Below are 62,867 nucleotides of genomic sequence, written 5' to 3' on the forward strand. Positions count from 1 at the left end.
AAGCACGCGTTTGTCGCCCTCCATGGGCTTTGGCTGATCGTTAGACGGTGTTATCAAGGGCAGAAAGGTCGCACTTGAGGCGGAGCATCTACACTGGGTGCTTAACCTATCATCTACTACAGATGCCAGCAGACGAATGAACACGGGTTCTCTTCATAAACCTCTTGAGCCTGAGAAGGCACAGTACCTTTTGCCATAGAGGAATTTTAAGTAGATTGTCATCGTTGTTATTAAAACAATATACTGAAACTCCCTAGTACACTGGCACACTCAAAACATTGCACGGTCTATTGTACAATCAGACATCTGAGCGCAGATAACTTGACAGCGATGCTAAAACGAACCTTGGTACTCCGCTTTAGGGAGTGTTTATGTAGAAGGAAGCTGACGCACTTCTATAGCTTTTTCTCTCGTGAATTCAGTGATATGGTTCTTATCTTGGGCAGAAGTTTACTATGTGCAAAATTTCTATTGGCTTTCCCAAGCATTTTGCAGGAAAGTTTCTAGATAAAGACGAGGGAGTGAAAAGTCTACCGATAAACCGCTTCACAGTTTTTTTTTTCTTCTGAAAGTGATGGACCACACGCGATGCAAGCTGCAATTGAGCATGATCGAAGGCGCGGTACTTTACCTTTGCGGTCATGTGGAGGCAGGAATAGTCATAGCCGAACCAGGGCACGGTCAGGACCAGTCGGTGGCTCTTGATACCAAGATTCAGATACTCCCGAATTCCTGCAAAGGCAGAGAGCAGCATCGTAATGGCGTTCTACCGCGTAGGACGGCTGGATATAACTCATTTCAAATAAGTCTAAAAAATCAAATTTTCACGCTACGGCACTCTCATTTATCGTGAAGGTCAGGCTAGGTGGTGGATTAGTGGATTTGACTTGTGAAAGTATCGAAGGAAAAGCTTGTCTCACTCGGGAATTACAAATAGAAACCACAATGTTTTAATGGCTCAATAAGGAGTTAAGCCTCTTATCAGGTGAAAGTGCAGAAAAAGGTCTTGTGGGCTATTGCAAAAAGATAAGCATAAAAATCGGTTGGTTCTATGCTCTCGTTCTCTTTTTTCTGCAATCAGATCCCCAATTTAGAATGAAATTTAATGTTGCGAATGGTTCAAATCGGGACTTATTGAGTACGAAATGTGCAAGTGGACACAAAACCTGGAAATGCTTGTGGCAAGCCAAATTAAAATTTCACACAGTTTATAATATAGATATATTTTTTTTTTATAAATATGGTGATAAGTTCGAAAGTGCTAATTTGTGTGTTTATGTTCCGGATGCGATGCACATGCGAAAGAAGACATGTTCTGGTGCACACGTGGGGCATGGCAACAAACCAGAAACAGCAACATAAAATAAGCTCATTTTCTCTTTAATAGTTGTACTCTACAGATCTTAAAGGGGCACTGACAGGTCAATATATATATATATATATATATATATATATATATATATATATATATATATATATATATATATATATATATATATATATATATATATATATCACTGTGTCGAACCGAAAAAAAATACGGGTTCGGTTACGGTTCAGGTTCAGGTAAAATTATTTGTTCCGGTTAAGTTCCGGTTCGATTAATTCGATCCGCGAACCGGTTCGGAAATTATAAATGACAAATTGCAACATCAAAATAAATTACAAATAAAACATCTGAATTCAGCACATACGAAACGGGATACATCGTAGTGTAAGGCTCAGGGATTTCTACCAGGAATGGTTTCTTTATGTGCACTCAAAGGTTACCTCACCGACGTTTACGCATTCGGACTTCATCTAATTGGGTCCGACGCGGTAGCTGTAAAATCCGCGACCTCCTTACAAACCCACTTACAAGTAGAACTCGCTAACTATCGCGCCACCTCGGCGTGTAAGCAATTGAAGGAACAGTGGGGAGAAAATACAGCTTTCTTTATTTGAACTAGCCTTCGGTAACTCAAATTAGACCCTTAAAGAAGTTTTCATTAAACAAGATACGGAATATGAAAAACACTTCACCGAACGCAACGCCAGAAGGACGTAATAGGATAAATATTAAAATAGAAGAGTTCGCTGTCTCACAAATATGTTAGCTTCTAAGTGCCTATACGAAACCGGATGCATTATTATCAAACTCCACAGCCTTTTCTTTTCTCATTCCGATGGAAGCAAGCTTCAAGAACTCGCGCGTTCTAGAAACGTGTTATGAAATGAGCACACAGCAGCATTTAGGATTTACGAGATTGTAAAAAAATAAAATCCCGTGACGCGATTTTTTTTTTTTTTTTTTTTGCACAGCCTTTTAGTTCTCTTTCTTCCGTGCAAGCCGCGACCAGCGCAATACTGGTTCCTATGTCAAGATTCATGGATGCAGCGTTTGTCAAGATTCATGGATGCAGCGTTTATATTCCTAAGACTGAGTGGAGAAGAAAAATATGTAAGCGAGGTGTGTGTCAGTTGACGGCACTTAAAAAACAAATGGCATTGATAGCACATTCATTGTCAACAGCGCGTGGCCGAACCGTTTTGACATGAGCCGGTAACCGTTATTTTTTTTCCGGTTCAGTTCCGGTTCGGGTTCATCGCGATAACAATATAACGGTTCGGGTTCGGGTTCAGTTCCGGAAAAAATACCTGTTCGGTTCCGGTTTTCGGTTCGGTTCGGTTCCGGTTCGACACCCTGATATATATATATATTTTATTATCCGAAATGATTGAAAACGATGCCTGGACATTACCCTCAAAATGTGAAACTCGGGAACTCAGTATTTGTGAAGTAAAAAAAAAAAAAAAAATTCCCAAAGCCGAATTTGAAGTTCCCGCGCAATCCATGACACTGAAGTGACGTCAAAGATTAACTCGTCCTTCAACTCGAGTTTCTCTCACGCCTCCGAGCCCGCGTCCCGCGAGCAACCGCTTGCGTGCTGCCTATCGCTGTGAGCAGACGACGCTTCACTTTTAAGTTTGAGGTTCTTTTAGGGCTCTTCCAGCGGCCTCAAATTTTTTGAAACGATGTGAGGTCGAGGAGAACGCGCAGTGGACTTTTTTGGGCGACGCGAGGGGCCAGGTCGTGCCGGTTCGGCGTGAAAATGCTGCACCGGTATACTTCGTTTCAGCTTCGGTCCGAGCGCGGCCGATGTTATGAGCCGAAGGGCCAATCAAACAGCGAAAGAGGCACACCGTCGAGCGTGCTCTCTGCTGTTGATAGGACCAGCCGGTATTCGCCGTCTCTCTCTGCGCTCTCCTCCGCCGGCTAGTCCTATCAAGCGCAGAGATCACGCCATGACGCTGCGCTTTTTGCGCTGTTTGATTGGCCCTTCGGCTCATAACATCGGCCGCGCTCGGACCGAAGCTGAAACGAAGTATAGTCACAACGGAGATCAGTGGTCACAACCGAAACAAAGGCACCAAACCCAGTTGTTTTGAACGTTTAACGATTTTCTTTTCGAAGTCTGAGAGGTCGTCGGGCACCTAAAAGGGAACTCCGTTCGATTCGCTGACTCGCTGATCATCCTCAGTGCTACATGTGTCGAGCACCGCCATGTTTTCCGAGGGAGGATAAAAAGCCAGGAGGCGACATCACTCCTGAATCCGATTTTCAGTATTTCAAAAAGAAGGGCCGTAGTGCGTTCGCAATTGCGTTAAAAAAAAGACACGTATTACGAATGCCGTTTTTAAATATTATAGGAATGTCATTTACAAAGCTTCTAAATTTTTTAATCGATTACGTCACAAATAAAAAAGAAGCGAGGAGGCGAGAACCGGGAGAGAAGAACGCCAAAAATAAAAAGGCGCAAGCGCCCGTGGGGAAATATTTTTTTCGCATTGTGGTATTTTTTACGCGTCTATGACTACAACTAATTAATTAAAACTTGTTGTTGGCCTAGTTAGTTCATGATGCAGCCTAGAGGTTTTCTTACGCTTGTCCGTGTCTACTCCCTTGTGATTGTCCCTTGTGTCGCGCAAAGAACTTCTAGACTACAGCTTCCATCGCTTTAGACACACACACACAAAAAAAAAAACTATATTTGGGGTTTTAGTGCCCCTTTAAGGAATATGCACGCCAAGAAATAACAGAGAAAGTGCAGAGAAGCTGGGGACTCTTGTAACATCTTGAAGACACGAGACTTGAGAACAAAAAGGTGGACAACACCCACACAGGCAGTGGCGTCATTGGAAAGGGGAAGGAGGGGGGGGGGGGGGGGGGGGGGGGGGGGGTCATAGCAAGTTTCAGCCCTGGGTGCCGCTGACCCTAGTGAAGCCACTGCACACAGGTCCCAAAATAGAGCCTGTGCGCGTATTGTCCACTTTTTTGTTCCTCTGTCTCGGGTGTTCAAGATGTTGATGCGTGCCAAATTGGGTCGTGCTAGGACAATATTAAGTACCAAAATTATCGTGCACAAACTGTGAAGATGCTTTTTAAGACTACAAAAAGTAAAAGCTGCATTGTAACATTACCATAGAATTGTATGCCGACGTTCTTTGGCGGCGAGAAAAAATAATAATTTGTTTCATTATTTTTATACGAAATGGAAGCTACGGAAGAATGAGACGGAGAAATGATGGCTATATAGTGCCTCAAAAAATGCCCCAAAATAATAAACAATGCTTCGAATGTACACCTTATTGAGTCGACGGTAGAGTACTTGATAGTTGGCGCCAGTGTGTCCTCTCGTCGTAAACACTCACAAAGGGTTTGAACGCAGTCGCTCACAACCAAACTCAAGCGTCTGAACCAGGCTTTAAGTTTGACCGCCTTTAAGGCTGTCAAGTGCTCGCTGCACTTAGTAGTGGGACGCTGATTCTTTGCTGACCTTTAGACACCTTGAAGAAGTCCGCGTTGGGCCTAGCGGCGCATGGCCTCTCGAAGCTCCCTTTCTGTTGGTCGTAAGCCTTGACCAGCAGCAAGTCCGAGGAGTTGGCGATGGCAGAGTAGTTGTAGAAACAACCGTCGACGCCATTCGGTGACCACGGAGCGGTGAAAGTGACCTAAAGACCCGCAAGAAACGTTGTTTTTGTCGCAGATGCTCTCGACACAAAAACGGGTTTTCGTTAATCCAGTGAGTGAAGCGGCATTAGACCTTTCGTATCAGGTTTTGTAGTGTGCAAAATATTGGTTTTGAGCAGCCACTGACGCTTTGGGGACAGATGCTAACATCTGTTATCATCACTTAAAAATTAGAAGGTTATTGCACCGCTAAATAAGTTTATCTTTGATAATTATTTAGGGTCCATTTTGATACTGAATCACATTGCATTTTCTAATAATAATAGGTGAAGCGCAAAAGAAACACAGAGCCTTTTTTTTAAAGAACTAATGCTCTGGTCAAAGTAGCTCCACTTACAATGGGTATCTAAAAAAGATATGAAAAATCTAATCATAGAGCGCAACATCTCAATATAGGGAAAGCATTTCTCTCTCTCCTTCTTTTACACTCCGTAGTTTACTTAGCACGTAAATATAATTTCTGTAAATGCCAGAAAAAAAACCAACAAATACGCAAACACGTTTATAATAAGAAAATAAACGAGCCCTTTACCCCCCTTTCTTCCCCCCCCCCCCCCCCCCCTCCGCAGTTTCAGGAACCTACCAAGCTCAAGACTCTAATATAAGAAATTGCGAAAGTAACCACTCGTAAATATTATAAAAACTACACCCCCTTTAGCATCGTTTGAAGCAGATCTAAGACAAAGTTTGCTGTTCTTTCAGTCGACAGCTGCTCGGGAACGGTTAGCTCAGAATCAAGACCTAAGTCGCTAGGCCTCAGAATAGGACTGAGTAGGGTGCCTTCATGTGCGCTTCGCATACAGTGATGCCAACTGCCTGTTTCCCTTTCCCCCACCGCCATTTTGTTGCTCATTGTTTCCCTGTGCGTTTCCCGTGCGCCGGAAAGTGGCCTTTGAGTCCATCGGTCCCTCCATCCGAGGGGGGAAATGCTAATCCTCCCTCCGTGGGTTCCACAACGCTGCCCCGAACTCGTGAGATAAGGTGCTTGTTTCCGGGAGGGTTATAAGCCCCACGGATTATCGCCGAGAACCAAAATGGCTGCTGGTTTGTCGGCGAGTGGTATTACAAAGGGTGGCACCACCCTAGCAAAGCGCACATGAAGGCTCCCTAGGACTGAGCATAATTTACGAGTCTATCGCTCTAACCCAGGCACTCCCCCGTGTCAGCCGCTGCTCCTAGCACTCCGATGCTAAACGGTGAAGCTAGCTCGACGCGCGCGCGCCCTCTGGTGATAGACGGTGAATTGTTGAAGCGAGCGACGCGAGTGCCACTGCACGGAGGCCTGTGGCAGACATGATAAACGAGTGATCTCATCGGGAGTCAAACCAATACCACCTAGAAGACAAGGCCTGCGCATGACGTTTCGTTAGTAGATCCCCGACCCGCCCCAAGCGGCAAACACCCCGAAGCTTGACGAGAGTAGGGGCCGCGTCGCAACTACGTCGCATTCACTTGCGGCCGCAGCTGTGTGCGTGACTGCTGAGCGCGAGCTGATAGCGAGCTTCCAGTGCATTTGCGACGTGCACGCGAACGCTCCCTCGGCCAGGAGCGCGAGCTAGCACGCGCTCCTGGCTTTGAGACGCGCATTTCTAGCGCGCGCGCTCGTTCTGCGGTAGAACGCTTCGAAGCAGCTACCCGAGGTATAAACGCTTTACAGCAGCTGTGCATGGGCGCCGCCATAACTAACCTTCAGTTTTTGTTCCCTCTTATTTCGTTCGCTTCACTTCATCATTACCACAGCAGTACAGGTTATTGCCATTTTAGATGCTACTGTGTTCTTGTCCCCAGCATAGGCCCTTGTGGATACCCGTCAACGCCCGCTTCAGTGGCTCGGCATCTCGGTAAGACAAGAGAAGGGCGGCTATGGCGGCTCAATCTGGCGCGTGTGTAAAGCGTCTATAAACAGCGCCCTCGAAAATGGCGTCCAGTGTCAGCGTCCAGCGTCCAACGAAGGGCTTTTGAGCCCTTCGCGCAGTAGTAAGGAAATTTCGCTCATGCATTTGACGCTCCACGTGAACGTCTAACTTCATCGTATGCTATTTGCAAGAGACACTCGGCGTGAGCATCTGTTTCGTTATTTGTAACACAAACCACTGAAGCAGGCGATGGAGCAGACGATGTAGCAGACGATGTTGCTCATCCGGGCTAGCTAGGGGGCGCTGAGGGGATCTACTAGTGATGACGTTTAGAGGAGGAAACGCGCAGGCCTTGTGTTCTAGGTGGTATTGGTCAAACACCCTGAGGCAATATTGCTAAAACTAATTTACGACAAAGAAGTTCGTAAATTTATCTTGCGACAAAGCTACGAACTTTTGAGTATTCCCGAAGCAAAATGTTCGTAAGTTTCGCGTAAGTTACGACGAAATTCGTAACTTACGCAAAACTTACGAACATTTTGCTCTGGTCCTGCATATCACAAGTAAAAGCGCAGCCGTTGCTGCGACCCGATGGGGCCAGTCAAACGGCGTCAGAGCGTGACATCATGACATGCTTCACCTTTCTGTACGCGTTCTTTCAACGGCTAATCCATCATGCGCAGCGAATATTCCGTGAGTTTCGGTTTTAGTATGCGTGTTCGCGGTTGTGTTTGAGTCCCCGACTGTGCTCTCGTCTAAAATGAAACACAGTATACGGTGAGTAGAAACGTCGTAAAATAATATTTGTATTGATTTCCTTCCCTCTTCCTTCTTTAGGTATTAGGGTCAACAATATTAAAATATCATCTATTTTGCTTCGTCTAGAACCATCTTGGCGCAGGCGTGGCGCAATGCGGAGAGCCAGTCGTCTGCTTCTTGCGCCGATTTTGCGGTGACGTCAGAACAACGCCGATCTCTTATTGGCTGATTGAAAAATATGGTGGGTGGACCTCGAGGTATCTAGCATTGAGCTCCACCCACTCTTTTTCCTCAATCAGCCAATAAGAGATCGGCGTTGTTCTGACGTCACCGCAACTTCTGCAAGAAGCAGACGACCTGCTCTCCGCATTCTCAGCACGTCATTCCATCTCAAACGTCCCAGACGTTGCGCTCGACTATTTCCGATTTTTAAAAGAAATTTGATGGGTTTTTACCCCAAGTATCTTTTTTTCACGCGATTTATTATGGTGTCAGAGGACTACCCAATCAATATTTGGCAACAGTGTTCCGTATATTTTGAATAAACTAAAAAAAAGAAACATCTCAAAACTGAAATTGAACTGGGGAGGAAGAAGAAATATAGAGGAGAAAGTTCCCAAAAATCACGTAGCTGTGCAACTTTTTTTTTTTAATCAACGTATTTGCAGATTTTTACAAGGCACAAAAAAAAATGGGCATGATATATTTTGTCTATTTTTAGCGCTGAGTGCGTGCCTTCGATGACCCACGACTTTGATTATCTTTGGTGATTGTGTCTAAATCACTGAAAACGGCACGTGACCACGGAGAAGAGAGTGAGCGCGACTCAAACCGGCCAGTTCTCGATCGGCGGTTTTCGGGCCGAAAGAAACGAATTTCGAGTCGTAAATTGTGTTCTGGGTAGTTGGGCTCTGAAATGTCATGTACAAATGAACACCTTGGCGAGCATAAATACCCCGCTAGTGTCCCCCTAAAGTTTTCCTAAAATATTTTCGCCGAATTTTTTATTATTATTTTTTTTATGGCATGAGCGTGGTTTGAATTTCTAAAATTGGCACAAAGCTAGACATCAATCAATAATTGAGGAAAAACCAGATTTTCTTCAAAACGCTTCACAATTTGTTTTATGGAACACGAACGGCTTTTAGCTTGCTATATCGTGATAATTATAAAATTTTAATTGTTAAACTTTTTTTAATACAACAGACTGCACAAAAATTAGCTCTTACTTTTTTTTTATTTAGTTAACGCTTTGCGCCTAGTAATTATAACTTTTTTCCTTGGAAGTCCTCTAGACGTATTACAAATAGAAAATGTTTTAAGCTAAGCTAGGAGTACAAAAAGGGCGCATACGACACGTCTGGGGTTCTTAACTTTAAAAGGGTACACCGGCGATTTTCCCTGAGCTACCCCAACTAACTCTATTATCGGAATCACCCACCGGCCTTCACCGTTTTCGGTGTGCTATTTAGTGTCGCGAAATTCGGGGGGGAACGGTTATTGTGAAATCGGCAAGGGAAAATGGTGCCAAAACCAACAAACCAATATTCAAATATACCCGCGCTTTTTAATGCCGTGACGTCAGGGCAAGGAAGGCTTGCAGGTCAAGCGGGCAGTCTAAAAATGGACTATGCCAGGCATTTGTTTCGTGCTGCTGCTGAGTGGGTGCTGGAGCGAGCTTTTAAAGCATTCATTTGGACACCACGAAACTGCTTGTAATCAGTTAAGAGCACAGTCTACAGTCCAAAGAGTGGAACCCTGCCTTCCCCTGACGTCACGTTTTCACTGTTGCCAGTAGAGACTTTCACCTTGAAAAACAAGGTGGGGGCAAAACTGTAATTTTTGACCCGATATTTGGGTTGCCATTTCAGCGATGCTTATTGGTCTGTTTAGCCAATTTTCAGGCAAGTAGGGGACTATGAAGAAAACGCCGAAGTACCCTTTTAAACACAATGAAAAACCGTGTCGTATATCTGTGGTCCTCCTTTATTTTTTTGTATTTTAAATTTTAGTAATGCATGCACTATCGCGCATGTTTACAAAGAAGCCTGCGTTCTCTCTCACCAGGTGTGGGCGCCACGCATGCGCACAAATCAGATTTGCACAAAGCGAATCGTCTGCCCATGCGTCGCAGCGACAGCAGCGCCATAACAGCGGCGTGGTGCAAAGAGCCGCGCGTTAGTTCCGTACCCGAGACCCGGGTAGGAGAGTGTGGAAGGCAACCGCAGTGTCGTTCACCAGCTGCTCAAGGGCCCGAGACTCGGCGCTTCCCTTGTCCACGGGCGCGTCGAAGTCGATGTTGATGCCATCCAGGAAGTTGGACTCCGCGTAGGTCAGCTGCTTCTTGATCCAGTGCGTTTGCTCCGTCGAGTTAGCCAGGAGAGACGCTGGGAACGAAACTGAGGGTCCCACCTGGTTATGATCAGGACTGGTGGCAACTGTTAACTTTATCACGCCTTAACAATTCATCCTGCCTTATACCAACACGCCCAAGCTTTCACTTTGAGCTGTTAATTTGCTTTACTGACTGTCAGCTCCCGACCACTTCAGTTAGTAGGGCGCTCCGCTAACTCTGGAGAGGTCCCGGAATCGAATCCCGGATCAGGCGGATATTTTCAGCGGCCACCGTCGCCTAGCGGGACGCGAGCTGTGCGCCATTTCATGTGGAAGCCACGTTATCCTATACGCAAGAAACTATGGCTGGTCTCTGTGGCTTATCTTCCTCTCCCAGCTACGTGACGTGTCGTTACGCTCGTGTTTTTTTTGTTTTGTTTGTTTTTTTTTTTGTTTGTTTTTGCAATTAAACAACAAATGAAAGAGAAGGGTTTCAAGAAGTGGCCGCGGAGTGTTTTGGCTCCATCATCCTAACGCCCCAGGGTCATTCCATTTCCATAGCCTCCTCTATACGCAGAAAGCCTGGCGCGTCGCGAGAAAAGACGGCCGCCGTAAATGGGAAACAAGGGGCGAGGAAACGGGAGCGGAGAGAACCTTGTCTGCTAGCGCCACAAAAGAGCGAGCGGCCAAACGCAGAAACAATCTTTTTTTTTCTCTCTTTTCTTGTCGCTATCGTGGAGAGGAGAAACTCAACGTCCATCCTTTCCCGTTTCTCCCTGCGCCCTTTCGAATCGCCGCGCCCGTTTCTCCCGGAGTACGAAAACGACAGTGACGAAAACACAAAAACAAGCGTGGTTCGGGGTGCGGCCGCTCATGACCCAAGCGCTCGCTGTCTAGGTCTGCCCTTTCTGCTCTGCGCTACCATACTGGTCGACGTTCGGCGCGCTCCTCCTCTCCTTTTTCCTGCGGCCGCGCGCTCTATGGCTCCGTTGTCGATGTGCCAGGCTTTCTCCGTATAGAGGAGGCTATGCCATTTCAAACGTCTCAAACGTTGCGCTCGACCCCTTCCGATTTCTAAAAAAAAAAAAAAAAAGAAAAAAAAAATTGTGGCCTTTTGCCGCAATGTACGTAACTATGCCCTGAAATATTTTTGGCGAAAAAAAAGATTTTGATGACGTGAGCGCGGTTTTAACTTTTAAAAACAGCGTGAAACTAGGCATCACTCAATAATTTATGAAAAATCTGCTTTTTAGTGAAACACCCAACAATATTTTTTATTAACTTCGCACGGCTTTGGACTTACAATGTGGTTGGGCTTGGGAAGTTTTGTTTGAATTTAAATATTATTAAATAAAAATTTTGAAAAATTTAACATTTTTGTTATATTATTAAAAAATATATCTAATTGCTCCCGGGACTTAATAGAACTTTTTACCAGCTGCCCCTCCAGCTATATATTCTATAAAAAAATGTTTAAAACCGCTCAATTCAATATCTCGCTGTAAACAAAAATCCTGAAGTTTCAAGAGACTGCGTTTTGACGCATAAACAGCCGTTTATTTCACCCTGAGGTGGTCCAAGTAAAAATACAAAATATCGTGGGTTTGGAAGAAAAATCGATGATCTTTTTCATTCTGAAAGTTTAATCGAAGTAATTTTTGTTTAAAGCGAGAAAACAATTTTTGAAGTTGAACTCTCGCACAGAATCCGGCATCGCTCCTTAACGCCTCTTCGCCGCACAGCACGCCAACTGCGACGATAGCTGACACGATTAGGTTCAAAGAAAGAACGGAGTTTTCTGCCGTTTTCCTTTGTCCGTCTTTTCGGCTGCAAGGAAAGAAACGGTTGGTATCGTGTAATAATCGGAGGTGCCGCCAGCGCGTAGCAATAGCAAGCCCGTTGTGCCCTTATATAGTACGCGAGGGCGGCTCGACTTCTCCATGCCATGCCAAAGGTCCCACGGCCACCTCCGTATCCTAAAATAAAATTGATGGCTCTTCACCGTAACGTTTGTGGGGCCTCTCTAACATATTTTGACGAAAAACAAATTTCATGGGGTGATGGCAGAAATTTGAACTCGTAAAAAGGAAGTGGAACTAGGAGTCATTTAATAATTGATGAAAAGTAGGCTTTTTTTTTACGGAACACTGGAACATTTTATTTTTTATTTATTTGGAGTTTCCGACAATACAGAGATTGCCGTGGAGTTGGGGCACAATACCGTATGGCATAAAAACCATACAGTATTTGGATTAATATGTAATAAGGATCATAGTCATGGAATTTTGTATGCTCGAAGCAGTTCTTAAAAAATAAGGAATATATAAGCACTTTAGCATATTTTTAGTTTTGTTACAAACTATGGCTTTGCTGCATGCGACTGTAAATACTCTTATTGACAGCCCTGTAAGTATACTGTACACAAAAAAGGTTTCAGGCCGTACAACTAAATATCTTGCAGAAAAAACAACAACTAAATTTGTGCAAAATTGCGTTTTGCCGTTTAAAGAGCCGCTAATTCCTGCCTTGAGGTGGCCCAAAGAAAAATACGTAACATGTTGACTCCTACAAAAAAAGTTTGTTTCCCTTTGTTCTCTAAAGTTTAATTAAAATAATTTTGTTCTAAAGAGGAAAAAACATTTTGAACTTGAACCTGCTCCTCTCCTATGGACACCGCGCCACTGTCGAGCCCGACAAAGCGTGCGACGGTGTCACGGTGTGCGCGCGCAGGTAGAACTCAAGTTGTCGGGTACATCTTGGAGGGAAGAAGCTTTTTTCTACTCTTGTTGCTTTATGGCTTTTCCTATTTCGACCGTTTTGCGCGGCTGTGTCCTCCTGTGGTCTTCCACTGTCTTGATATCAGCAAATGCTTAGCGCTGCCAGGTAAGCTAGTAAGCTATAGTAAGCTAGCTGTTTCTTACGTACACATCGCAATCCCTCTCTCTTCTCGACGTCAGGACAGATGTAGGCAGCAACACAAAAGCCCTGTGAACGGGAAATTTTAAACGAAGAGGCGATGCAGTGTTAACGAATGCGCGCAGTTGAGGCTCTCGCCTCGTTTGTGTTTAAATCGGCTTTGAAACGGCAAATTCTTGTGTCGCTGAATAGTTCCGCTTTTCGCCGCAGTGTGCGTGACAGCTAGGTTTAGCGGCGATATTATCACGTTTCCCTTTTAGGAGAAGTCCACGTCAGCTGATGCCGCCCGTATTAGGCACCGCGTTTCTAGCCGCCCTCGGGAACAAAGGGCACAACGGGCTTGCTATTGCTACGCGCTGGCGGCACCTCCGATTATTACACGATACCAACCGTTTCTTCCTTTGCAACCGGAAAGACAGACAAGGGGAAGCGGCAGAAGACTCCGTTCTTTCTTCGGACCTAATCGTGTCAGCTATCGTCGCAGGTGGCGTGCTGTGCGGTGAAGAGGCGTTAAGAAGCGATGCCGGATTCTGGTGCGGGAGTTCAACTTCAAAAATTGTTTTCTCGCTTTAAACAAAAATTACCTTGCTCAAACTTTCAGAATCAAAAGATTATCGATTGTTCTTCCAAACCCACCATAGTTAGTATTTTCACTTGGACCACCTCAAGGTGAAATAAACGGCTGTTTATGCGTCAAAAACGCACTTTTTTGCAGCTTCATGATTTTTGTTTACAGCGAGATAATTAAGTGAGCGGTTTGAAACATTTTTTTTACATAATATATACCTGGAGGGCAGCCGGTGAAAAATTCTATTAGGTCCCGGGAGCAGTTACATATTGTTTGATAAAACACCAAAAATGTTAAAATTTTCAAAAAAAAATTAGTTTTTTTAAAACATATTTAAATTAAACACAACTTCACAAGCCCAACCACATTGTAGGACGAAAACCGTGCAAAATTTATAAAACTATTGTTGAGTGTTTCACTAAAAAGCTGATTTTTCATCAGTTATTGAGTGATGCCTAGTTTCACGCTGTTTTCAAGAGTTAAAACCGCGCTCACGGCGTCAAATTTTTTTTCGCCTAAAATATTTCAGGGCTTGCCTACGGACATTCCAACAAAAGGCATTGATTTTTTTTTTTTTTTTTAAATCGGAAGGGGTCGAGCGCAACGTTTGACATGAAATGACCCTCCATGGTCTTTTTCCCTCTCCTAGTTTTGGCGGCCGGTTCTGGCGCACAAGGCACGGGCCTTCACCCGATATCTGCCGCTACGGTACATCGCTCTCAGAGTTGGCACAGCCCTGACTATTTCCTTATCCTCGTCAAACTGAATCGTTTGAGAGTAAACGGCGTACCGGAGTAAATGACAGCGACCTCACGCTCGTGGGCGTAGCAGTACAGCTGCGCGTCGTTGAAGTCCACCAAGACGATGCTGGTCAGTCGGGTCCAGTCGAACTGCGACCAGACGGTCTTGTTGCACTCCCTCACGAAGGCGATGACCTGGAACAAGAAGCACGCCTCGAGGTCCACTGCAATGCCGCGTTGGACCATTCTCAAAACCCCATCGAGCATTATTGGTGGTCGCCCATTTGGTCTTTTTTAGAGCACTCTGTAAAAAAAAGGGTGTAGTCGGGTGCATTAGGCGTACATGCACCCTTTTCCTGAAAGATGAACCCTCCGTTACCCAGCCAGTGTGCTTGTGCACCGAAAATGAGCATCCTTCTCTCCCTTAAAAACCTCTAGATGTATCAGTGCACCGCCACGATAGTTTCGCGCCCCGATCAGCTAGCTTGTGCTTGGATTCCCCCTTTGGGGTCCCTTTTTAGATTGGGCAGTTTAATAGGAAGTATGGAGCTATCCTGTTTACTCAGTATTGATAGTAGAGTGGATGCTGTGCTTGTTTTAGCCCAATCTGGTCTCCGCGTAGGATCACGTGACTACAGTCTCCGAGCTAGAGATAAGGCAGAGCACGGCACCTACCTGAAGGCCAAGGCCACGGACAGCATCCACTGCACTACTAACTTTGGGTCAAACTTTCCTTGTGTTCATTGTTGGGTTGCCCTGAAGATAAGACTTTGCGAGGGCGCCCCCCTGCTATTTTTCTACTCCACTCTTTTTCTTTCTCTCCCTGAGCTGAAAGCGTGGAAGAAGGTGCGCAGGAGCCGGACCAATGAACCGGAGGCTTTTTCATCTCTCGACTTCGCTGCCTTGGCGCGGGTAGCGGCAGGAGTGTGATCATGTGGTAAAGGTTTCACGGATGACGTAGTATTTTTTTCCGACCTCGGAATGTCTGCTTCCCCGCCTGCTGCGACCAGCGGGGCTGCCGTAGATTTCGTCCGCGACAACGTATTCGAATGTACCAAGATTTCCAGTGTTTGAAAAGTCCTACGCGTATATCGGCAACAAGCGATTTCTTCAAAAAAGCCCAAGGAATTCATGTGATGCGTTTAGTGTTCGGTTCGGCAAACTGCTGCTTCTGCCACATCGTGGTGAATCTTCACGGACCCCTTTCTTTTCGTTTTTGTGTGGTTCTGCAGTGCCCGTATCGACATATTTCGCGGATTACATATTTCAAGTCCGGTATTTTCATCGTAAGTGCACTGCAACCTACTCCTTTGCAACCATTGACCGTTCCGTTCCGGGTTACCTCTAGAATTAGCCAGTGTCTATTTTCTAGTAGCCGGGAGAATAATTTCCGCGAAATTCTATCGGCAATTGCCTGCCATTAGCTATCTACAATCATGTGACGACTGCAGGTAGAATAGTGACTTATACCCGTGCCACACGGGCAACTGGAATGCCATTTACAACGAATGACATTTGAGCGGACGGCCAATCATCGCCAGGGGCGGATCCAAAACTCTGTTGTTTTTTTTTTTGTTTTTTTTTTGGGGGGGGGGGGGGGGCGGAAAAATTTTAAGGATACTATTCTCCCATTCTTTCTTGCGCAAGGGAGGTCAATGTCAAATTGCCGTTCGAGAAGGGGGGAGGGAGGGAGGTCGACTTTGTTTGGGGGGGGGGGGCGCCCCCCCCCCCCTCCTTGGATTCGCCACTGATCAGCGCGCGACACTCCGGGCGTAGCGCATTTCACGCGCGACAGATTGCGAGCTGATTCGCCGATCACACAAATGTCATTCGTTGTAAATGGCATTCGAGTTGCCCGTGTGGCACGGGTATTATTCTCCCGGCGATTTGTGAAAACACGTTTTCGTTGATACACGTTGTGTAGACAAGTTTCATCGACCCTAACGTTTCATCGTCACTCGTTACGCGAAATGCACGCTGTACGGACATTTTGTCGCGCGTGTATTTTTGAGGCGCGTGCTCAACGACCCAGACCACCCGTTCACGCCGCTTCGTGGCGACAGTCTGCGGCGGCTCATTACAAAAATGCTAACCCACCTGTCCCACCTGTACACGTCACTTCGCGGGTACACTCTGGGCACGGTGTAAGATAATACTCTTTAGGTGAAGACAGCGCGCTCCTCGCGACGTGCCCGATAAAGTTCGCTCTTCAATCTCTCTCACTATGGTTTCAAGCGGCGCCTGCAGGTGACTCGTCGACCCGCGGGCACGTACAAAACGGCTCGTGCCGCCTCATGTACCACACGCGCAGAGCTCCAGCAAGGTTGTCGCACGTGCAGAAAGACCACGGTGTACCGGGGTGTCATGGCAACGAGATCATTGTTTTCGCTCTCACACAGTTTCGCCGTTTGGCCGCCGGCGACACTGTCAGCTGCGGGCACGGTAGCAACGGAATGATGCAACCTTTCGGATGCCCGTCGAACGACCACTATCTGATTCCTCGCGCCGCCCGTTTAGCCCCGTCGTGTCCTCACCTAAAGAGTGTATCTTACACCGTGACTCTGGGGCGGCTCATTACAAGAAACAAAAAAGAGAAGATAATATAGGAAAGCTAATCTGAGCTGTCGATGAAACGTCGTTCGATGAACGAATGGCGACTGCCGGTGGAATTTCGTGGAAATAATTCTGCCGGTTGCTGCGAGAATAGACGCTACCTAAGACTCACCCCTGGTTCCTGTTTGCTTAGTAATCTTCTCAGTTGCGTAACAGCTTTTTCGTACCTCTTCGCGTATCATGAATTGCTTGCAAGTTGTACTTGTTTACGGAATTGGCTGCCTAATAAACTTCTATGAGATTTGAAAACAATCCCGTGTGTCCGTTTACCTGCCGTTTTGCACTCACCGGGGCGCATACATTTTTAAGGGGGTTTCTTTCATGTCTTGAATAGGTTTATGAAGTTGGTTGTTAAAGCGGGTGCATAAAGTGGTGTGACCATGCACCTTTGAATCGAGTGCATCTGTGCTCTCTTCGAATTCAGTGGGTGTAGAAAGAGGTGTAGCAGTACATGATTGAACGGGGTGCTCCTGTGTTCCCTTTGAGAGCAGTATAGGAGGTATTCACTGAACGCCATATTTGAGGGCGATGTTTAGAGCGCACGCTCACAACGAACTCATATTAATAGCCTGCCAAGACCTTGATGGTGCTAAATGCACGCTCCAAAAGGACTGCGGAAGCTCGCCGACAGCACGCGCTCAGCAGCTGCGCACACGGATATGGCCGCCAGTGAATACTCCCTATAAGGGGAGTGATGGTACACTATTGAGCGGGGTGCACCTGTGTTCCCTTTGAATAAGGCGGGTGTATGAGGCGGTGCAATGGTACACCTTCGAATGGGGTGCATCTGTGTTTCCTTTCATTTCATTGGGTGTAGAAAGAGGTGCAGCCGTACACCATTGAATGGGGTGTACCTGTGTTCCCTTCGAGTGACATTTCTGTAGAAAAAGGTGTACATGTGCACCACACCAACGGGTGTACACATACTTTCATATTTGGGGTGTACAAGTATTCCCCCAAAGGGTGCAGTATATGCGACAAGCACTTACACCCCCTTTGGGTGTATCCCATGACACCCTTTTTTTTTAGAGTGAGGCTACGTGGCGCAAGCTACCGGCTGTTAACCAAACATCCATCCATCCACCCATCACGGGCACGAAGCGTCTGATTGGATCCGAGTTCCTCGCCGAACGCTGATGACGCGGCACTCGTATTGGACACGAGCCGAACCGAGCTCACGCCGAACGCTGATGCAGCCTTCGTGTCCAATTCATATTTTCAGAGTAGGTGCCAAAACAACGCGCGCATGGCGTGTATACTTATGAAGAGGATCTATTTGGAGCTGCTACAATCGGTGTTATCTCTCTGGCAACACCTAGAAACGGTCTGTGACCGTGAAGCCGAGGTCACGCCGCTAATACATCATATCTACAAACAAGTCATGACAGTCCGCCAACACTGTCTGGGGCCTGTTTCTTCCTTGTCACATTGATCAAACAGAAACTGCCTCCAGACATGTACATATGGACGAAGCAAGCGATGATACAGAACGTGCTTCAGGCGTGACCTCAGATACTTCTGCCATCGTGTCTGCAGCCAAAATACCGTGCCTCTTGTACGATGTTCGAGCAGCATGACCGCGTCTTAAGGTCACTTTCCCGCAGAACACGAGGCAGCCAATCACGGCGATAAATAGAAGTATTCCAGCTAACGTAAAGGACAGTGCACGCGTGACGTTTCACTTGCTCACTGTCCCTGCGATCGTTGCATTTTTTTGTTTCTTTTTTTACAGCGAAGCTGTCCGTCGACAGGAAATCATCGCGCGCCTTATCACCGTTCGCGCGCACCTTATCTTTTATCACTTGATTTTTACACTTGCTTCAATATAAAAACCACAAAACAGGTCAAAACCACGTCATAGAATATAAGCGCTCCCCGCATGCGTTTCTCAGTAACAATTGCGGTTGCAAGCTGCCGCGGCAATGGCAGAGCACAAGTGTGGAAAGACGCCGCTAGCCCCGCTAACAGAGCGAAGCACGTAGCGCTCCCCCGGATGCGTCTCTCGGTAAAGCTCGCGGTTACCTGCCGCGGCAATGGCAGCGTACGAAGCCTTTCATATATAAAAAAAAAGTTTTGGTACAGTACAGTGCATTTACATTTCTTTCAGTTATTTGGTATAGATTCTTTTGCTGTTTACAAACATGAACTGCCGCTCGCGTCCCAAGCGACTTCCGGTTGCACAGTCTTTGCAAGCCTGTGGAGCTTGCTTATGTCACCAGTGCTAGAAAGCATAAATGCTGCACGGACATCGAAGTTGGAGATTGAACGAGGGCCTTGGGCTGCACAATATTACATCTTGGAGGAGGCAAGTTAGTTTACAAGAATACTCGAAACACTTTAACAGATCTCGAACTCCTTCGTTCTTTTGACGTTCACCTGGAAAGTTGGTGGTTAAATATTTCATCTACATTTCAAGCAGCGGTGCTAAGGTGGCCTTTGTTTATTTTTTCTATAAACCGGAAGTTCCCTGGCACGTCAACGACTGGAGCACCACCTGGTGGCGTTTGCCACGAAAATGGTCTGTAGTGCAGTGAGCAATCGTTGCAGGTGATGCCACAGCTTCGCTATCCAACTACCTTCACAGCGTGGATTGGAGCCGTAATGTTTTTCGGATCTATTCGTATTTTGAGTTTTGTCATTCGTCGGGATCTTTCTAGACCGTGATTGGCTCTCTCGCGTTCTGCAGGAAAGCGAACACACGTTTATTCTAGGGTGATGGTAAATCAAATGGTCACCGGCATTGCCCGCGTACATATATACCGCTGTAAAAGAATGTCCGTGCGTCACCTGTCCCACGGAGCCCACGGGTAGCCAGCCAATCACTGCAACCTCCGAAAGAAGTTATGATGCCGATATACGTCCGTATATAGGGTGTTTTCACTGACGTAATTTTGTCCACCATTTTGTTGTTGTGAGCTGTCTGGGTGTGACAAACTCGAGTATTCCAAGGATTTACATGCTCCTCAAATGCGTTGAGCACCGCTGACATCATCTCAATCGGTTACGATGTAATTCTTCAATGCAGTAAATTTCTTTAAAAAAACAAACTAACAAGAAAATGGCGAATTGACGTCATGTGCAAACAACCTATAGTCGGCGACAGCTGGAGAAACGCAGGGCGTAGCGAGCTCCCGGTCGCATCTCATTATCTCACCACTAGCCAATCAGATTGCGGCATTCGCCGACAAGGACGACCGAAGAACCAATCACGAAACAAGAAGCGGAAACGTATAATGAGCCACGCCCTCCGCAGATGCTTCGCCTTGCACGAATCTGGTTTCTGCGCACGCGCTGCGGTCTCGCCCCTTGTAGGCAAACGCGGGCCTCGTTTGCGCGTTGGTCTATAGACCTTTGCAGAAATCGCCTTCTGCGCGCTGCCATCTTTGTCTGCTGGGCTGTGGAACGCCTTCCAAGCATGCGCAGTTGATCTGCTGTGTGGTATATCGGACGCTGCGCACGCGTCCACAGCTCAGTGAGTCAGCATTTTTTCCCCGCTCGCTTCGTTCGAGACTGCCGCCGGAAAGGTCTCTCTATATAGACCGAAAAATTAAGGATACGTGATCGCGCGAAACGTCGTGCTCAGTGTCCCACACTCATAACTAATGGTTCGTGTATACATATCTTCAATATTACCATTTGCCGAGCTGCCTTTGCTGATTGCCGTGATATTGACTTTTCGAGTGTACTGCGTAAAACTATAGACGTTTGCAAATACGGACCCGAGGCGCCGGCCATCTTGTTGCCGGTGGGGGTAGATGGTCTCATAGTCCAGCATTGCTGAGGCGTACTCCCGGCCTCAGCAATGCTTGACTATCGGACGATTTGCCCACAGCATCAAGGTGGCGGCGACCAGAAGCCGTACTTGCAAACGTATCTTTTTCTTTTTGTATGTGTGTGTGTGTGTGGTGTATATGTGTGGAGAGTTTGCGATTTGACGTCACAAACATGATCCGATCTGGCATCACGCCAAAAACAATCCAGGAAACTATATAACATTAAACTTACCTCCTGCTTTGTGGAGTTGACGATGTCGCAAAGCGTCCGGTTGCCGCACGGGCAGACCGGGCCCGGCGGCTGTGGCGTGTTGTCTTCCTGTCCGAGAGCGTCGTCGGACAGGTGTACCAAGATGGCGCAGGTAGCTAATATCCCGAGAAGCGCGAAGCCCCGCATCGCCCGGCCTTGTCGTTTCGGGTGTATACCGTCGGTTCCGCGTGGCGAGCGCCCGAGGCTCGTCCGTTGACGTTCGAACGGCGACGCGATAGCGCGGGCACTCCAATCGTTATCGGGGCGCTTTTCTGCGTCATATCCTCCGATTGGCGGGTAGATAACAAGACAAGGATTCGAGGAATTCCCAACATGCGTTTTAAAAACAAAAGAGGGGGAGGAGCCAGAAACAAAAAAGAAGCACCCTTAAAGGCGTGATGCAACAATTTCCGTTCTTTCAGTAAATGCCGCTGAGAAGCCCCCCCCCCCCCCCCCCCTTTCTCTCTCTCTGCGGGTCTTATGGGCAGTATTTGAAATACAGGTATTTAAAATACGTAATTAAAATGCCTTAGGCGTTTTGTATTTCGTATTTAATTACAGATTGGAGAACGTAATTGTCAATTGTATTTAAAAACTGACAATGTATTCCAAATACTTGTATTTCAGATAATGCCAAAACAATTTTGGGCGCTGCTCTTTGCAATCAAATGCGTAGGGACTCTTCGCAGTGGGATCGTCATATGCAAAAAGCGCGAAACTAAACATCGAAGGGGAAAAAAAAAAAAAGAACACTATAACAAGGAATGAACGGGATGGGTACATATACTGACTTTTTGGTTGACAAATTTAATTTCTCAGACGTCGCATTAGCGACGTGTTGCTTTAATTAAGAAGCTTTATTGCTTCAAAGGAGCCTTTGAGACTGAACTCATAGTGCATTGTGTTCCCTGACGTTATACTCGAGGATCTCATGTATTTGACCAGCGTCTATTTGTGTATGTGTGTGGAAAATGGGAGGGGGGGTATATTTATGTGCAAGATGTCAGACTACGGGAACAAAATGCATTTCTAAAAGTATTTGAAGATTATAAAATACTCTCGTTGTATTGGTACTTGTACTTAAATACTTGTCTACAAATGTAATTGGATTTGTAATTAAATACATTTTTGTTGAAGTATTTTGTATTTGTATTTCGATACATTTTTTTAAAATTATTTTGCCCATCCCTATGGTGTATATGCTTTTTTTTTCGCATTTTGATTTGCTTGCAATAGGGCACTACGTACTCCGATCTGCTTAGAAGAAAACCAATTTTTGCTGATGTCCAGACTGTTATAAATATTTCTTGCTTGATGATTATTCGCTTTAAATAAAAAACAAATACGCGTACATCGCATAAAGCATTACATATTAGACAAATAGTAAAACAAGATTCAGGATTATCTTCGCGGGAAGGGTTTGATTCTTATCATATAGTAAAACCGATGTGATGTAGATTCATATTTCAATCATCTTGATCCTTGCTCTCCATTGTGATTAAAACCAACGTTTTGGTAAAGCCTGCATTGTAAGCAATGAACAGGGAAAGGGGGGGGGGGGGATTTTGGGCGTGAGCAGTTCTTTATTCATGGTAAAATAAACTGACGCAAATGATAAACATATTGTTTTGAAGATGAGCGACCCGTGAAGTATATAAGTATATTTTTTTCAGATATAGTATAATCTTCAGAACAGCATGCAAAACTTTTGTGGACCGTTCGGAGACCTAAAAATGTCTGGTTTTCATAATTTCTCGATTGTGCCTCTTTTATGAGATCTTTCACACTAACTTATCATTCAGGGTAAACATAATTTTTACACGACCTCTCTATTTTATTTTATTCTATTTTATTCTATAAGGTATGCACCTGTTTTATTCTATATATAGAATAAAACAGGTGCATACCTTAAGGTATGCACATAATAAATACTAGCAGTCGTTCATTCCGCGAAAATTTGATTAGGATGGAACCGCCACTCCCGCATCCCTCTCCACAATTCAGCGCGCTCAATAATCGTTCACTGTTACCGTATTGTTGAAAGGAAAAAAAATGGCTTAGATAGCGTTTACACGTATAAATGCACATGCGCAGCACACTTTGACAAATGCCTGCTTTTTGATCTCACAGAGAAACTTGCATTATACATAAATCATCAGCCAATATCTTTCACAAAATACGTCACGTGAAAGTCTAGTCATAATGCACGACCCGGAGGGGGAAAAACGCATCAATATTTAAGCATGTCGACTCCGGACCAGTATTAACCTTAGCACAGTGTCGTAGCCTGATGTGTGTCTTGCCCTTGTCGTGCCGTATGGAAGTTTATTCTTCGTACAACCCAGTTCCCTCTGTAATGCCGTCGGCCCTCGGGGTACTAGAGAATGCATGGTAGTAGCTCTTCATTGTTGATTTATTTTTACCGTTCTTGTTACAGCTTCGACGAGGCGAGTAGTGTCAGTATTATAAACCAATACTGCTATAATTACTACCTTGCACAATATTGATAGGCGTATCGCCTACCATGTGTGGTGCAAGGTAGCAACGTCAAAATCTTATGCAAAACAAACCGACACCCATAAAAAACACTTCCTTGTAACTGTTCAATCTTTAAAACTACTTTAAATACCGTTCACGGGATAGTATTATATAATGGGAGGGGGGGGGGGGTTCAAAAGAACAGAAGAATGAACCAAAAAGTGATTAAATAACAAGTCATGTAAACATGAGGGCAGCACAAAATGTACAAAACATGCACAAAAAAAAAAGATGCATAAGATAAACATAAGTAAAATGCAGACAAATATGACAAGGCAAAAAACTTGATGTGATTATCGCTGCAGATGTGTTCATAAAATATTGTTAGATCATCTTCAGTAGTCATGTGTAATTGTTGGTTATTCCGATCGATTATTTTCGTAGTATGAATGACTACGCATAACGAGATGAGTGGCATGTGATGCGTTTAACTTCATATGAGTGATCCCGACGAGGGAAAGTGAAGTGCCTGAAAGACGTCATATAAGCCCCATGTTGCCGTAAAAAGGAAAAACGCGTACACAAGGTTTTTGGTAAAAACATGACTTTCGTATAAGGCTCGTAAAATATTAGGTCCTGGAGAAAATCAGCAATCTGCGCTAAGCCCCCCCCCCCCCTTTTTTTTTGTATCATTGTGCTAAGGGTGAGGTAATAATGCAATTCAATACAAAGATGCAAGCGAGCTGGACAAGAATGGCGAAAATAATCCCTGGAGAAGGGGAACAAGAGGGACAAAGGACAAACACAAATCTCCAAACACAGCTAAGTGACTGGTGCGCTACCGAAAAAATCCGCCTGGTCCGGGTATCGAAACCGGGGCCTCGCTTTTTCCAGTGGAGCGCTCTACCAACTGAGCTAACCGGGGGTTAGATGTCAGTAGAGCAAACGGGTTTTTATCAGCTGCCACCAGTCTAACACCAACAAGGGTAAAGTTTGCATTTTAAGAATATGATAATATTGCAATTAAATGCCAAGGTGCAAGCGGGCTGGACTGGTGGCAGTTGATAAAAACCCGTTTTCTCTACTGACATTTAACCCTTTGTTAGCTCAGTTGGTAGAGCGCTCCATTGGAAATGAAGAGGTCCCGGGTTTGATACCCGGACCAGGCGGATTTTTCCGGTCGCGCACCAGTTACACTAACTGTTGTTTAAAGTTTTATGTTTGACCTTCGTCCCTCTTCTCCCCCTTCTCCACGGATTATTTTCGTCATTCTTGTCCAGCTCGCTTGCACCTTTGCATTTAATGGCATTATAATCATAGTCTTTAAATGCAAGCTTCACCCTTGTTGGTGTTAGACTGGTGGCAGCTGATAAAAACCCGTTTTTTCTACTGACATCTAACCCCTGGTTAGCTCAGTTGGTAGAGCGCTCCACTGGAAATGGAGAGGTCCCTGGTTCGATACCCGGACCAGGCGGATTTTTTCGGTCGCGCACCAGTCACCTAGCTGTTGTTGGGAGTTTTGTGTTTGTCCTTTGTCCCTGTTGTTCTCCTTCTCCAGGGATTACTTTCGTGAAGGCTAGGCGTTTCCAAACGTGTTGGCTAAGGGGCCGGATTAGAGGTCGGTCTCAGTCTCGAGGGCCGGAATATAGATATGGAAATGTAAAGCAGAAAAATAAAACGAAATATATAACTCTAGTCTTTTCTGCTATCTTCATGTGAGCGTTTAATAAGCGTCACAACGCCATTTTTTTTTAACGCGTTTATTTTTTGCGTTGGTAGTTGTAGCAGGCTTCGCTGGAAGCTGGCCGCGGGCAGCGCGTCAAGACTACGGCTATCCGCGGACAGGGGTTTGGGGACCAGTATGAAACTACCGAAATCACCGTGCAGCTATCCATGGTGGTGATCAAATTTGTCAACAGTGATAGACGAGCAAGTGTCCCGTGATGTGGTAAGTCTTGTAACTAGGCATGATATTTTAATTTTCTGCCAGTGGAAAGCGATTAATCTGAGAAAATTAAACGAAGCGAGCAGCACTGTTGTGCGCCTGGTCAGAATCCCATATGGCAGAAGCATGTTAAAGTTTATGGCGGGTTAGTTTGATGTAGCACTTTTTTTTAAGTCAGTGGGTCAGCATGGGCGTACCAACCGGGGGGGCAAGGGGGGCGCTTGCCCCCCCCCCCCCAGTTCTCAGAGTGGGGGGGCAAGGCATGTGTTTTGCCCCCCCCCCCCCCCCCCCCCCCCCAGCCGCCACTGGGCAGGGCAAACACTGGCCGGCGGCGCCCAAGGAATACCAAGGGCACCGCCCCCCGACCCGCGGGGGGATATTTCTAACGCGCAGGCGATACAAACTCTAGCAACAGCGCTCACGCCGGATTGCCTGGTTCGTGGAGATAAGCGCTGCCGCCGTCAACATAGGCAGTGGTTACAATGCGAGTTTCCGAAGCGGTATCGTAACTTAGTTGTAAGATGTCTGCCTCATATGTAGCAGACCCAGACCCAGGTTCTAACCAGGGTGTGGGCATCTTTTTTATTTATTTTTTTCCTCAGCATTTTGTTTTGTCGAGGCATTTGGCGGTATTTACGACATTTCTTTTTTACGATTAACACTAAAAAAGAAAAATGTTGTCGACGAAACATCGCTGAACTAAATCGTATGGGACTCTATTTATAGATGTGCATGGCGGACAGCGGGACTTGGGTTGCCGGCTGCAAAGCGGCGTTTACGGGGGTAGAAGGGGGGGAGGGCTAAGTGGGTTAATAGTTTTGTAATTAGCAGCCGCACACTGTCGCCGTGAAGCGGCGTGAACGCAGGCGGGAGAAGGGGGGGGGGGGGGGGGTTATATACACGCGCTGTCCGAGGCCGAAATTTAAGTTCCCGCGCGTTGCCGAGCAGCCTATCCGGCGTGAGCGTCGTTGCTAGGGTGTCTATTTCCTGCGCCGTAAAAGTTAGTGATGGACCGAATCTGCCGAACTTCAGATTCGGCAAAATTCCGCACATGTCGAAATTTAGAAGGAAAGTTCGGCGAAAATTCGGCAAAAATTCACCAAATTTTTGCGCACGCGCACGAGCGCGATGGGCCATGGATCGCAAATGGACGCCGCGCATTCGCGCGGTGACCATCGTACAGTTTAGTACAACCAGCGGTTACGGCGAGGTGTGGAGTAGGCGACACGGTAACTGTGCGTTTGTGAGCTTTCGCGAGTGTGGTTCTCTTCAATATTTTCTGCCTCAAGAACAGAACATCGACCAGTAATTTACGCAGTCCACTGCGCAAGTGACAAATGATGTGATGCATTCTGGATAACGTGATTTTCATTTGACGTTTCCATTGATGAAACGAGGTAGTTGAAACATCGACTGACAACTGACAATTTCGCTCAGTGTGCGCAGCCCACTGCCGTCAAACGGTGCAGAGTCACGAGAGCTTGCCAGAATGTATGGTATGCAGGTGGCATCCTCGTCATAATGTGATACATGTTTTCCCCCTTCTTTTCTTTCCTTTTAGGGGCGAATTCACACGAGGGAGAAATTCCGGGGATTTCTGTTCCCAATCTATAGTAATGATCTCCACCTTAACATAGTTTCTTCTGTGCGCCTTTTCGCCGACGATTGTGTCATTTACCGACCCATTCTTTATACTATGATCATCATGGTCACCAGGAAGACCTTGAGTGTGTAATCCATTGGTGTTAAAAATGGCAGATGACGTTAAACTTCAATAAATGTAGATCCCTATCATTTTCACGCAGTTCGCGTGCCACACCATTTTTGAGTTACCTAACACTCAAGTAATAGCAAGCTAATCATATAAAAACCTGGGTGTTCATCTCACCTCTGACCTATCATGGACTACTCACGTAACTTCTGTTATTTCCGGTACTAACCGTTCTCTTGGATATTTGCGCCGTAACTTTAAACTTGCTACACCCTCCGTAAAACGACTAGCGTATGCTACTCTTATAAGATCGAAGTTAGAATACGCCTCATCTATATGGTCCCCCCATGGCAGTCCTACCTTGCAAATAATCTAGAATCCGTCCAAAATAGAGCCCTTCGTTTTATTTATAGCAACTACTCACTATACCAGCATATCAGAATTACGCCAATCAGCTAACCTTCATTCACTTTCCCTTCGCTGCCAAGTATCACGTCTTTCTCTCCTCCATCGAATATTTTTATCACAATATCTATCTCAAAGAATCACTGCTATCACCCCCCTCGTATTTTCCCGCGTCTAGATAACCTATGTAAATTGCGTTCAATTCGATCATCAACTGTTTCTCACTAGACTTCCACACTATCATTGGCCGTCGAGGATTGGAATTCACTACCTCATAACATCGTTTGTATTAGTGATACTACTAAATTTGTTGAAGCCATTACCCTCTCTTTATCTAACCTACCTAGCTAGCTTACAGTATTATAATTGTGTTTACTGTTCTATTTGTTTTTGTTCTATTGCCACCCCCTTGTATAATGCCCCACGGGCCCTCAAGGAAAATAAATGATGATGAATGATGATGATGATGATGATGAACAGTGTATTTTTGCCGAATCTTTAGAAAAGCTCCGCCGAATCCCATGATTCGGCAAAAGTTCGGCCCATATCATATGCGACCCGGAGGGAGGGGGGGGGGGGGGGGGGGGGGGGGGAGGGAAGGGGGTTGGTTTGCCCCCCCCACTCAAAAACAAGTTGATACGCCACTGAGTGGGTGCCTGTTTAATGTTGCACCTAATGAGACCAAGAGAGCGGTTAACGAATGCAAAAGTGAGATTGAATATCTAAGGCAATTTTAAATCAAACAAAAAGTGAATGCTACCTGGGTTCTTGTATGTAGACGTAACTAGTCTCCGACCACGTTGTTATTAGAAAGTGTGAGGTTGTAATCGCGCAAATAACATGTACACATGCATTTTTATCCCCCTTCCCCCACTCCACACCGCAAGTCATGGACATCCCAGCCACCTCAGCCACCCCCTCCCCCCCCCCCCCCCCCCCAAAAAAAAAAAAAAAAAATATATATATATATATATATATTGGCTATGTATACTGTTTACAGCGCAACAGTGGCTTCGTTGGATTTAGCTGCACATCCTGCACCAGTGCAGAGACGTGTAAGGCAGTGTATGCCTCCGTTATGTGCATTGAGATACGACCGTAACTCGGTAGTTCACCGCTCTGCGCTTCTATGCACCGGTGCAGGAAGTGCAGGAAAATCGAACGACGCTATTGTTGAAGCTAGGGCCCTAGCTTCAACACTCTTGCGCTGTGTCATGCGACTCAAACTGCTGCGCGGAAGTACTTTTTGTTGTTATAAACTTTCTAGACAATAATAATAATAGTAATAATAATAATAATAATAATAATAATAATAATAATAATAATAATAATAATAATAATAATAATTTTATTTGCACATACTGGAGTGGGTACATGTGGTGGTGTGCGGGGCTAGGCAGATAGGTGAAAAACCCTTACGCAGAGCGCCTGCCAGCCCGCCACCACATGTGAAAAAACATAACAGACATATGTACAGAATATACACAATACAGAAAGTACATGCAAAGAAGCGCGTTCTCGCATCTACTGCATCCTTGTCTACCGCACTAAAGGCGTGGGCATCTAGCGCTTTGGTCATGTCGCTCGCAAATGGGCTTTCGATCGCCCTTCGATTTCGAATTACGCGCAATCCGACGCCGTCGACGCAAAACGCCAGCACACCGCCGCAAACGAATATCCGGCGCCGTGCCGCAGACGCCGCCGCCGCTGCCGCCGCTGCCGCTGTCCGATACCCGCGTCGTCGCCGTTCGAAAACGGGACAGGAGTGCGAACAGTGGTTGGGAATGTCATTTTGGTAATATCGCTCTAATTCAAAGTACTCGAGCGCCGTGCGCCACGTGCGCCTAGTACCCACATGTTGGCTTTGACCGCATAGCAACACAGGCACAGCGCCACCACAGTGAGCTCCACAGGTTGGTTGCTTGTCATGTCAGCCATGGCAACTGAGAATTTCCGCGCGCAATACTACGACAAAGTAGGTTTTCGCGGTAACAAATCTCTAGAAATATTGCTCAGCGAGAAGCCGATAGACCTGAAGAAGCTGTCTAACTTCTGCCGAAAGTTCTGCTTGCCAGCGATTCACCGATTCACCGTTTGGAAAGTGTTGCTCGGTGAGTGTCAACACAATTTCTGCTAGTTTTCGTCTGCTTCTGTTTTTGCGAGGTCTAAACCGAGTTTGCGTTTAACGTTTTCCGTGGCAGCACGACATGTGAAGTGACGGTGATTAAACATCAGATTAGTTTTGAAGCTGATGCTTTAAATTGAATTTGTAATCATCATTTGTATTGTATGGGAACTCCTCACGGACCTTGCTCGCTCGTGTTGGTCGCACCGTAACAAACCTTAGCAAGGCCCGTAGGGTAGGAACTGCGTATATTAGTTCGGTCGCATCCTTATTGCATTTGTCAGAATGCCCAAGCCTGGTGATTTTTAAATCGTGTTCATTATTTTATGCCTGTTGTGTGTGTGTGTGTGTGGGGGGGGGGGGGGGGGGGGGGGGTGAGGGGTGAGGTGAGGGTGAGGGAGAGGGAGGGACTGCAGCGGATCTTACGAGGCACCATAGCCAATGCAACACCGTGAACATATCACGAGCTAGACTACACGCCCCACGTGACACGTGGGGCGTGTCACGTGTCACGCCCCACGTGTCATTTTGTTAGTTTGCTTTCGAAACTTTTATTGATTTAAAAGATTACCTCTTGAGGAGATGTCAGCGTGGTGAGTCTTGTAAGCTTCGTAGCACTACGCATTTGAAGCGTCGTGTGAATCCTTGAAATGCTCGCCGTCGGCACACACCAGACAGCTCATGACAGCAAAATGGTGGGCCAAATGACGTCGGTGAAAGCGCTGTGTTCACATGACAGCCGCGCGACATTCAATTGGCTTCGATGGCTCGTAGAGTCCTCCGCTGTCCATCGTATCCCAAGTGGCACCCAATGTTGTGCAAACGTTCCCTGGATGATCTGAATGTTGAAGGAACATTAAAACACCATTCGGAACATTCTAGGAATGTTCATATATGCGAACATTAATTTCCTACAAGGTAAGCTGCTCAACATTCTAGAAATGTTCGTTGGCGAACATTCATATGCAAAATGTTTTCGGAACGTTTCCTTTCGAGCATTCGTATCCACAACATTCTTGGAACGTTCGTTTGCGAACATTCCTAGAATGTTCGCAGGTTACATCAACTTTACGGAGCTCTCACACAACCTGTGGTTCGAAACACCATCCACTTTGTGCCAAAAATATCCAAATTAAGTGGAGGTCTGGAAACTTAGCGTCAGGGATCAGTTTTATCTTATATGAGTTTACTGAGGAATGTAATGTAAGGTGTAGGAGAAAAGCAGTGGTTTTAAGAACTTTATAATGAACTTGGCACTCACTGCATATGTAGAGGGACAGTTTTAAATGGACCAGATTTTTAGTATCCGGGGATTAAAACTTTGAAAAAAGTATTTCCAGTTGAATGTGGGATGTCATGTTCTTAAGCTCGCAGTGAATAATCGGTTTTGTATACAACACATTTTGAATGAAAGAGGTTCGCAAGTGACAAGTAGTACATGCTGAGGCAGGTGTGCTGGGAAAGCGGCTAGCTTGTGCTTGCACCTTGTAAAAATCTGTTTCGATTAAAAATATTGCCCTGTGAGGAGCTTTTTCATATCCATATATCTGGTGCGGCTCATTGGGGCTGTAGCCTGAGCGAGCCTAATTGTGGAATCTTTGTAAATAGTCCTCAGAGAATGTTTTCTGAATGTAGCGATGTACCCACACCACTTCCAAGAAGATTGAAAGGATGTCCCTGCAAAATTTTGCATTATTTCAAGAAAGTTTCAGAAGTTCTTTGTATGTTCTGAAAACATTCTTAGAACCTTGTTATGGTGTTTGAATGTTGATTGAATGTCCTGGTAATGTTCTAAGTCGTTCTCAGAACATTCTAAGAATATGTCCCTTAGAAAACATTACCCGAATGTAGCGATAAGTGCCTGCGCCACATTCTGACAACGTTGACAGAATGTTCTTGCGTAAATTTGCAACATTCCAAGAATGTTGCCTATGTTCTTTTGAGCATTTCCGGAATGTTCTCAGAATGTTCTTGTGCTACGTGGAATAAAATGAAATGGACGTTTATCTGTGGTGACACGAACCGCTTTGATTATATACTTCAAACTCTGCATGCCAGAACCAAAAACAAGGAACTCGCAAAGGGTCAGCACGCATTCCCGCTGTAGTTCATTGCAGGTTAAGGGTTGGAGGACAAGTTCTTCCACGAAGCCCTCAACACGTTTCACTTTTAAAGAGTAACCATTGGAGAGGAGGAAACTGGTGGGCCGAGAGCTTTGTGGAAGGGGCTTCTTTTGCTGTTCTTAACCTGCGTCATACTATAGCGCAAAGCTCTTGCATACAGTCTGCAGTCACATTATTTCACATTGTTATACAGAAGGTCTCGTAGTCTTGTTTGGTTGCCCTTGTGACCCTGCGAGTTTATTATGGTACACTGACCCTGAACCATGTTTCTGCAGATTCACGTTTTTTCATGTTAAGCCCGCACATACCTCATTCATCTATAGGGACCAGCTAATCGTCCATCTGTACTTTGGCGCTAGTATTACTAAAGAAACAAGATCAACTGTTTGTGTGTCTACTGTTTTGTTAAAACACCTGAGACTGGGTGTGAAAAAACATGAAACAACCAAAAGTAGAAGAGACGGAAAGAAGTCTGCCAGACAATGTCGCAAAGGACGTCGTCTGTAATAAAGTGGCAAACTGGGCCAGTTGGTTGACGTCCTACATGATGGGGAAAACAGCTCAGAAAACGCAGACTACAAAGAAGAACAAACAGGGCAGGACAATGCTGTATTGTACTGTTGCGTTTGCTCTTTGTGGTCTGCTTTTTCTGAGCTGTTTTCCCCATCATGTAAGACTTTGTCTGACTGACTTCTTTCCCTGTCTCTTCTACTTTTGATTGTTTCCAGTTTTTTCCCCACCTGGTCTCAGGTGTTTCAACAAAAATGGTAAACTTACACCAGCTACGGTGTCAAAAAAGACAAACAAAAACACACAAACAAAACACAGTGAGACCTGTGCCCCCACTGCGTTTTGTTTGTGTGTGTCAATTTACCATTGTCAGTAGTGTACAGTAGGGGCATAGCCAGGAATTTTTTTCGAGTGGGGGTCCGTGCGTGCGCTGAGGTGCCTGGGATGTCCATTACTTGGATGCAAGGGGGGGGGAGGGAGGAGGAGGAGGAGGAGGAGGAGGAGGGGGGGGGGGGGGGCTGGAACCCTGGCTAAGCCACTTTTATAGTCAATGACAAGGTTTAACAAGTCCTGAGCGTAGTAATTTGATAATACCGGTTTTATTTAATTTTAAGGCCCCGCGCTACTCTTTAAAAAAGACGCATCTCGCAGTGGTTAGCCCTAAAATTAAATAAACCGATAGTATCAAATTACTACACACGGGTCTCGTCAAGCCCCATCCTCGTAGCCATTTCGTTTCCAGGACAGTGCTCCTGCATGCTCGGGGCTCAGTCTGAAACACCACAGGAGTCGAGCGGGGTGAAAGTGTGCCGAGTGGTAATTACCCGCTAAGCCTAGTGAAGGAGCCCCAAAAACCGAATGAAAGCCAACCAATGCGCCCGGTGAACGGCTTACAATCTCAAGACCCTGGCTGTAGACTTTGTCGCTAGCCACCGGTGGTCACCGCTGAACGAACGGACAGTCGTGAAACGTTCGGCTCAGAGACAACCTATTCAGGTGTGGACAATGATAGAACTGACTTTATGGGTCACAACACAAAACGAGGAAAACACAAAGCGGAAATACGACAGATGATGGGACTGTGGCGCCATCTGTCAATGAGCAGAAACACTAATACTCAATGGGATAGATGGTGGCAAGTGCCACCATCTGTCGTCGAAGAAGAGCACTACATTGAACATCTCCTTATCGCTGCACAGTCAATGCAGCATTCGCCGATAAGCATGCCAAGGAACGGAGCATTGAGCGTGAGCTTAAAAGCTACGCCTTGCATTTTTCGAGCCATTGGTGACTCTTGTCATGTACTTTGTGGCTTTTATTGGTCTTCGTCATTGGGTGCTACCAAAGAAAGAGAGAGAGATAGCAAAACTTTATTGCGCGCAAGGCCTACGTTCCGGCCCACGTCTTGCAGACGGATTCCACACATCACGCCATTCGAAGGCAGACCTAGCAAACATTGCATCTCCTTAACTTGAAAAGCAAAAAAAAAAAAAAAAAAAGGAAACGTTTTTGGAATTGCAATGATTTTCTGGTTTCTGCCCCAGGTGTGTTGCCAACATTTGAAGAGAACGCCAGCGTCTTTGAGAAGGACCAAACGGACCAGTCCAACGCCCTCAAGCGTTCGCTGCTGGTGATGCGGGTGGTAAACGACGACACGCGACCCCCCGAAGTTGTCGTCCTGATGTACCTCCTCGGTGAAGGGCAGCTGCACCTGGACATCGAGCAGCAGGCACGGGAATTTTTCCTTTATCGTCTTTTTATAGCGGAATGTATTCTACGACTGGCGCCCTTGTGCGTACAAACTGAGGTTAAAGGGGCCCTGCAATGACTTTTTTACTAATTTTTAATTTGCACCAAACCTGAGCGCACTGAACTTAGTAACTTAGTAAAACTTCTTTTCTCGAAATTCCCTTTATTTTAAAAGTTAGAGGCAAATAAAAATTACAAAAACAAGCAAAAAATAACCTCCCTCATGACATCCTTGGTTGCTTCAGAGTGGCCGTGAACTAGAAGAGAAGTAGTGAGCTCATCGAGCGCTCACGGCTGCCGCACTCCGTGTCTACGGCGCGAGAGGGCGCCATTAAAGCGTATTCTGGAAAGGCTGTATGCAGCGGGCAGCCAGAGCGGCTCTCGTTGCATTTTTTACGCGATTAAACACTAATTCGGCATGACACTTCATTGGCCACAAGCGACAGCAAACACAGGGTAAAGATCACTTTAGAATGGGAGCTGCTTTGCGCTGCCATACCGCGAAACGGCCAAACCGCAAGGCAAAGCTTCTCGCCGAAGGCCTTCGGAACGCTCGGAGCCGGTCGGATCCTCCTGCCCATACGACCGCAGCGCCGCCGCGTACATCCGGGACCTTTTCGTGTCGGCGCCTGATCCCACTATTCCTTTCTAGTATGCGCTGTCTTTTCCACCACTTGGTGGCGGGGATGTCGACGGGTCATTTCTTGTTTCCGTACTTTATGAACTGCATTCGTTTCTTTTTTGGTCTAAAATACTGAACAGAAACTACTTTTATAAATAATTGAAACGGTTCGCGCCACTTATATTTTGTATTTCGACTAAAAAGAAGCATTTAGCGGCTCTGACCAATGGTAAGCCCAGGACCAAAGACGTCACATTTTGCGCGCTTTCGGTACCGCGGGTTGGCCTCGTCGGTGGAGGAGGTTTCCGCGTCGTCCGGTTAAAATATGACGCACTAATATTTAGTTACTCTCTCCGTGCCCGCTGGCTTGCCCGAACCCCAAGAGACGTGGAAACCGCAAAAAAGGTAGACGCTTAAATATGATTGCAGGGCCCCTTTAAGGGGGAGACAAGAGCATGCGGGGAGGTTGAAAGGATTAGTAGGTAGACGCAAAGCTTGTAGCCTTCCTCTCTACTCACTTTTAGAATGCATTTGAAGAGTGAGTAGAGACGATCAAAGGCTGCGAGCTTCGCGTCTACCCACTGATCATTCGGGTCAGAGCTGGCAGTTCGATGATGGAGCCATAGAGTGCCCGGTCGCAGATTTGGAGTGCGAGGATCTGGTAGCACGGAGCATATCTCGGGGCGTCTGTAGTCAGCGCACAGTTGTTGCGGCGGCGGCGAGGACCCGAAAGATGGTTTTCGAACCCGACGAGAAAGGAAGTGGTAGCTCGAGGAATGCGGGAAGCACAAGCGGACATTCCATCGCTTGGGACAAGTGTGTCTCGGCGTCTCGCCGCTGCGCGGCACCGTTTACATGCCTCTTGTCTGCCGCCCTACCTCTTCACTTTCGGCTGCCGCGCCTCGTGACGATCTGCCAGGCTTTGTCTGTATAGAGGAGGCTATGGCTATACTAATGGCAGCCTTCTTTTTACCGGTGAAGAGAGAAGTCAAAGGCACTTGTAAGCAGACAATTCGAGCCCTACAGATTCGAGACGCTGGCGCGAAGCGAACCAAAATTTAGATGCAAGAGCTGCGCTCATTTCTAACTCAAGCCCGGTCAATCTGTTAGGAGCACACAATCGGCTTCAAAGCCCCTCTATGTATACACCAACTTATCTTTACAAACAAACCGGAGCGCCCCCAGCGGACGTCACCAACACCGCGCATGCGCGATGGGGGTGTCGGCAAGAAGCTCGCTGTAGCCCATAAACAAACCATTAGAATGGGATGTTGTCGGCGTCGGTGTGAGTCCCCGCGCTCTTTTTCGCGTTGGAATTGTTGATTCTACGTCTTTCTGGCAATGTCTGACTACTGTGGTGTAGTGATGCAAAACTATTGATAAATTGACTATCGATACTATTGATAGTTTTTCCAAAACTATTGACGGTATTGCAGAACTATCGATAGTTGACTATCGATAGTACTCTCGATAGTTTTTCTACTATCGATAGTCAGATTTTTGGCGACTATCGATACTATTTAAAGTACTATCGATAGTTTTGCACCACTAGAGCGAACACAGTTGCCGCACCGCCGCTCGCCTCCCTTCCTCCTCTCTGCGTCCAAACTCCCGTCATTGTGATCACTGAAAGCTGAACCAAAGTTGGAATGGTAAGTGCTTGGGCTAGTTGGTGTCCCATTTGAAAAAATAAAGCGAGAAAAAGAAAAGAGGGAGCGACGCAAACTACTATTGTCGCAAAACTATCGATAGTAAACCGTTGACAGTACTATCGATAGGTTTATGATAGTCGGTTCCCGATATTCGATTAACGATAATTTTCCGATAGTCGACTATCCATAGTACTATAGATAGTTTTTCGATAGTCTACTGTCGATAGTACTATCGATAGTTTTTCGAGAGTCGACTATCGATAGTACTATCAATAGTTTTTCGATAGCCGACTGTTGATGGTACTATCAATAGTTTTTTACTATCGATAGTCAGATTTCTGGTGACTATACTATCGATAGTTTTGCACCACTACTGTGGCGCCTTCAGCGAAAATAACGAGGCTCGTTACACCGCAAAACTGGCGTGAATAATGCAACATGCGGCGATTCATACTGCGTGGACGCCGTAGAATGGACGCTGAAGCCTGATTCACGTGGTGAGGTTCTGCTCGCTATTTTCAGTCATGACGTCGCTCGGGCTGCAAAAGCCTGAACCATGACTGAGATGTCGACGTCGATACTGAAAATCGCAAGCAGAATCGGACCGAGTGAATCAGGCATAACAAGTCTGTGATGGCCACTGCTAACAATTATCAACATCTTCTTTTATCTACTGTTTACACCGAGCCTACTTACCCGAAGCAACCTTCAATCTTAAATGTCTTTTGAGGTCTGCACTTATCGCAATTACCGGGTCAACGTTTGGTCTACGCGCCGCTGTCGTTTGAACGAGCAGACGACAAGCAGAAACACTTGAGAGAGGAGACGACAGCTTGAACGATGAGGCGGCCGTTTGAACGTGATGGAGCACTGAACGTAGTCCGCATTTGGTCCGTGACACTTGACGGTTTTTCCCCGTTCATGTTGGAACAAAACAAATAAATCTGACGATCACAAGTATCCATGAATTCAATCCAAAGTATTTTCCGCCCAAGCAATCGTGGTCCGACGGCGTCTGTTTTTCTTTTTTAACGGCCCCTGTTCACGTTCTCAGACGAACCGAGCAGGCAGAAAACGCTTGAAAACTGACTTTCAAACCATTCCCGACTCTTTTGGTAAAGCCCCATTCGCGGCGTTTTGACGAGAAGGCAGGTTTTTGTCCGGTTTCTTCCGAAGAAACACAAGGATACACGTGCCCCATGGCCGCTTCCGCCCACAGCCCCAGACCGGAAGTGCGCTCAATGTGCCACCACAGCGCCGTGACGTAACAGAGATGAGTTTATGTATAGTATACTTTATTGAGGCGTCCATGTTTAAATTGATGATTCATTCCGACCGGTTGAATCTGTTTTGTTGTCGACACTGAAAGAGATTGGGGAAGATATATCTGTACAGTGAGCGAAGCGCACATTCTTGTTTGCCATCGACTCACAAAAGTGACGGTGCCAGATAAGAATACTCCGCAATGTACAGGTTCGTTGCCTCCATTAATACTGCAAAGGTTAAACTCCCATTTTATCTACTAGATGGCGCTGAATTCCTAAAAGGGCCTATTGGCAGAACCGAGCGCCCGTGATTGCCATGATCAGTTGGAATGAAAGAGACAAAGTTAAACATCACTTCCGGGTTGGAAGTCTTCCAGAAAGGCAAGGAGTGTACAATCTACCTTTTGGCGAACATGTGCTGCCACCTATACACGCAACTGGGTTTGAGTCGAAGCGCCCATGCCATAGCCTTAACTGCACCTGTTGGTTGGGCCTCAATCAGGCCGCTCGAATCAGCCGATTTCGGCAACTTGGCGAGTTGCAAAGTTTGCCGGGCCGTTTAAGAAACATTCAGACAGAACTACGTCGTAGTATTTGACGTGTGGTCTTCCTAGGTGATACTAAAGAGGAATGCATTGTTTTTTCAAGAACAAAAATGAAGCAGAGTTGCCCTTTATTTCGACAGTGAGGGTGGGGGAACACGTTTTGTTGCTGCATCTTGGGGCTGGATGAGCCAGGATAAGCTCCCAGCTTATCCGGCCCCAAAGAGCAGCAACAAAAGAAGTCTTTCTGTCCGCCGCCCGCCCCTCCTCCCCCCCCCCCCCCCCCCTCCGGCCCGCTGTCAAGATAGCAGTGGGAGAGGGGGAAATGGGAAGGGTACGTCAAGGAGGATTTTCACCCTGGTTAAAAAATATTTTGCAGGTCGGCCTTTAAATAGAAGTTTTTGGGTCGGTGGCAGTGTGAGAGTACTTAGGTTACACTCGGGTCACAGTCGTGCCAGTGAGGTTGCGAAAATTAAGGAACGTTCTGATTCTGTATCGTCGCCTGGCCCTTTTAAATGATGTACACGACGCTTTTCCTCCAGATGCAAGACGAGGAAGCACAGCATCTTCTCGGGATCGCCTCGGCGTTTTTCAAAATGGACCTCTCCGAACAGGACGTCTACTGGATGACGAGAAACTTTTGGAGGCAGCTCAAGAAACTCTCCATCGACTCTTGCCTTATGGTAGGTCGGGGGCCGCCAAATAAGCTATGCTTAAAAATAATGACACGTCGGCCATCTTGGTGCTCAAAATCATTGTCGTCTGTTACCCTAAACCTTATCTGAAATCGCAGGAAACACTTTTTCATACTCCGATAACGTTAGAACAGTCGACGATAGTGCACGCCGTACCTCGAAGCGACTTCCTTTAAAGGAGCTGTGCAACAATTTTAGTGCTTTGCTTAAATAATTTGAGAGTTTGTGTCTCGAACTTTCTTAAGTAAAGAACAGTTTGTGTCTTGAACTATTTGAAGGAAAGAACAAAAAACCGCTTTTGCCTGCATGTCCTAGTTTTTATTTGAAAAATTGTTAAGGATTGAGGTTTTCAGTGCCTCTCAACTCCTTCACCATCTTCCGAGTCACGTGCGCTGTGACGTGAATGGGGGACGCACGGGGTTCCGGTGAAGTTCTTTCTCTAGAACCATTAGTGAGCAGCGAGAACTCACCCGCTCACGACCACGTGACTATGTGCTTGCGCAACGCGATCAACATGGCGAAAAGAGGAAAGTCTCGTCCGGGTCCAGCCATACCCGTCCCCCTCCAGCTTCTGGCGGCTGTTTGCGGTAGCAGATAGAGCTGACGGTATTGTGGACCTACGATAGATGGCGCCACTAAACCCCGTATAATACAAGTTTTGTCGATGATACCAGGCTTTTGATTCATTTATATTTATGTTGGAACGACGAGATTTATTTCTTGACACGTGTGTTCCAACAAGACTGTTTAAAAAAAACTTTTTTTTTCTTTTCAGGGGTTCTTTAAATCACGACAATGTGCGACCGATTGCCCCATTAAAAAAACAATCAAAGATTGAGTACATTGAGTTCTTGCAGAGAATGGGAGCAGTATGGTTGCAGCAACATGTGACCAATGAAAATGCGACATTTCATGGAGAATGCTGTTCTTATAAAATGTGTATGCTTTTGTAGATGATAAAAGCAAACAAGAGTATGAAAAAATGTTAAATTTTTTGCGGAGAGGGAACGTAATACTGCAATAATCGTCTCCAAAACAGCACACTATTGTTTTTTGTTTTTTTTCGTCTTTTGCGGAAGTGATGTGTCCGGTTGTCTGCCCTCGAAGGCGCGATCACTGGACTGACTCTTTGCATCGGTCTTCGTTGCACTGATTCCGGTAGTGACTGACTCTGCGCGAGGAAGATTGATGCGTGTTCTGTGTTTCCAAGCGGCTAGATTCTGTCGTCGGGTGCGTCTGCTGCCTCGGACGGATTGGCTCTTTCGCAGCGCGGTTGGCATACCCGCCATTTGATGCACTCGCATTTACGACGGCGCGCAACGGTGTCGCATCATAAGTGCTGTACGTTGAAGCATCTCTTCCTCGAGAGGCGTCAAGTTACCGAGAGTCATGGCACGATGAAGCAATGGCTGCAATGACGATCGACTTTGTCTGGGCGTCCAAAGTCCGGGCCACATCCGGGCTATCTGGGCGATGGGCCGCACGCATTCGAGATATCACTCCGCGGGTCCGCCGGTCGGAGATGCGAGGATCTTCCACTTGCTATTGGCTGACAGTGGTTCTGGTTTCGGGAAAGGCTCCTCCCATTCTCTGCGATGACCTCAGTGTATTCAATCTTTGATTGCTTTTTTAATGAGAAAATCGGCCGCGCATGGCCGTGATTTAAAGGTTCCTAGGATGCTTATAGCCCGCAGAGTGAGTTACCACCATAATTAGGCGAGCTCAGAAACCTCCTCAGGGCCCCTTTAAGAACCTTGCCTGTTATCTCGTTTCTTACTCTTGTCGATACCATGACGTTTTTGAGAGTGTGTTCAGGTCAAGCTTGTGTTCTCTGGTGTGTGGAAAATCCCATTCTTTTGTCCTATATTTTTTTTAGACACAAGTCCCGGTGGATACCAAACTTTTTTTGTCCGACATTGAAAGGCGACGCTGAATTTGTGAGAAAGAAAAATAAACACACACAAAAAAAAACACATGATTTTAAAGAAAAAAGAAGTGCCAAAAGTATGGAGCCCTGGTCACAAGATACTCCAGAATTTAACTACACTCGGTGACAGGTTAAGGTTGCGACAGGAGCTCCTCCTGAAGAGCGCGATCGATCCACCTTTGATAACTTTTCAGCGCCAGCGCACGCAAACTATGACGGAAGGCGACGAGAGCAAACTGGACTCTTAACCTGTCACTGACTGTAAATTGTGGTTCGTAGTTTGGAACTTTGTTTCGCTTGACGACATGACAATGATCCATGGGTATGCTTTCAGAGCAAGCAGATGGAGGACACACTGGAGAAGGAGGACGCTGAACTCTTTCAGCACCTGCTCAGGATCAAGGCCTTTCCTGTGCTTCCGGTGGACGTCTGGTTCCGACGTTGTTTCGCCGAGGTCCTAGACGAAGACGCGCTGGTCAGGTCAGTCGCTATAGTCAACGGTGTAAGATATACTGTATATTGCCGCACATGGACCAACTCGACTCTCTGACTTAGTGCCATGGCGGTGGCGTTGATGCCCAGACGCTTCCCTTGACGCAAATCTGGTTTCTGCGCACGTGCAAATGCAGGCTTATTTGTAAACAGTGTGTTGGTGTATAGGTCAGAATTGGGCGGTATCGCAATAGTATTTCAGAAAGCATTTGTATCTGTATTTCTGTATCTCGATACATTTTTTTCACCAGTATCTGTATTCGTGTATTGAAATACTTTTGGAACGTTTCTTTGTATCAGGGTGAAATCTATTGCGTTACATTGGTTGAAAAATACCCCCCCCCCCCCACCCCCCCGAAAAACAAGATATAAGTTTGAACGCCCCTTTTTTTATACTTCTGAAAGCACCAGGGTCAAGGGTATACTGGGGCATTGTTATTGTGCTGACCAAGGTTCCTTTCAATTCTCCCTACAATATTTCTCTTCTGAGAAGTGCTGCGTTGTCGGAGACTCGAACCAGGTAGCTTTCCAAGAGTGGAGTCGAAGCATCTTCTGCCGCAGGTCCCTAGGTAGGGATTTCATGAGTCATTGTTTGCTGGCATCTAATGCCCGCTGCTAACCATCTCTCTTGCCTTAGTGTACAGAGTGCACCCAGCCAGCAAAGCTGAGTCACAGTCCGTTGCAGGACGAGCATGGTGGTGGTTGACTTGAAACAGTAGGATGACTCGCAAAGTGAAGTTCAACACCTATCCGAAGGCGTTTGCGTCCGTAATATTGCACGCTCAAGGGTACGTCATCAGTCGACGTGAACGTGACCCACTGCTCCGGTGATCCGATACCTAGGAAGGAGGCCAGACGTGGACTCGCTGTGCCAACCCAGACTCTGTACACCGGCAACTCCGGCAACTTGTTTCGAGCGTGCTGTTTCTCGGAGAGCTCGCACCTGTGCCGGCAATCTCAAGTCGCGATCCACGAGGGTCTCTGTTTGGATGACGCTAGGAGAAACTTGAGGACTGCCATCCATGCGTGATGATAGCGTCGGCAGGTTGCCAGGAAGGGCCATCCCAACAGCGATGCCACCGTATCATTTTTTACACCGTGACAGAAGACATGTGTTCAAGGACGCTTCAGGTGGTCCACTATTCTCGAAAATTCCAAATGCAACTGCCTGCACGATCTTCAACGAGGTCACCTACAACGAAATTACGTATTGTCCTTTCATACAGCAGTGTGGGTAAAGCCTGAAGTTGGTGACAATGGGAAACCGGGGGTACTCGCAAACACAAAGAGCTGCACTTCCGGTTCGAGATGAAGCGAGAGCCGCAAATAGACAGGATAGAGTGCCTCAATATTGTAGGCTGCCGCAGCCGGGTGGGTGCCGTCTGCCAGAAAACATTCTCGAGTTTTTTGTTACGAACTAGATGGCGCTTCCAGCCATTCTAAAATCGTAGGTGCAGCCTATACACGGGCAATTTTTAAATATATTTTTCGGCTCTTTTTGTTTAAAGTTAGGGGTGCGGCTATTACACGCATGCAACCATTACGCACGTATTACAGTATTCACATGCTCTGCTTGCAACCTTATCTCCTGTCTTGCTCTATGCTTAGCGCTCCCTCGCAAGTCTCAACGGTTGGGTCTTGTGCCATCTGGATTCGAGACAAACACAAAAAATGTTTCTCGTGGTTCACCGGCTTTTGTTTTTCGCCACTTTTATCACGCAACTTTTACATCCCCGCATTTCGACTTCCCTTTTTCCGCAATACCGTTTTTCTCGCAGGGTTTGGGACAAGGTTATTGGAGGCTCGGTGAAGTTCCTTCCGCAAGTGGGCGCGGTGCTGCTCATGTCCCTGCGAACGTCTCTGCTGCAACTCCGGGGTGTCGGTGACGTCCTTGAACTGCTCAGCAAGGTTTGTTTGCTGATGAATGCTTACCGCAGAACTCAATGCAGTCAGCAGCAGCGTGGGCTGGCTCAATTGTGTCACAGTCACCAGGTTAAAAGGCTGCATGGGATGCCTTTGCGCGCTGTGTGCCTTGGAACGGACCGGCAGCTAGGCTTGGACGGTAGGGGGGAACGGTGGCAATTCATTCCAACGTCCAACAGCTTAAAGCACCCGGGGCTTCCGCCCATGCTGCATTTGAACCACTCCAGCATTAAACTCTATTGAGCCAGCTCATATGGGTGAGTGGCAATTGCCAACTTTCAGTTTGTTTGAACATTTTGCTTTACAAGTGCAAGCAAGGCGCGATCCTTATCCGATCCTACGAGGGGGAGGGGCATACCATATTGATTTAGGATTTAAATTTTTGCTGCAGATACCGGTTACTTGGAGTTCTGCACATACACCCACCTCCTGTACAGCCTCCCCCTGTAGCCGTATTACTTTGCACCACCTCTGTGGCAGCCTGTCCATGGTCTGCTGGAACCACGTTTTGGGAATGCCTCACTCTTGCGCTTAAACAACTGCTTCCAGCTTATCAGTGACTGTGGAATGGCGTCCTCGCAGGTTTTTAATGCAAAAGCAGTAACTGTCCCATGGAGCGAGCTTTCATCATCAGCTTTGAAACCGCACCAAACGGCACCTAAACTCCTTTCTCCCAATAGAGCCAAGTGAAGCCGCAACTTGATGGCTCCCAGTTTGAAGCTGCGCAAAAAGCCGAGCAAAACGGCGCCTAGTTTCCCCTCTCCCAATAGAGTGCAGTGAAGCCGAAATCTGATGGATAGGTCCCATTGGCTGGCGCACGTCATAGTTTCAAGGAACGAGGCTTTCAAGAAAATGGCCGCCGCGTGTCAGTTTCAAGGACCGCCACCGCAAGGCGCTGCAGACCCATACCGGCGCCACCAGTGCGCCGGTAAAAGAAGGTTGCTGGCTGCCAAGTGAGAGAGTGCGTGGCGCGGAGAGCGCGTGCTCGGCCATTTACGCCAGTACGCCACAGATCAACTAAGGGAGCGGAAGAATGACATGCATACTTTCGCATTCATAACTCATAAGAAATGCTTAGATGTCTTTTATACGGCCAAACAGGTTAAAATCACAGGCTCTAGCCATATCCATGCGCGACCGATCATTTGATTGGTCGTATGGCGCACCGGAAAGACGACGGATTCTAATCGGACACCAGTCAATCAGTGCGTCGTTTGCATTCACGTGAGGCCGTGATTGGCCGGCATATAATTGGGTTCGGCTGTCGTCTTGGCGCGTTGTACGACCAATCGGACGTTTGGTCGTGCGTGGGTACGACATGACTGGGCCCCCAGTAATTATCACCCGCTAACTGTAATAAAAAAAAAAAAAAAAAAAACCCGCGAGGGCTTCATTTTGTGGTCATTAATAAGCTGGAAGCAGCTGATGAGACACGGGTGTGAGGCTCACCCAAAAAGCGGTTTCAGCAGGGCATGGAGAGGCTGCCATACAGGTGGTGCAAGGGCATTCGGCTATAAGGAGGAACCTGTCAAGAAGCTGGAGATACGGTCCGATAAGTACTTAGCCTCACCGCCCGATGACGGCACTATCGCAAGAAAAATTTGCTATCGTGCGGTACATTCTCATAGACGGCTACTATCGAAATTTCAACCGAATCGGACTCGTAGTTTTGTTTTGACCGCATGTGGAAGCGGGCGTGTCCACGAATTTTAGAAAAAATGGTAAAAGAACAATATCGGTTGGCAATTCGATTCTTGTTTTAGGAAGGGAAATCGCGCAGCGAAATCAAAGAGCGCTTGGATGCTGTGTGCGGTGAGTCTTCTCCTTCGATGGCGACCATCAAAAATCGGTTTAACGAGTTTCAACGTGGCCACACGTCGGTTTTTGATGAGTCACGCCCAGGTGTGCCGAAAACGGCTACCACGGAGGATGATGTGACAAAAATCCACGATCTCGTATTGGCAGATCACCGAATGATGGTGCGCAAGATCTCAAAAGACCGCTTGGGTCATATCCTGCATGAAATTTTGGGCATGAGAAAGCTGTCGGCGCGATGGGTGCTGCGTTTGCTCACTCCGGACAACAAGCGCAACCGTGAGACCACTTCAGAGCAGTGTTTGACACTGTTTAAGCGCAATCCGAAGGCGTTTCTGCGTCGTTTCGTGATTCTCAACGAAACATGGATGCACTGGTACACACCAGAGACCAAGAAACAGTCGAAACACTGGACTTCACCCGGCGAACGTGCTCCCAAGAAGGCGAAGACTGTCCTATCGACCAGAAAGGTGATGGCCACCGTTATCTCGTATTTACAAGGTGTGGCTGAATTGACTACCTGGACAGGGCAAAACGGTCACAGGGCTGTACTATGCCGAATTATTGGGCCGATTCGACACCGAATTACAGAAAAAACGGCCCCATTTAGCGAAGAAAAAAGTGCTCTTCCACCATGACAACACACCGGCTCACACCTACACCCTCGCCACAGCCCAATTGGTCGAATTGGGCTACGAACTGCTGCCCCATCCACCGTATTCGCCAGATTTGGCTTCGTGCAACTTCTTTTTGTTTCCAAACTTGAAAAAGCCACTCGCCGGGCAGAAATTTGAATCGAATGAGGAGGTGATCGCCTCCACGGAAGCCTACTTTGCAGACATTGAGAAAACATATTTTTCAAATGGGTTAAAGAAGTTGGAGCATCGCTGGGTCAAGTGTATCGAACTAAAAGAAAACTATATTAAAAAAATAAATCGCCACTTTTCCAAAATTTTTGTTTTTCTTTTCTAGGCTAAGTACTTATTGGACCGCCCTCGTATGTGCAGACCTGTAAGTCCGAGTGCATGCTCAGCAAAAATGGTTTTTAAACGGCAAGGCAGAAGGAAGTGGAAGTTCAAAAATGGCGGCGGATTGACAAAATGTTGCTTACCCATTGCCACCCTCGGTACATCGTAGCATTGTGATGCGTGCAGAGCTCTAGCATTGAATGTCTTTCGCCGAGTGGTTGCACCTTTGTTACGGTGCAGCAGTTTTGGTAGGGCATTGTCGTATAACCCAAAGCCGCAGATATAACTTCATGAAGAACAAAGCTCATAGAAACAGGACAAAGGGAAACAACGGTGCGTGTTTCTCCTGTCACTTCCTTTTGTTCTGTTCCTTTGAACACTGCTTTTCATCATGTTCAACAATCATAAACTATCCCATCTTGTGGCACGCACAACTCTTTGCAACTCCAGATGTCTCTTCCGCCTGGTGTTGTTGTCTTTCTTGGAGCTGCGGAGAATAGAGGACATCGGACCATATATCACCTAAATGTCATCTCACAAGCAGTGTGTAGCACTCCAAGTTTACGGACCTCGGCGCGTAACGATTTGCACCATAATTTAGCTACAAGCATACTTGTACGACCAGCAAACTTTACCACAGCGCTCTGTGCAACTTGTAAAACGGGATCCAGCTTTCTCGTACAATGTCGCACCAAATATACACATTGTGCCTCCGACCTTTTCCTTGCCCATTTTTGTGAGAAAAACTACAAATGCTTCCTGAATCGCCGCAATATTGCACATTGTGCGGCTCGGAATCATTTCGGGAAGTCGTCGCAAATACGTCATTCCTTTTTCGGTTGCAGGTTCCGAAGGATGCGTCGGATGCCGTGGTCAACAAGGTGCTCGAGTGACTCTCCGAGCTCTTTGGACAGATGCAACTTTGCTGCGTTCTCAACGAGAATGACATACTTTGTGCAATCCAGTGTGTGTGTGTGCCAACCTTCATAAATGTAAAAACATGTTACGAAATGAAATATTCAAACCGATCAGTTGTGCTCCATCCCAACGACATAAAGGCATTCCTAAATGCATGGCGAGCTTTTAGCACTTTTGTGACAAAGTCTGGGACGTAGCCTCTATAGAGCGTGCAATCGACAACCGCTCTCAGAGTGGGGACTTTTCTCAATGAGCGCTCAGCGGCACCAAAGCGAACTACACATGCTATGAAGGCCCCTGCTTGCGGGCTTTGTGTGCCACCAAAGTGAAGCAGGAGCGACAACGGCGGGCACAGTGGGGCAGAGAGAAAGGAGCCTGGGATGTGGCTGTGAAAAGAGAGCTTCGGGCTCGAAAGCGACAGAAAGTTGGTTGCCATCATACAGCGTCTGACCGGCAATTCAAGCGCCAGTTCATGGACAATCCATACGCTGCGGCCCGTAACGTGCAAGACAGATTGTGGTTTCGGGCGGACGCAAGCAAAGGCGTTCCAAATGCCAAGTATTTTGTAGTGTTTTCTCGTGGCTTCACGAAACTGTTGGATTTCTGGTAACTTGTTCTATGGTTGCGGTCTTTCAATCGAGGGGTAAAACATCGGTTGTGCGACAAGTTTTCACAGGTCCCTCTCAAGTACTCTTGCAGTCAGCATACCCTCAGTGCTTATGTCTCAACCTGTTTGAGAACGTAAAGATATGTCTCGACGTACAGAGCAACGGCACGAACTTAGCACTGAATTTCCAGGGGTTTCGAATGGGGCAAGAAGGAAACAGAGCCCGTGAGTGGTTTTCGGCGACACTCTCGCGCATTTCACACCCGAGTTTTCAAGGACGTCGCATTGTGCTGTAATCCAGGTGGCTCATTCTCGGTACAGAGAAACAGGTGCAATGATTTGTACAAGATTCACTTAAGGCTGGTTCACGCATTTTCTTTTGACCGTGACCATATACGAGAAGTGGTCGTCTCTAACATTGCCAAAATTATTTCAGCAAGAAAAAATTATGCATAAAAAAGAATCAGGAAATATGTGCAGATTGGAAGTGCTCCAGAATTACACAACAGCTGGCACCTGCGTCTTATCTCGTCGTAGGCAGTGACAAGTGGTCATGGCACGGTCGATTACCGCCAAACGCAAGTGTGCGAACCAGCGTTTAGAGAAACTATCGAAACGCTGTTCTTTGCTCTAAAAACCTTGAAGCTAATCATTCTCGGTAGGAAGCAATCTCCACGTTTGAAAGCGGACTGAGCATGGGACTTCGTGAAACTCGTCTGGACTGTTTTACTGCAAGTCCAATTGCAGCCGATGCTATGAGTCGGAGACCAATCGAGGATGTATAGATGGATGTTAATGGCTACACCCTTTGTAACAGGCAGTAGCTTGCACCACCTAGCCTATGTCTAAAAAGACAAATGTATGATTCCTCCTGAGGAGTGCCAAAAGCACAATGTTGCGGTGTCCGTCCTCCTTATGTGTGCTATCATCGGCTAGGCCCAATTGAGCATACTCGGTAAAATGGACCCCAGAAATTTGAATGCCCTGCCATGTAGACCAAACATTCTGGGCACGAACTGAGTAAATGTGTGCATTTTTGTCTTGCTGAACAACTCTCATAATAAACAATTTTTTGCGTAATCGGGGGTGCTCATAGTAAAGAGACGCAACTACAGGAAAAATGTCGGAGTCAACACTAGGTCAGTGAACGCATCCTCTAAAAAGTTTGAGCTTGGCACGCAAACCTCTCAAAAGTTTGCGTGCCGATCGTTTGATCCGAGCCAGTGGTGCAGCCCAGGGGGGAGGCCCCCAAAAAATTCCTGGATACACCACTGGTCTGAGCATGCTGAACATCACACAACGCGGAACGTGAATGTCAATAATAGTACATGTACCGCGATTATGATCGACTTGTCTCACTGTATTTCGGTTTGCAACTCTGAATTCTTTCAGAACTTGCCGTAGTGCCGGCTCTCCAGAGCACTTCTAAGGGGAAGTCTTTCGAAAGGTTACACATAGACAATTGCAATGTCCTTCAATCTACATGCGTACCCAAGCTGTTTACTAACGGCCGTGGGGCAGTCAATTCTGCAGAAGCGTACACACGGAACGCCATAAGCATGTTTCAGAAGAGCATGGCGCGCGCAGTGGGCAATGGAGAAGTCGGCCTTACGGGATGGCACGAGGTGTACGTGCGATCATTGTATCACGTGTGCTCTATTTTGCGAATCGCTAAACTGGCTAAACCACGCAAGGACGAGGCCGATCACGACTCCACACCGTCCACCATATCGGGAACAGCGTCCACGTCAAAGTTTCGCACGTAGTCCACGCCGTAGCCCGGATTGGCGTACACGAGCAGACGCTTGTCCTTGAGCGTCTGGAGCCCCAACTCCAGCCTGAGGACTTCCCAGGAGTCTTGGAGAGTTCTGCGCTGCGCCCAGAGGTAGAGGTCGCCGGACTGCTTCGAGCCTCGGAGCGGAACCTTCATTCGCGCTCGATACGGACGCGTGGTGGTGCTTTTTGAGTCACCGACGTCGATGTTGCGCTCGCGGACGGGCTCGCCCAGGAGTTTGACGGCTTCCTTGTGGTTTCGGAGCATCGCCAGCGAGGTCTTGTAGTACTCGTTCTCTGTCAGCTTCATGGCGACGTATTTCTGCAAGCCGAGGATACCGCCGACAGTTGCTAGTCCTCCGAAGCTCGCGTACTTTAGCAGCTTGTTCACCGTCGTCATTCTTCCGATGAGATCGCGGGCACGGGGATCGTTGCTTAGATGCTTTGTGGATTTTCCAATCATGAACCGCTGTTTAGCGATTGCGAGGAGTACGCGGACTTGAGTGTATCCTGTCGTCTGCAGTCTGAAATTTACCTGATGCGGATTTGCCTTCGGCTCGGATAACTATGGAGTTTAGTAAAAATCGATGATAATGATTGCTAATGTTATATTTAGATCAAACTGTAAGCGCATACAAGTGGCGCCAGTGAAATTCGATGCCGCCTGTACTGTGTAAAATAAACTTGAGGGTAGAAAATAAATTAAAAAAAGTTACAAACATATGTCTTTAATGAAACTGTCATCATCATCATCATCAAAACCAGTTATTAGTTTCGATTTCGTTTGTCATGACCGCCGCGGTCATAAGAGTGGAAACTGACGAAACAAAAACAAAACAAACCAAGAAAGCTTTCTAGTGACATACTGCTTTTCTGAGTTGTCCGTGTAACCTAAAACACGTCAACTAAAAAACAAAAATTTTTTTTTTTTTTTTTTTTTTTTTCTATTGGCTGAAAGTTTTCTTTGGGCCGTTCTTTCTGGTGCACGTTCACACGTACCAAATATACTGTACGTATGACAACAAGGCGTGGAGTTGGGGTAGTCGGTTTTGCATAGCTTAGGGTAATCAAACAACGCAGAAAAACTACAACAATAACAACAAAAAACGGTGGGCTAGAAGGAGCACAGAAACACGGTGCAGCTCTGTGTTCGTGTGCTCCTTTAGCTGGGGCTCTTCAAGTACGCTGGGCATCCAGTTCAAAATTCTGCAAAGAAATTTATCTTCATCTAGTCTGCTACTCGGCTCTCCGCTCCTTTTAATCCCCCGTTTGTTTGTTTTTTTGTGTTTTTTTTTTTTAATGTGCATTCTTTTACGGGGTATATTTTTAGTGAATTCGGAGAGCGTTTTTCGCAGTGTATTTCATATATTTGTATTTCTTGGTGTGAGATGATTGTAAATTTTTGTTTTGTATATTTTAGCTTTAATTAGCTAAAATAGCATTAGCATTTACTTAGCATTAGCTTTAATTTCATCGATTATAATGGGCAACCCAAGAAAGAAAGCGGTAATGTACAACTTGACAAGTCCTCGGGCACCTATAATTGCCTATAAAAATAATTAGCAGCAAGCGGAAAAAAAAGGCGCATAAAAAAAAAAAAAAAACTACACGCCAGAACAAAGTAAGATTTAAAAAAGAAAAAGAAGAATCATACGCCTGCTTCAGAAGGCAAATATTGTTGGACCAATAAAATCATTTATTAATTACACGAAGTGTTAAACCTCTTTCCATACGGTCCTCCGTGCGTGTCACTCAACTTTTAGCCAGCCCTTTTTGCGCTTACAACTGAGGCTCTTCAAGGACACTGGACATCTAGTTCAAAATTCTCCCAACAAAATTACTATCCATTTACAGTCGTGTTACACCAAGCACCCGTGCGTCGTAAAGTCGTAAAGTACCTTCATGAGAGCGAAAAGCTAATGGCGTCCGTCTGTGGACAAAACTGTGGAAAGAAAAGGGCGTCGCATAGAGAGAAGGAGAGTACGGAAGAACAAAGGCGAAAGGGAAGTGACGTCACGAGGCGGAAGCCAATCCGCGCGCTGGAAACCGGTGCAAGGCGGGCGAGCGAGACAGAGGAGCGGGAGCTCGGCTGGCCGAAACGCGGCGCTGAAGCGGCAAGCCGACGCGGGTCTGCGTGCGACAAAGGCTGAGAAAAAAAAAAAAAAAGAAAAATTAAAGGGAGACCTATTGGTGGATTTTGAGGGATTGCGTTAGCATGACCCTTGTGAAACGCCGCATACGTCCTCCTCTGGGAAACGCTAACACTGATCCCGTAACGAAGTCAAAATGAGGCAGGAAAAAATAGAGGAAGCAAAAGAGAAAGCCAGACCAGAAAAGTGAAGGGATTAGCGTTAGCTCTTTTTAAAGGCGGTCGTGTGTGACGTCTCTGAAGGGTCATGCTAACGCATAATTCCTAAGGATCCACCAATGGATCTTCCTTTCATATTTATCGTCGCCGACGGTTGCCTACAGTAGCAGGTGAATGTCCGCGGTGAGTGGTACTTAGTCCAACGTAATAAAAATTAAAAAAAACCCGGCAAACCTAAAAAAAAAAGTGATTTGGGGTTTTATGGTGTTTTAGGATTTTTGTATCTTTATATTTGATGTGTGAAAATAATTAGTGCCGGTTATGATCGCGACATTAATCAAATACGCATTTGAAGACGTCCGGGCAACCAAGAGCGGCGTGAATTTCAGCTATTTTTCTCTGAGTGGTTCTTCAAGTTGTGACGTTGACAAGTAGGACAAGCCATCTCCTCTGCATTGCGGTCTGCTGTAGATTCAATTTCTCACGAAAATTTATTAACAAAATATTATTTTCCGCTCCGCGAAAGGGTATCGCTACACGTCTATGGTAACATTCGAACTCGTTTTTCTCCTTATGTAATTTTGGGGCATCTTCACAGTTTTTGTACAAGAAGTTATGTTCTTAATATTGTCCTATCGCAACCACATTTGGCATGAATGCACGCTAGAATATGTAAAATGCAATTATCTAGGTTTGGTTGGAATGTATATTTTTTTCGTATTTATTAAACATTGAAGAAACGTTAGTTCGCTCTCGAAATGACATTTTTTTTTTTTTAACTGAAAGAAGTGTTGCACACATTATATTTGTTGTTCATTGCACTCAGTGGTTTTAAAGGGGTGACTTAGTTTATTTTACTAAGCCTTATTGAGTGTGTTGCCGTGCCTCACGTGTGCATAAGAACATTTTTTTTTCTGTATCTAAATTGCATCAAAAACCTAGAAAATAAATAAAAAAAGCTATAGTATAAAATATAACACCAGGTTTATGAAGAGAAGATTAAGCGCCATCAACTAGAAAAATTTCATTCCAATATCGTTAATAATAATAATTTAAAAAAAAAAAATAGTTTCCCCTGCCGCATGTCCCATCCGCGGGCGACCGTTGGCACGCGCGGCTAAACTCCTTACATGAGTGCTTCCTACAAGTAGCGACATTTTTTAAAGCGCCGACTGCGTGACGGTGCAGGTTTTAGGAAGCGAATGGCGGCGCTTAGCAGAGGTTCGAACTGAATGCCGCCATTTTGTTCCAGCAGAATGTGCTCTGTCATTTGTATTGGTTGTCGTTACTCGTAAAAGAAGTATCAAGGGACTTTATGCGCGGCTGGATCCCAAATAACAAAGCGTAGCTCCGCGTGCGAACTCACGACGTGACGACCAAGAGATAGCGCAGCGGGGTATGACGTCACTACTTTAAGACAACATTATGTAGATAACTTGAAAGGCGCGATAAGCCTCCTCCCCTAGCGATTACTTCAAGTCATCACAAGGGGCCCCTGTCAGTCCAAGAGCACTAAGAAATCAAGGCCATACACGCACCCACAAAGGAAGCAGACCCCGCGGAAAACGTATCGTTAAAGCAAGCTTGTGACACACTCCACTCCTGAATAGACGATGAATCCGGAAAACACACGTACGTCGTGTGTGCAGTGCATCCGAAACTACCCAAAGCTCCCCGTAACAGAGCACAGCAAATTATAACGGAAGCGTAATGCGTGTACGACACATTCTATGCTCCCCGGGCTTATCAAAGTAATCTACACAAGATATTTTATTTTTTTAGTGTTACTCCTGATTGCGGCGGATTAGCCCCGTTGAGTGCGCTTCTTACCAAGCGCCGGTGTACTGCGGAGAAGCGACACCCGCGGAAGCGAGCTCCGCGGTGGTTGCTTCTCCGCAGTGCATCGGTGCTTGGTAAGAAGCGCACTCAACGGGGCTAACCCGCCGCTGTCAACTCTTTGAGACGCATATGAATATCGCAGTCGTGTGCTTAGGAGCGAACGCCGGGCGCCAGTGTTCCGTGTTCCAACGCGTTAAGGAGTGCAGTGGAAATAAAGGCAGCTTTTGTCAATGGCTGCTACTGTGACGTCAGCGCAGGTGTGAAGGGGCTACCTTCCAAGCAAATAGCGTAATTAGAAATGCCAGTTTTTGCGACTTCGACTTTTCCACAATAGAGTTGTACTTCAGGCGTTTTGAGGTAAAGCACCTAGTTTTCTAAAAGGGCCTATTCATATTTATTCGCCCATGTCGCACGTGCACCGTTGTGAGACATTGTACGATACAATTTCGAACATGTGGGTGATGGCTCACGCGAGACATATGCGAGCAGAATGTTCTGCCTGGGTTTTATGTGGACGCTGCTGGTACAGATGACGCAGCATTCCCCAGATAATCTCAGTTTTCAGTTTTGTAAGAAGGGAGAGTGTACGGCGTTATTAAACATCATAATACATGAGGTATCCCTGAGCAGCCTGAGGCAAGTGATGTTCGCTATTTATTTTTCTCCTTGCCTCGGAGCTTAGAGTATGGTGTCCCTAGACCTCTCGCAAAATCGAAGCTATCCTAGCAGCGTAGTGCTGCGCAAAGCATCTTGGGATCCCATTGGCAACGCTTTCGGTTTCGATTTTTTAATCTCACTTCACGACATCCCGTCACGACCAAATACAGCGCCTGCATTTTCGGATATGTAACGTTCCTTAAATTTCACTACTTCGAGTAATTCACTACTTCCACAACGTCAAAATTGAAACCGAAACCACGCCACTCCTCTCCCATGGCCAAAGAGGTCCCTACCATGATGCAACGCGCGCAGTGTTGCGTGCAGGGATTTTTGGAAGTACTACACTGCAAGCCATTGGTCACACAACACATTGGTCACACAACAACTGCCGGCAGACATGTTTGAAACATACATATGTATGAAGCCGGCATGCTTCACGCGTACCTGTCCTGTAGATACGTTTTTCATCATGTACGCAGCGTACACTGCGTCTTTTGTATGATGTATGACCGAGTAAGTACCGCTTTACGTTTTCGTATTTTTGTTACGTTTTTTTTCTTTTCTTTTTTGTGCACTTTGCAGTTCAGACGCCGTCAACGGAGGCTGGTTTCCGGGTTCTCTCTCCGCATTTCAGCAATCGGCAATAGGTCGATTCGATGATTGTGTTACCGAATGATTGACCCGCAGCGAGCATCGGGGAAGGGTTCCAAACCGTGGCTTGGGTCCCGGTAAACTTTCGACCTCGGCGGGAGGGCCCACTTTGACCCCGCGCTTCCCGGCACGCGGTTTCCATGGCGACCGCCCAGGGTCCGAGTCACGTGCTGACCTACACAGAGCGGTCTCTCCCGCTCCCAGAGTCCCCGGAGAAGCCCAAGGTGCTACCGCGTCCCACTTCTGTGCGCGACGTTTCTGAACGCGTAAACTCGCAATTAATACCTCCCATGGCGAGGGGCGATGTCATTTGCGTATGTTATGCAGAAGGAAAATCATTACCGGTGCAACTGTCATTAAAAGTCGCGGCAACAACGACAGAAAATGTCGGGAAAAAAACGACGCCCGGGAACTGGCAACGTCTGCTTGTCGTCTGCGTGTCGTCTGCTGGCGGAGAAGTTCGGCGAAGCATCCCGTTTCCATGACGACCCGGGCGCGATTCGGCCAATCAGGCGTTGCATATGTGGGTCACGTGAGCGCGGTCAGCGCGTCTGGAACCGAGGGCGGTCGTCTGCGGCCTCTTTTGAAGCGTGGAAGGAATGATTTTTGAAAGGATCAAATTTTCCGCTGCGCTCAGTTTGTCTCGGAAAAGTTTTTCTTCTTGGTATTGGTGTGGTGTCTTTTTATTTTCATTTGTTTTTTTGAACAATACTGCTAGTTCAACTGTCAAGCCAATAGCCGATTTCTTCCAAGAACAAAATCCAACACCTACCTCGGTCTTCTTTTTTCTTTTTTAGGTTGGACAGGTTTTATGAGCACCGATGGCATATCACTATACGCCGAAGATCAAAGTGTGCAATTTCATTAGGGTTAGCTAATGTCTTGCAGCTAACGTCTAATCGACAAGCTGAGGAAACGTTTGGCCTGGGCGCGTCGAACTTGAAGAAAAAATTATGTTAAAAAAAAATTAAAACGCAACTTTAATTTTACTTTAGTTTGTTTTCTCCGGATCATTCCGGAAACTTTCAATCTACCCTCGTAAATATAACTTTAAAAAAAAACGTGGTTTTTTTTCTTTTTTTTTTTTTTTGCGTTTCTGAGTGGATGCTACTCATTTTCGTTCAAGGAGGGTGGATACATAAGGAAGTTAACTTCGATAACGCCGAATTTCTACAGGATTTAGCGGAAGCCAACACCACTTTCACACCGAATCTGCAATTCAAGATAAACTCTGTAAAAACAACCTTCAAATTAGTTAAAAAATTAAAAAAAAAACACGATGCCAGGGATAAACTGTTTCCTAAAAACGGTAAAAAGAAAAATGGATAGGGAAGCCCGGGCTTGCCTCTCTCGTGGCCAAACAGAAGGAGAGAAGGGGAAAGATTGTTAGCCTTGCAGAAAGGTTTCTCAGATAGGTTTAAAAGTCGCGCTCACAGTTCTAATACATCATACAAAAAAAAAAAATACAGTCTGCAGAGACGAGTTTTTTCACTGTATGACAGCCCTGTGACACTGGCCATACTAACACTGTCTCCAGGCATCTTGGAGCATGCACACTTGGGTGCTTTGCGGAAAAGTAGACGGACTGGATTTTTTTTTTTTAGTGATGTTGTTTTGTGATTGGTTCTTCGGCGTTGTTGTCGGCTAATACCGCGATCTGATTGGCTGCCGAGCGGTAATGAGATGCTTGGAAGTCGCCACGGCCCCGCGTTTCTGAGAGTGTCGGTGACTCGTTGCCGTGCGAGCTCCCCGGCCGCCTCTCTCTCCCTGTTCGCGACACAGAGAGCCCGGGCTTTCAAAAAGCGAGTCCTGCCGGGACCGGGTCACCGAGCCCCGGGCGGGAGAGGAGGCTTCTTCCGAGGAGAGGGGAGCGGGGAAGAAGGGGGAAGCCTCGGGATTTCCCTCCGGTGACCTGGAAGCGACTCGAAGAGGAAAAGAAGCAAACAAAGGGGACGCATCGAGAATGTATCTTTCGCTTTGTGTAACACAGGAACTCAGGCTCGACATCTTTTTTTTTTTTTCCCCTTCGGGTTATGTTGTATTTTTTTTTTTTAAATTAGTGTTTTAGTAACGAGAACAAAACACAGTCATAGCACAAAAAAAAAAGTCCTGCGCGGATAGCAATTTTGTTTTGCGCGTCCGCAGTCTTTGTATTCGCGCACTTGAACGGTGAACGGTGAACCGCATTCGCAAGCATTATCCGTATCAAATACAACCCGTATGTTGTAATCGCGTATCCTACGCGTAATAAATCTTTTCTCTTTTTTTTTTGTTTTGTTTTGTTTTTTAGTATGCCTTTGCGTTTGCGTACAGCCTCCTCCCTGGCCTCCGTTTCATTCTGTCGCCACTTCCGAAGGTCACCATCCCGCGCGACAAACAATAGAGAGTTTTAGTAGATCGTTCCGATACCTCCGATAGCCCCGATAACGATACTATGCATGCACAAGGGAGGCGGTGGCGGAGTATCGGGTATCGTTATCGGAGTCATGGGAACGATCAACTAAAATTCTCTAATGTCAGCACCCATCCTCGCGTGTATTTCACCTGTTCTAACTTTTCTTTTTTTTTAGCAGTAGCAGTGTAGAGCATAGAAAGCGATGACAACTGATTCAACGCTGCCAGTGCGAATCCTGACGGGCGGAGGCACGTTGGGCTGCCATTCATCTCTAGTTCACAGACCACAAACTAGACAGCGCTTGTTACTGAAAAAGAAAAAAAAGGAATTAGCCTTGCAGCGGTAGCTGTCATACCATGTTGGAGGGTAAGAAAAGGCAGGACAACAGCTCCTCTCACAAAGCCCTCCACTCTTCCCACTCTCGTCCCCAGCGTTCTCTCTGCTAGAGTGGAAAGGGTGGAAAGGAGTTTGTCGCAGCGTCCGTACGCGAAAACCCAAGTGCTCGCGGGGAGAGAGGGAGAGCGCCTCCGCGCTATCCCTTTCAACCCCATCGCCGTCGCCTCTCGCTCAACCACCTCATCTATGGCGCAAAACGAATCACTCCCCCCCCCCCCCCCCCCCCCCCCCCCCAAGCGTGATCAGTACAGCCAGTGACAAGCTAAGAGTTCAGGGGAAGCTCCTCCCACCTCTTCCCGCTTTAGCAGAGCAAACGCTGGAGAGGGGGCGGCCTCTTCTCCAGCCTTCGCTCTGCCAAAATGGAAAGGGGAGGGAGAAGCCCGCCGGCCGGAGACGCCCGAACTACTTGCTCTGGGTCGGATCCGAGTCCTCGCCGAGCGCTGACGTCACACTCGTGTCCAATATCTGCTCAGAGCACGTGATCAAGCAATGGCGGACAGGCGTTGGCGCGAACTTTTGAAAATGGTCTATTCGGGACCCGCATGTCTGAACGAAAAGGGGGAGAGCTTTCTGCGGCATTCCAGCAGTGAAGAGCACGCGTGCACAGTTTTGATCGACGATCAAAGTGCGTTATCGCAAGGGGCATCCGAGACTTTGAGTTTGTTTGTATTGCCTCAGGAAAACAAGACTACCAGAAGGCCGCATTTTCCGTTCCGCATAGCTTTGCGTCTGCACACAAACGTTGACACCTTCAAGGGTGTACAAAAGGTGTTTCAGCGGTTTACACGTACCCATGGCTTCACCTATACTCGGCGACAACTTTTCTTGGCAATGCAGTGGAGAGGAGGAGACCCCGCGCACAGCTTTATTCAGCTCTCAAAATGCGAGAAGGAACGCGTGCCTGTACCCTCTACCGCAGGCAGGCACGTAGCCAGGATTTTGTTTCGGGTGTGTGTGTGTGTATGTGTGTGTGTGGGGTGGGGGGGGGGGGGGGGGCGCTCATGACAAAATGCTGTATGAGGGGGAGGGGGGAGCGGAGGTCCCAGCAAAATGGAAAATTTCGTGGGGGGGGGGGGGGAGGGGGGGGGGGGGGCGGGGGCGGGCCTTATGGGCCTCCCTCCTGGCTACGTGCCTGCTCTACCGCATTGCCAAGAAAAGTTGTCGCCGAGTGTAGTGACTCTATCTAGCCACACCCTTTCAGCACTGTTATTTCGAAGAATACACCCTTTTTATTTGTAAATCAGGTGCTGTTACATGGAACACCAATAAAGGTCCGTTCACACACTTGCGACCTATTAGAACCGGGTAGCAAAGTAAACTTGGCGGTCCGGCATATTTTATTTCTCGCGCATTATTCTTTCTTTCTTGGCTCGAAAAACTTTTGTCAACATTATAAACGAGCCTTTCTTATAGGTATTACGCACATTTGACCTCGGAAATCCCGCAAAACCTTCGCTCTTGTGAAATGCAGTTCCAGGATCACCGCATAGATGGCGCCAGAGTGCCAGTGTGTTCTCTCGTCCTAAGAAATTTTAAGAGGTCTCGACAGGTCTCGTCTCGTTCGGTCGTACTCGGTTGCAAGAGTGTGAACCGGCCTTTATGTTTCGAGGGTCTAGAAAGGGCGTGGAAAAGTACTGCAGTACCCTTGTCCCACACCCTTCAAACACGCGCTTCAGAAGGATCTGGCAAAAGTTGTTTTAGCGTTTAGAATCTAGATCATAGAAATACACCCTACGCCAACGCTTATTTGAAGATGCGTTCATTGAACTTCGAGATATTATGATGTATATGCAATCTCGAAAACAAATGCACATACTTGTAACCTTCGTAATTACGGAGGGGCTGGCCTGCGGATGAGTATCTTTCAGTGGTCAAGTACGCGTATAAGGCTGTGGAGAAGTCAGCAGGAGGTCGTGATGCCGGTCCCGTGTGGCGCCTCGTTGGGTGCGGTTTTGTTGTACATGCGACGACTGTATGTAATGCGTGCAAAGTTGTTGCACCTCGTAAAAAAATTTAAAAAAATAGGCTTGTATATTAATATGTATATTTGGGATGCCGCTGTGTCTGAAGTCGTATCGTTTCAACATAAGACATCGACTCATTTCATGAAATGTCAATTTCTTTACATAACTAAACCATGTTCTTATGTAATACCCTGACCTCCGGGGTTCTTAAGGAACCTAAATAAATAAATAAATAAAATACGACACCAAGCGGCGAGAACTCAAAGTGCGATTGGCGCCCTGAAGGGGAGTTGCATTACCTCTCTTACGACTTGCGACTCAATCGCACATCGAGCTTTCTAAACTGCATGAGAAGTGCTTGCGCTTGCGCAGAACTAGAAAGGTCCAGTGATTCCGATCCGCGGATGCCGGCAAGACTCCCGCTCCCAGGGTTAGACAAAGGTGAGACGTCTGTTGATTATGTTCACACGGGAAGCACAAAAAAGGCTGATGACATAACAGCAGGTTTACTTTGTGGATGATCCGCAGATAACGTGCGGGCGGGCTGGTTTGGACAAAAGAACACACAATTCGGTTCGTTCAGCAAAATGCGCCAGCTCTGAGGAGGTTCGCCCTAAAGCCACCAGGTGATGCCACCAGGCGTACTAGTTTTGGTGCCTTGTCCAAGAACGTGCGAAGAGTTAAGTATTGAGACATTGCATAAAATTCAAAACTGCATATAAAGGTAAACGCGAAAATCTTCAAAAATGTTAGAAACAGCTGGGGAATAAAAAAGCATGAAATGTACAAGGTTAGAACCGAGACTAAGCAAAATGCTCAATACTTGTGCAACGCGGTGTCAAATACAAAATGCACACGGAATTGTAACAACATGAAACTTACGGCTACAAATGCCCATATTCCCGCACCACATTAAAAAATATATAAAAAATAAAAAAAAAATAAAAACGTGGACAGGAGTGCACTGTGGAAACTTCAGTGCATGGGCAAATCGACATTCTGAATCCGGCGTTATTTTAAATGATAATGACTTTCTAAACCTCTGGGAGGAACGTCCTCAACGGATTGCCGAGTTGGTCGAGTCAAGCATATCTGTATAGAACATAAAATAACTTCTTCCCAGACGGCTAGCCCCGCTATTACGTTTAAGCGCGTGTGTCGCGGGAGCGTACTTCGTCTTTTTAACACATAATAGCGAGTTTTAGAATAGGGGGCCCCACGGCTTTGGGTGCCCCAAACAGTTCGGGGCATCGCAATGGACATGCGCAGAAGTTCTGCGCATGCGCAGTTGGACGCCCCAAGCTGTTTGGGGTAGCCTCTGTGGGGCCGCGAAGAACATTACGCTCGAGTGTAACGAAAACTGTTACAAGCAGGCGAAGGCACATAAAGCGTACATAGCCTAAAGCAGGCCATGAATAAGCATGCAAGGTAGACTGTTATAATTAAGCATACTTAAACACAAATAGCAAGATTTACCGAGCGGTAGGGGCGAGAATCGAACCAACGTCGCCAGGCGGCGTTGGCAAGACCCAAGAGAGCCTGCGGTGTGGGTGTCTGTCGGCGGGTGCACCGTTGCTTCCGAATGACGAAGCGTTACTCCCCACGTGATCTCACGACGTCACGCCTCCTAAATAAATGAAATATTGTCTCGATCATTCTAAAAAATAAAAATAAAAATTTGGGAGCACACGAGTGTGTCGGGCGTGCAATGCATCCGAAACCACCAAAAAGCATTCTGTAAACAAGCATAACGAATCACAAAGCACGGATCGCACGCATAATTCATGCGACACGCACACGCGCGTTTGTGTTTTTGTGTGTGTTGTGAAATAATCTACCGGCCGCCTTAGGCAAGCGAAATGGCTGGCTTTGTTCTTCGTACTAAGCTCACGAGTTTGAACCATGTTGGTCACGTGACCCGAGCGAGTATCCTTCGTACGAGGAAGGCATTTATGTTGGTCGGCGTACCCTGCACGGAATAAAGTCGTCGATCAAGTCCTGCCTTGGCGATGCCACGATGCGGTGTTTCGTGCGTTTCGTGCCATGCCGTCCGCAGCTGTTGCATTCGCGTTCTGCAACAAGCAAACGGTATCGCCGCCGTCTACTTCCAACGAGTGTCGTTCGCTTCGGCGCGGTAGCTGGCTCGCGATGTCTACAGTAGGCGGCTAACCCGCGCCGGATAACGTCACACCCAAGCCGTCGCATCACCCGGCTGGCGCGCAAGCACGAGCATTGACCTACTTTCCAGCGCGTCTGCTGCACGCTTGCCTCCTCTCCGCGCCGCATCTCCACATTTCCCCTTTCCCCTCCGTTTCTTTCCTAGCGGTCCCTTTCCATCGCGAATAATTGAGATAATGATAAGCTAATAAGTTCGAAAATGAAATCAAAACCGAAACTACCTCAGTTTCGCGCACCTTAAATACCAAAAAAAGAGAAATATACTTTTGCTGCTAAACACGAGACAAAGAAGCAGAGTGAGTTTCTCTCTTCCCACGCATACAGAGGGAGAAAGTGGGGAGTGACTATTTTCTTGTTATATGTTCCTCCGCGGGGGTGGACGGTGGGTGTTCAGAGCGGTCTCGGTGACCCAGTATGGCGGTGAAGGATATCTTAGCAGAGAGAAAGAGAAACTAAGTAAAAAATATATAAAAAAATAAAAGAAGGCGAAAGTTGGAAGAGATCTAGGCACGCGGTCCCTGGGAAACCCGGGGCCCGGGATCCAGACCTCGTGACAGCAGCTCACCAATGGACGTTTCCTTCAGCAGATGTCGTCTGCTAAAGAAACGGACGGCTGTCTTCCAAGTTGACATCGGTTTCACGGAATTACTCACGAAGACCGTGTTAGCTCGAGTGAACTGAATCTGGCACACGAGTTCGAGGTTTTATTTGCGTTTCAGCAGCTAGCCTTGGGTAATAGAGTCGACGGGGTGGTCAAAAACCACGGAAATGTCCAGAGGTACAAGCATGGACCAATTACGAGCATCGGCGCGAAGTTTGGACTCTTGCGCGTTTTGAAACCAGAAAATTCTCACCCGAACTGCGTTTTCTTTCGTCCTGCAACACTGTTACCTTATTTATTTCTTATTTACAGAAAAAAAAATGTGATCAATTCCTACACGAATTCCGGCATATTTTCTCTTATTATCAATAAAAACAGCCTAGCCAACGTCAAGCGGAAGGTCCGTACGCATTTTGACTAAATTCCAGGAAAATTCATTGTTGAGTGTGCGAAATATACCAAAATACAAAAAAAAAAATATTCTAAAAGTTGTAACAAGGTTTTTTTAAACGTTTGTTGTTAATTATAAAGTACTTACCCCTTACTAAACCCGTCCGAACGAGGATATGAGGAATCTATAGGCCGCCTGAAAAGACCTCGTAGAACAATATATTTCGTCCCAATCGAATAGCGACAAAAGATAAAACGACAGACTTGCCATTGTTGCAGTGTTTCGCAAATATACGGAAGGGCGCATCGTCGCCTACGCAGCGGATGTCGTCTGCTACCAAACGGATGTCGTCTGCTGCCGAACGGATGTCGTCTGCTACAAAGTAAATGTCGTCTGCTACAAAACAAATGTAGTCTGCT

The 62,867-nt window shown here is 46.6% G+C and overlaps 3 protein-coding genes and 1 non-coding gene across 4 annotated transcripts; 2 read left to right on the plus strand and 2 right to left on the minus strand.

Moving 5' to 3' along the window:
• Nucleotides 1-631: 631 nt before the first annotated feature.
• LOC115313855 (di-N-acetylchitobiase) lies at nucleotides 632-21,075 on the minus strand (the record flags this gene model as incomplete). Its single annotated transcript, XM_042287621.1, is given in 5 exon segments — nucleotides 632-732; nucleotides 4,818-4,992; nucleotides 9,817-10,025; nucleotides 14,235-14,379; nucleotides 20,803-21,075. Coding segments are annotated over 5 exon segments (795 nt in total), but the record flags the coding sequence as incomplete, so codon positions are not given.
• Nucleotides 21,076-24,699: 3,624 nt separating this feature from the next.
• Nucleotides 24,700-24,772, plus strand: Trnas-gga. Its single transcript has one exon. It is a non-coding gene; the product is annotated as a tRNA-Ser (tRNA).
• Nucleotides 24,773-29,132: 4,360 nt separating this feature from the next.
• On the plus strand, nucleotides 29,133-46,795 carry LOC115313856 (TBC1 domain family member 7). Its single transcript, XM_029972864.2, has 6 exons — nucleotides 29,133-29,470; nucleotides 33,662-33,846; nucleotides 38,490-38,630; nucleotides 40,904-41,049; nucleotides 42,840-42,969; nucleotides 46,613-46,795. The coding sequence occupies exons 1-6, from the start codon at nucleotides 29,287-29,289 to the stop codon at nucleotides 46,658-46,660; spliced, it is 834 nt and encodes a 277-aa protein (XP_029828724.2). The 5' UTR covers nucleotides 29,133-29,286; the 3' UTR covers nucleotides 46,661-46,795.
• Nucleotides 46,796-48,780: 1,985 nt separating this feature from the next.
• LOC8031804 lies at nucleotides 48,781-49,607 on the minus strand. Its single transcript, XM_002407372.4, has one exon. It carries the CDS (start codon nucleotides 49,526-49,528, stop codon nucleotides 48,998-49,000), a length of 531 nt encoding a protein of 176 aa, XP_002407416.3. The 5' UTR covers nucleotides 49,529-49,607; the 3' UTR covers nucleotides 48,781-48,997.
• Between the last annotated feature and the right edge of the window lie 13,260 nt (nucleotides 49,608-62,867).

The sequence above is a fragment of the Ixodes scapularis genome, unplaced genomic scaffold, assembly GCF_016920785.2.
Source record: "Ixodes scapularis isolate PalLabHiFi unplaced genomic scaffold, ASM1692078v2 ptg000058l_1__unscaffolded, whole genome shotgun sequence".
Taxonomy (NCBI): domain Eukaryota; kingdom Metazoa; phylum Arthropoda; class Arachnida; order Ixodida; family Ixodidae; genus Ixodes; species Ixodes scapularis.

Bases quoted from the DNA above. Each gene is read 5' to 3' on its own strand.
- LOC115313856 (XM_029972864.2), top strand. From the start codon at position 29,287: ATGTCAGCCATGGCAACTGAGAATTTCCGCGCGCAATACTACGACAAA. The intron at 38,631-40,903 runs GTAGGTCGGGGG...GTATGCTTTCAG, and splicing joins CCATCGACTCTTGCCTTATG to AGCAAGCAGATGGAGGACAC. The intron at 42,970-46,612 runs GTTTGTTTGCTG...TTTCGGTTGCAG, and splicing joins TCCTTGAACTGCTCAGCAAG to GTTCCGAAGGATGCGTCGGA.
- LOC8031804 (XM_002407372.4), bottom strand. From the start codon at position 49,528: ATGATTGGAAAATCCACAAAGCATCTAAGCAACGATCCCCGTGCCCGC.